This window comes from Triturus cristatus, chromosome 3_2 (genome assembly GCF_964204655.1).
Source record: "Triturus cristatus chromosome 3_2, aTriCri1.1, whole genome shotgun sequence".
Lineage (NCBI taxonomy): Eukaryota > Metazoa > Chordata > Amphibia > Caudata > Salamandridae > Triturus > Triturus cristatus.
Genome location: NC_140584.1, coordinates 352,225,558 through 352,297,646, shown reverse-complemented (window position 1 = coordinate 352,297,646; position 72,089 = coordinate 352,225,558). Strand labels below are relative to the sequence as shown.

Below are 72,089 nucleotides of genomic sequence, written 5' to 3'. Positions count from 1 at the left end.
GGAATACACTTCCATAAATACATCTAGTCATATAATTCAATTGAGTTTGTGACCACACCACACACAGAACTGAGACAGTGGCATACAACACTCCACATCCGTCCGATACCATACTCACTCCAAGGCTCGCAGGGTCTGAAAATGAAATCTCTAACACTACAATAGATGTTAAATTAATTTGTCTCAATGCTAGAGGCTTACATCACCTGACCAAGAGGGTCGCAGTCTTGTCCCTCCTGGAGTGCAGTGGGGGTTATATATACTTTCTCCAGGAGACACACTTCATAACAAAAGATGAGCAGTGGATGAAATCCCTTTGGTACCCCCAGCAACTCGGGTCCTCTGGGACAGTGAAGAAAGAAGTGGCTGTACTGTTTTCTCTGAACTTCTGAAGGGAGGTGATTAGCAAGATAGCTGAAATAAGAGGGCATTTGTTGGAGTATCACATAAAGATAGAGTCTGTCTATGCCCCCAATGAGAATCAGGAACGCTTTGCCCCTGGAGCTCTAACAGAGGCCCTTCAGAACCCGTATGTGACCATTCTCGTGGAGAGCATCCTGAACCTGGTTATGAACAATGACCTTGAGTGATCGGTCCATGCTTGGCCAGATGGAGGCTTTCTGAAATAAGGACCAGACTTGGCTTCAGGAGTGTGACTTAGATGAACTCTGGAGACACACACACCCTGCCAGTAGGGACCTCACTTTCTACTCTGCAGCACATAAACCATATGCACACATAGATGACTTCCTAGGCACACCTGCACTCCAGACGCCCCCATGATCTGGTATGAACTAGACAAAGTGCGCACGAAGCTTAAGTATTTGGGTCTGCATACGACAGAATATACTCTACTGCATATCAAACATAAATTCTACATTGGAAGCAATATATGTAGTAAAATGCTAGCCAAGGATTGTGCTCCAAGATTGATAATGACAGAGTGCGCATCATATTGGATGCAAAGGGGAGCGAGGTCACAAGGGATACGCGGATTGTGTCTGTCTCCTGGGACATCTATCACACTCTTTACTCCTCACATGTCCTGAATGACGGCAACATCCCCGCTTACCTGGAAACTTCACAGGTGACCAAACTCACTTTGTCACAAACAGAATCTCTAGAAAAGCCAATAGGAGCAAAGGAAGTGATCTTGACAATAACAATGTTCAAACGCCTTAAATCCCCGGCCCCAAAGACTTCATGCCATTATTATACAAGATTTGTTGTCACGTCATGGCCCCAGTTCTCACCAGATTATTCAACACCTTTGCAAACAGTGAGACACTCACCTAGCCCATGCTCCATAGGCTTCTATCACTGTCCTCCCCTAAGCCTGGGAAACACAGTTATGCAGCTCATATAGACCTATCTTGTTGCTTAACATAGACGCTAAACTTTTCACAAGCATCCTAGCAGCTAGACCGAACCCCAATATGCCTAGCCTGGTGGACCTGGACCAGGCAGGCTTTATTCTGAATAAGAATTGCAGGGATAATGCTAAGCAAATAATCCATATCATTGATAAACTTCAGAGGTCTCGCAGAGAGGCACTGCTGCTTGTGATCGATGCCGAAAAGGTGTTTGATAGGGTCCATTGGCTATACCTAATTGGTGCCATGAAACATTTCAGCTTTGAGAGCAAGTATATTCTGATGTGTATTTAGCACTTACTGCAAGCCCAGGGCCTTGGTGCAGGTGAATAAGGCCTCTTCAGACTCATTCCCTATACAGAGAGAAATGCGGCAAGGGTGCCCACTATCCCTGCTCCTATTTGCCCTATATATAGAGCCTTTAACCCAAAGGATTCGGACAGACCCGAGCAGGGCCAACGTTAGCGGTGGTGGTGCCCCTGGTGCGACAATCTTTTTTGGCGCCCCTCCTCCACGACCTTTTCCTCACTACCACCTGACAAAATGTCCCCTCATCATGCCATTGCCCCTCTCATACACACATTTCATTTGCTGTAAAGTGCTGGTAAAGGCTGCTTTTACTAATCCACTCAGCTATCCCCATAAAATACAGATCTGTTATTTGCAGCAGGCATATTAACACTTGACAATCCTCCAATTTCTCTCTCTATCAGGAGTATTAATCACAAGAGTGATCTTGACATTTTTATTGCTGGCTGCAAGCTGGATACACAAAGAACTCTGCAGCAGGCACTTTTAAATCTTAAGTTATTGCTAAACACAGCACACCCCTGAGGTCATTGCCCCCCTTTCAAGTCAGCGCCCAGTGCAGTCTTACCGCCCTAAAGCCGGCCTTGGACCCAAGCATCACCTGAGTTCATTTTGGGTAGCGAAACACATACCCTAACAGCCTCCATGCAGATGACATGATAGTAGCTCTGTCGAACCCTGTGGCCTTGCTGTCCACTCTGTTAACTGAGCTACACGTTTTGGTGAAAAATCACATTTTAAAGTTAATCTACAAAATTTACGGATCTTAAACTTTACGGTCCCCCAGGCCCATAAGAATCAGCTATGTGCTCAATGTCCAATCAAGTAGACTGAAACATCCATTCCATACTTAGGTGTGCAACCTGTCCCCACCGCGTCAAAGACAGCTGAAATTGACTACAGCATGCTCCTTATAAAAGAGAGTGTAGACTTAACCACCTGCTGATAGTACTGTCTCTCCTGGCTGGGACGTGTGGCGGAGCTAAAAATGACCATCTCACCCAACGTTTTATTTGTGTTCCAGTCCTTGTCCCGGACCTGTCCTCACAACACGCTGCAGACTCTACAAGCAGAGAGGAATACGTTCTTTTGGGATTGGATGAGGCCCCACGTGCATCAACACCTCATCCATAGCGCAGAGGGGGGACTGGGACTCCCTAAGGTGAGTAGTTAAAAAGACTTTTCTCTTTGAACTAATATAAAGAGTTATACCACATAGAAGTCACTTATTCCATTCATCCAGTTGCACACTTTCAACCTCAGTTATAACCGCTCAGAATCAAATGTTGGAAAATTATCAGTAGAAAAATTCTTTCTTTAGTAAAAAACATCAATTGAAGTTTATTCACATATTAAAAAATCTCATTATCATATTAAAACAACTAGATTAATAACAAATCAATAAGTATAAATCAGACCTAAATCATAAAGACAAATAGAAGAATATTATATAAAAAAAGTTATAAAATATAACTTTTAGTTCATATAGAAATGACAATCAGACATTTAGACGTTTATACAGTAGGAGGAACAATGACAGACACCAAAATTGTGTCTCGGATGTGCAAATTTGTAATTTCGGTAAACAGAAACAATCTGGTGACAATGCACCCTAGTCTCTTAGGGTTCTGTTCCAAAACAAATTCCACCCAACAACCTATGCGTCGACGCGTTTCGGTGATATACAATAATAAAGACCACCTTCCTCAGGACTGGCAATATTTGTCCTCCGTTAGATAGATTTAGTAATCATTCCTAAACACAAAACATAATGTAAACATTAAGAACTAAACAGAGCAAAAATAATGTATATACATACTTTTCAATAAAACAAGAGGAATTTTTTTCCCATTTGATCAAAACATCACTATTAGGACATTATCAACCTAAATTCAACATAATTACTTGTAATATAATCTTAAAGTTTCCAACATCCCATAAGGAACATCACACTCGAAAGAAAGCTCATTCCTCAATCGTAACACTGTCGCAGTTGATAAAATTAATAAAGGAGACAACCTTCCAATGATATATCCCATATACAACATGTTTCTTATTTAGGGACCCACAGAAATATTGTGTGGTTTATCTGTTATAGACCATAACTTAATTATATAGTCAAACGGTGTGGATACCTACATTTATATTGCAGTAATAATCACTGACGGATGGCTTCTGGGATAGAGAACAGCCAACATTATACAGATGATATGTGACTATATTTGAGAAAGATAGAGAGAGAATATATCACAACCTTCTCTTGATGGAAATTAAATCTATCACATTATTACTTCCACAATGTTTTAAAGATATTAGTTTCTCTGTAATCTCTCACCTTCAACCAATCAAATGAAGCCTCACTCCATAGAAGGGATCATATTAATAGCTTGCGCTTCAAGGGCGACACAATCTGTATATATAAACGTTAAATCTCAGATGTGCCCCGTTGCGATTCAAAAATGACACGATCTGTAAAGATAACCAATAAATCCCGAATGTGTCCCGTTAAATATAAGAATATTGATTAGTAAATATATTCATATTTAAACATTGCCAGAGCCACTTACCCTTAGTTTGAAAATACTTTTAATTCATTTATTAGAGTGGCCATACGTCATCTGAGAGAGCCGTCCTAGTGGGGCAAGTGGGTAATTTTCCGTTCTACCCGAAATCCTGGATACGGCTAAAAGCAAGGTAAAGATGAGATTAAGATTAATCCGATCACACGGGACGGATTTGTAACAGGAACACTGTTCCTAATGTTGGAAACGCCTTTGTTATAGCCACCTGCCTATTTTATGGTGATTCTAGTCATACAGCCTGCATACTTAAAAGCGGGAAGCGACTCCTTATTGTCGCAAACACTATACTCGTGATGGCGGAACTGGATATATTATAAAGGTCGAAAACAGTACTAGTCTTAGTTCCCTGTATACAGTGGAGGCGGGGATCCCAACCAAAAGGGTATTCTTATAAACTCATACTCCCCAATGCTACCTCCCAAAGGTCCAAGTTTGTAATTAACAATAACTATTTCTTACCTTAGTGGTTCAGTGTTCGCATTTTAACAAATGTCGTAAGGTCCACGCCTCTCATCGAGAGACTGACGTCTGAATACAACTTTTAGTACTCATGTCTGATCACGTGATCTTGATCATAGAAGGTGAAAGAGGGAAAGGACTAGACCGCAAAGACCAACAGTGGTAAATTGACTAGTATTATGACGGGCTCCATTTTAGTGTGGTGAAAAGATTAAACCCGTCCGCGTCCACACTCACCAATATTAGGACTTAACCAGTACCCTCAATTCAACCTTCAGAATAATCACAGACCAGGGAGTTGCAATCTACAAAACCCGAGGGAGAGACACGTGTCTAAATTTAAATATCACACAGCGTTATTAGTACATCCACTGTTACACAAGTGAATATTAGTCTGATTTATAAGTTATACAGACTAAATGGTGCTGTACACTTTGGATCCAATATCAGAAAGCTCACTAGGGAGACGTTGCCATACATCCACATAAATGATGTAATTGATGTTTGTGCGATCTATATTGGTACAGTTAGTTATAAATGTATTATTCACGATAGAGGGGAGTGGTCAGAAATGCTTACTCTTACACAATTGTAGTGCAGAAATACAAACATCAGCATTGTTGATGTCTATAGATATAGTAAAGCCTAAATCCATTAATGAGTGGATAGGATATCATTAGTACAAAGAGGAAGGGGAAAATGGATGGATTACTTTATCTGGTGTTATAATAATCCAGATCAATGGCGATCACGTAAACAGATTTTCAGAGGAAAAAGTGGGCTATAGTATCACTACTAGGCCAATAATATGTGACACTAGAGTAATAATCTATGTACTTAATGTCATCCAATCCTCTTTGATGTTGAGACCTTTACTAATGGTATTAAGGATGGAAATATACCATTGTTCTCTATTCTTCCTTTCCAAATTACCACCTCTGAGATTCCCCGTGATTTTTTCTATCACAAACCACTTGAACTCTGTATGTTTGTGCTTCACTAAACCATAGTGCTTAACAAGGGGGGCATTTTGTTTGTTGGTTTTAAGTGCTGATCGATGTTCCAGTAGGCGTAATCTAAGTTCTCTTCCGGTTTCACCCACATAAGCTAGTCCGCAAGGACAAAGCAAAAGGTAAACCACATTACAACTTCTGCAGTTACTCATATCTTTGGATAGCATTGTAAATCCATTGTAGGTGACAGATTTTGTAGTCTGACAATGTTCGCAAATACTGCACGTGCCACAAGGAAAGCTACCTATAACTTTCCGCATAGTTAGAGAGGATTGTACTTGAGGCTTATTCGCTCTATATGTGGTGACCAGATTTTTACAAATATTATCATTGCGTTTAAACGCAAAAAGGGGTTTGGGGAGCTCAATCTCCATTCCTTCATTTAAGATATGCCAATTTGAGTTAACAACGTTCTTAAGTTTGTTGCTAATGTTAGAGAACTGTGTTACAAAAACCAAACGTTTATCTGACCCCTCAGTTTCCTTCTTCTGTTTTGAATGGTTCTGTTCCAACATGCTCTCTTGATTAGAAAATCTAGCTCGCTTGAACGATTGTTTGATTAGCTTTTTCAGATATCCACGATTCATTAATTCGCTTTTTGTCCCTAAGGTGACACAGTACTTACAGGCAGCGCAGTGTCGGCTTATGGTAGAGTGAGGTCAAGCGGCATTCCATGCTTCCCAGCATATATATTAGTCGCAATCCGGCCCTTAATCTTTTCAGAAATTACCATACTTAATCACTTAAATCGTCACCCTCAGAATAAAAATATAGAGAGAGCTGAAGGATTCTTTAACCTTACCATGACACTAGACATTGTTTATGCTAATGGAATGGACTTGTGTCTTAACCAATGTAGAGAAGAGATTTATAAATTCCTTTGAGGAGAGAAGGAGAGTGATTGAATCTAAATCAAAGAAAGTTAAAATTGGATATCAGTGGGCTAGACAAAGAAATTGAGCATCAAGTGGCAGGAAATCAAGGTGCATTGAGGTTAGATTGGAAACACAAAGGGACAATATGTAAATGTAGACATTTATTATTCGCAAGCAAAGATCCTCTTATTCCTGAAGTTTATTATGTTTGAGGAGCATATGCATATTTTACGTTGCTCAAAGGATGGTATGGTACATGTTATTTAGGTACAGTTTTCCCAAAAACTTATCATGTGGAACATTTTGATGATCCTGTGTAGAAACAGATGTCTAGACCCAAAAATGGAACTAGTGCTGGAGAAATAGAAGGAGATATTTGTGTTGCAGTGATTCCACCCCTAACAAAGCACCTGGACTAGGCAAGATTTCTGGGAATTTTTTTAAAGCTGAGAAGGATATCTGGAGCCCTTAGTTTACTTTGTTTTTTGATTCTATAATGAGTGGTTCCCCCATGCCTCCATTATGGGCTGGGACCAAGAATATTATGGTCTATAAAAAAGGGTTAGGGGATCTTCCTTCTAATTATAGGCCTATTAGTTTGAGTGATAACTCACAGACATTTTTTTGTAGGATTTTACTTGAAAGATTGCAGGACAGGATGTCAGAAGTGGGACAGCTGACGCCTTTGCTGGCTGGTTCCAGGGATGGTATTAGCACCACTGATCAGGTGTTTTGCCTCCAACGAATTTATTGGAAATATGTTACTTTGGGGGGGTGGTCGCCTATATGCAATATTCGTGGAGCTTCAATCTGCTTTTGACCTTGTACCCTGCGAATTGTCGTGGAAGGTTATGATGGAATTGGGTTTACCGAAATACCTTCTTGTTATTATCTTCAGGCTCCACTCCAACAATTTTGCTCACATCAGATGTAGCCCACAGGTTGAAATGACAACTCCGTTCCCCATCACTTGGGGGGTGAGGCAGGGCTGTGTCCTAGCCCCAACCCTTTTTCTTCTATACATCAATTATTTAGTGTTCCAGCCTGGGTTGTGTGACAACGATGCTCGCAAATAGAAAGATCCTGACCCTCTTGATTGCAGATTACACACTTCTGATCTCGAAATTCCCGATGAGGATTCAGAAGCTTTTGGACCAATTTGGAATGTTCTGCAAACAGAGAGGCCTGGAGATTAATCTCAGTAAGACCAAGTATATTTTGTTCCATCCTTGTTCATCTGGTTGTTCCCTCCCGATCTTCAATGGTGTCCCTCTGGAGAGAGTCGACACATTTGACTACCTGGGGGGACACAATGCAGAACAGTTTGATTGGACCCCACCTATCCAAAAGTGTAGACTTAAGACAAAGCAATATACAGGGGGTATAATACGGTCCTAATGGGGTTCACCTTTTCCCCCAGTGTTCCACCACTCCAAATTTATAATCTTCAAGTCTTAGGGGCAACGTATCATGGTGGGGAACTCTGGGGCCACATGGATGCCAGAAGCTTTGAAAACTTCGAAAATCAGTTTCTGTGACTCCTTATGCATCTGTCTGCTAGCACTCGACTTCCCTTACGGCTTGATGTGGGCCCTAGACCCCTCTCTGACAAAGTGGGCCTCAGACCAATTTTATACTGACACAGGATCTGACCGATTTCAGATGTATTGCCATACTGGAAGATGTCATGAGGCTGCCTTGAGCTTCTAAAATTCCCTGGCTCAGCTTTGTCCAAAGTCAACTGACTGAGATGGGGTGTGGAAACCTCTGGACTACCCCTGCGGAAGCTATTGAGATGTCAAAAAAATCATTTAAGTGCTTGTACCGGCGATACATAGATAAAAACACTTTAGTTCATACCAGGGTGGACACTGTTACTGCTGCATTTCTTGACTATAAGCATGATTATGCTGCAGAAAGTTATTTAGATGAGATTAAGCCTCCTTTAGCCTAAACTTTATATATGAAATTTCGGTATGGGACACTGCCTTTTTGCTCAGTCACGGTTAAGTGGCAGCATGCATCTAATAAGTCAGATGGGAATTGCCTCTTCTGTCCCCAGGTGGCCGAGACAATTGATCGTGTTGTGATTTTCTGTCAGCTTTATGTCGGGCACAGAAGGAAGTGGATCCTACAGCTTTGTCACAATTTGGGGATGAGAGACTTTTGAACCGCAATCAGTATCCTCAGAAGCGAAGTGAACCAAATTATTGCATTTTCTCTTTCAAGTTTTGTATTGAATATGTGGAGGCTCAGGCAAAAAAGGCTAGCGTGCTGATAGTTGTGTCTTGGATCATCTTTGTTTTAAAACTATGAGTCAATTGTGATGGGGTAGCAATCATTTTAAATGGGTCTCATGTTTAACAGTGAACGTGGATGGGCTATGTTCAATGTAGCATTATTCATTGTAGTTTAGCTACAGAAAGTATACTAATTTAACTTATGTAGTAGTTTAGTAAATATCTTTCAATTGAACAAACTTTTAAAAACCACTCACACTCAGTGGATGATGTCATCAGTGATGTCATTTGAGATGTCATCAGTGGTGTCATCAGTGACGTCACTGACCGTGTCATTAGTGATGTAAAATGTGAGGTCATAAGCATTGCATTGCGGGGCGTAAGTTATGATTAGCGCAGGTAACTATCACTGCTGAATTTTAATGGTTTTGTACAAGTGTACTCCAAGCCTAACTATAATGTTCCTTTAACCATTGTTTTGTCAGTGAATTTCTAAGGTCTTTTAATGTTATTTGCAAACTATAACATCCCTGTAACCTTTGTTTTTTAAGTGAATTCCTAAGATTTTTTTATTTTATTTCCTAACTGTAACCTTTGAGAGTCAGTGTGTAAGTGAGTGCATGAGTGTCTCAGTGGGTCTGGGAGTGGCTGCATAAGTGTCTCACTGGGTGTCTCAGTGGGTGTGTGAGTGTCTGTGCGGGTTTGCGAGTGCCTCTGTCAGTCTGTGAGTGAGTGCATAAGTATCTGAGTGGGTCTGTAAGTGGGTGTGTGAGTCTGAGTGAGTCTGTGAGTGGGTGTGTGTCTCTCTGAGTGGGTCTGTGAGTGAGTGCATGAGTCTGAGTGGGTCCATGAGTGGGTACATCAGCCTCTGACTAGTTCTGTGAGTTGGTGCATGTCAATGAGTGGATCTGTGAGTGGTTGCGTGAGTGAGTGTGTCTGTGAGTGGGTGCATGAGTATCTGAGAGGGTCTGTGAGTGAGTGCATGAGTCTCAGTGGGTCTGTGAGTAGATGTATGAGTGGGTCTGTGAGTGGGTGGGTGTGTGAGTCTCTGAGTGGGTTTGTGAGTAGGTTTGTGAGTGTCTGAGTGCCCTCTGTTTTGTCTTCTTCTGCCCTGTTTTGCCTTTTCTGCTAGTTTTACTGCCTTCTGTTTTGGCTTTCCTGCTTGTTTTTTCTGCCCTCTGTTTTGCCGTTTCTGCTTGTTTTTCAGCCCTCTGTTTTGCCACCTCTGCTTGTTTTTCTGCCCTCCGTTTTGCATTTACTGCTCATTTGTCGGTCCTGTTTTTTCTCTTCTGCTCATTTTCTGCCCCCTGTTTTACCTTTTCAGCTAGTTTTTCTGTCCTCAATTTTCCCTTTTCTGCTTGTTTTTCTACCCTATAATTTGCCTTCACTGCTCCCTTTTCTGCCTTCTGTTTTGCCCTCTTCTGCTCTATTTTGCCTCTTCTGCTTGTTTTTCTGCCCTCTGTTTCACCTTTCTGCTTGCTTTTCTTCTCTCTGTTTTGGTATGCCTGCTCATTTTTCTATTTTGTCTTTTCTGCTTGTTTTTCCACCCTCCATTTTGCCCTCTTTTGTAATGGGAAGGGGGCCACAGGGCCCCCTCTCTGGGTCAATTTTGGTGTAAGGAACCCCATCCCCTGGGGCCCCAACCAAAATTCAATGGGGGAGGGGAGCCATGTGGCCCTGGTCTCCGGACCGATTTCGGCCCTGGGGACCCCAGGCTCAGCCAAAATTCAATGGGGAGGGAAGCCGTATGATCTCCCTCCCTGGGCTGATTTTGGACTTGGGGACCCCATCCCCTGGAGCCCAGTGACTTCTTCCTGAGTGCTCTCGGAGCCTACCCAGTGTTCTATGATGGGGACTGCGAGGGGAGCCTCAAGGCCCCCGCCGTCGCAGGTGGCTCCACAACTTCTGTGAGTGGGTGCAGGAGTGTCTGAGTGGGTCTGTGAGTGGATGCATGAGTCTGAGTGGGTCTGCGAGTGGATGTATGAGTGTCTCAGTGGGTCTGTGAGTCTTTGAGTGGATTTGTGAGTAGATGTGTGTGTCTTACTGCCCTTTGTTTTGTCCTCTTCTACCCTGTTTTGCCTTTTCTGCTAGTTTTTCTGCCTTCTGTTTTGTCTTTCCTGATGGTTTTTCTGCCCTCTGTTTTGCCTTCTGCTCATTTTTCTGCCCTCCGTTTTTCATTTACTGCTCGTTTTTTACCCTCTGTTTTGTTCCTTCTGTTCATTTTCTGCCCTCTGTTTTGCCTTTTCTCCTAGTTTTTCTGTCCTCAATTGTGCCTTTTGCCTTTTCTGCTTATTTTTTCTACCCTCCATTTTGCCTTCACTGCTCCTTTTTCTAACCTCTGTTTTGCCCTCTTCTGCTCTGTTTTGCCTCTTCTGCTTGTATTTATGCCCTCTGATTTACCTTTCTGTTCGTTTTTCTGCCCTCTGTTTTGGCATGCCTGCTCGTTTTTCTGCCCTCTGTTTTGCCTTTTCTCCTTGTTTTTCTTCCCTCCATTTTGCCCTCTTTTGTAATGGGGCAGGGGCACAGGGCCCCCTTACCGGGCCAATTTCGGTATCAGGAACCCCATCCTCTGGTGCCCAACCAAAATTCAATGGGGGGAAGGGTGCCGTGAGGCCCTGGTCCCCGGACCAATTTCGGCCCTGGAGACATCATTCCCCGAGGGAAGCCATACGGTCCCCCCTCCCTGGGCTGAATTCGGACCTGGGAACCTCATCCCCTGGAGCCCAGCGACGTCTCCCTCAGTGCTCTGGGAGTCCACCCAGTGCACCCAGTGTTCTATGATGGGGACCGCGGGGGAAGCCTTAAGGCCCCCGCAATCCCAGACGGCTCCCAAACTCCTGATGGAGCCAGCATTGCTTTCACACGCAGGAAGCTGCTAAATATGCAGCTCCCTGCGTGTAGGAGAAAGCATCTGTTTCCTTGCCCATATAATAGCGGGCAGGTAAACAGATGAAAAGTCTGCTTCCAGCAAGCCTGAGTGGTTTGACAGCTCCCACATGCTGGAAGGAGAGTTAGGTTTGCTCTCACTTGGCAGGAGCTGTCACAGCTCCTGCCAAAGAAAAGCAAACTGCTATGTCCCAGGGGCGGGCACCTTAAGACATAGGTAGCTGGGCCTCGGGAGTGGTGGTCCCCAAGACCATTAATGGCTCTAGGAAAAGAGCCATGCAGCCCCCCAACTTTACTTTGCATCGTCAGGCCCAGGGTAGGTAGTGGTTCCCCGGCCATATATCGGCCAGAAGGGTGGGCGTGCGTCCCCCCTCTGAATATTATATACAAGCCCCAGGGAGGTGTGGTCCCCAGGGACCATTCAGGCAAAGGAGGGGGTCTGCGCGCCCCCCCTCCTTTTTATCATAAAAAAACCCAGAGGACCTGGACCACCTGAAGGCAAATCTTCAAAGAAGATCAGGAGCCTTTGCTTCATTTTTTTTTGTTTTTGCTTTTGCTGCAGCTTCACAACTGTGTCATGATTTTGTGTCAAAAACAAAAAAACTAAAAAAGGCAGAGTCCCAAAATGGCTTCCAGCACTTCCTGGATGAAGTGTTGGCAGAAATCAGATATCAGCATGGAGACTGTCGAATCCTCGAACAATCTGCATCCCTAGATTCACAAATTTGGATTTCTTTTAATAATTCGAAAAACTACTGAATGGATTGATACCAAATAACAAGAAACACTCTTTCTGGACCAAGAGCTAGCATTCTGTCAAATTTGATGTAATTCTGTCTAGCAGTTTGGGCTGTAGTCGTGTTAAAAATTCCTATGGGAATTAACATGGGAAACACACTTATTTTGACCACACCTTTTTCTTCGCCCCCGCTTGACGGATCGCCCTGAAACTTTCCATGCACAACTAGAAACACTGGCACACTTTTTTGGAGGATTTTGTGAATATTCGTCAAACAATGCCAAAGATATAGGCAAGTCAAAAAACGCTATGGAAACATGGTCCTAACTATAACTACCTACTAGCAACTTCATATATACACACCTACATAAAAAGGATTTATAATTACCTAAATACGTACATTATCCTAGTTTTTTGTTGTAAAGGCATGTACATGGCATTTATGGTCGCCAGTAGGTAGTTATAGCTGCAACCTAGTTTCCATAGGAAATGCGTTTTCTGTTTTACAAATAACTTTGGTGCAGTTTGACGAATCCTAACAAAATTTTCTAAACTAGTTTGACATTCACTTCAGATTACGGTCTTGAAAGTTTCAGGGTTATCCGTTAAGCGGGCCGAGAAAAAGGTGGGGTCCCAATACGTGTTTTTCCCATGCTAATTCCAATAGGAACTTTAGACACAGCTACAACCCAAATTACTGAACGGAATTACACCAAATTTGGCAGAAAGGTAGCTCTTGGTCCAGAGAAGTGCCTTTTTCTAATTTGGTAAAAAAAGAATTCGGTAGGAGCCACACTGCAGCCACGGCTCCTGCTGAAAAGAAAAAAAAGTACACGAGGCCTCTCGCACTTCTTCTATTATTTAGCCCCCAGGTGGACCAGGTGCTGGGTGTATGCTGGCTTAAATAATTGTGATTCAAATGGGGGACCTCATGGACCCCCTGGCCCCGGGAACCACCACCTCCCGGGCCAAATTGTAATTGGAAAATGAGAGGGAGTCCTCAGCCCCAAGGACTGCCAACTCCCTGGGGCAGGCCCTACAGCGTGAAAGGAGGGGGGCCACACAGCCTCCCCTCTCTGGAGCCAATATTGGCCCCGGGGACCTGCTATGTTCTGGGGTGCCCACCCCCAGGACATAGCTGTTTGCTAGGGTGTGGAGGAAACTTTAACTGCTCCCGCCAAATCACAGCAAACTCTCCACTTTCCGCAAGTGAGAGCAGAGAAATGCTCTTGCTTGCTAGAAGCGGAGCATTCGTCTGTTTCCCTGGCCCCTGTCAAGCTAGCAAGGAAACAGGCAGATTACTTTCACACACAGGGAGCTGCATGTTTAGCAGCTCCCTGTGTGAACATGCAGCTCCCTGTTTGTGAAAGCAATGCTGGCTCCCGCAGGAGGAGGGGTGCCGGCTGGGACTACAGAGCCCCTAAGGCTCCCCCACGCTCCCCGGGAACAGCAGAAAGAGACACAATAAAGGTGAGAAATAAGCAAAAAGAGGCAGAATGGAGGTCAGAAACTAACAGAAAGAAGGATGATGAAGGTGAGAAACGAGCAGAAAGAGGCAAAATAAAGGTCAGCAACGAGAAGAGAGAGACAAAAAAGGTGAGAAACAAGCAGAACGAGGGTGAATAAATCTTTTGTGGCCACAACTAGAGCTCACATAGGGTACACCATGTATATAATTCAACAAATTGAAGATAACCAATTGAATACTGAAAACCAACCCTTGGTAACAATGGATATTTCTTCACTATATATGAGTATTCCTCAACCAGCAGCATTGGAAGTAATCAGGGAAACATTGGACAGCAGACAGACCAACACAGGTACCGCTGCCTCTATCATAGCATTGCTTGACATTGCTATGGCCAAAAATGTCTTCCACTTCCAGGTAGATTTCTATTACCAGACAAAGGGTGGAGCAATGGGAGCCAGATTTGCCCCGGATCTGGCAAACCTTTTCATGAACAACTATGAACGCACTTACATATACCAAAAAAGTAATCCCTTCCACACAAATATAATTTTTTGGAAGAGATATATAGATAATGTATTCACAATTTGCACCAGCAGTGCAGTTGACCTAGAAGACTTTCTATAGTGCGGCTGTTAAGCCTGTTTTCTTATGAAAATTGTTCACCTTGTGATAGAAACTTAAAGTTGATATAGACATTTGTCTTTGTAATAGTAATCATGTAAGAGCAAGACCCCCAAGTGGATCTTGACTATGACATCTAATCAAAATTCAAGATGGCCGACAAATATAATTTATTTTTTTAAAATCTTCCGTTTTGCATCAAGATTAGCACAAAAGTTCATGTGTACACATCAGTGCATGCCCACGTTGGATCTAGACTGTGACGTCATAAATATAAAACCAAAATGGCCACCAAAATTATGTAGAAAATGTTAAAATTCAAATCCGCTACAAATTTGATGTAAATATTCATACTTGTTGACATGTAGCAACATGTATTAATATGTATTATATACTAATATGTACCTTTCTTTTTCTCCAGCTTCAACACCTTCTGTAATGCCTGAACATTAGTAGCATGTCAAAACAATACCTTATTGCAACACACACAAGTGGTCAAGCTTTTCAGCATGATGACATTGCAACAAGTTAGTTCATCTTTGTTCTTTGTCAGGAAAGCACTTCAGAAAGACTTATCAGCCCAACAAATACTACACACACACACACACATTAGGGGGTCTTGATATAGTATTTCAGACCATAACTTGTAGAAATTTAAAGAATTTGAATGTGTACCTATGAATATCGAATTAGAATGGCTAAATGATGGTATTGAGCCGACATTAAGGACTAACAATGCAGTATGGCATAAAGTGTGTTTTAACAAGTGCGACAATCTAAAACTGCAATGGGCACAGAAAAGAAAACAGTGATGCATATCTATATGGTAGCCCAGTTAAAGCACATTTGGCAACTCCAGTTCCTAATGTTTCTATTCCAATGAATCAGATACATCTGTAATGCATAAAGCGAAAACAGATGATGTGGATGCTAATGTTTGTCAGTGTGCCGAGTTTGTTCAAGATGCAGCACTTGCAAAAGTGGCTATGGGTGATATGCACACACAGGATGCTGAATACCATCATGAATTTTAGTTGGACTCTATAACAGAGCATACAGTGTATGAAAGAATACAAACGAATTACCTAGTGAGACCCCCCCCCCAGTAGAAGGAATAGCTCTAGCTGAGCTTGTATCTTATCTGAAAGATTCGCAAGTGGGAGGTGTTTAAACAATTTTCAAACTCTGTGACTTGGTAAACCTTTGCACAAGCAGAGTAAAGCAGCTCGATTCCACTGCAGGTAAGGTTAGTTTTGGCAAGACTAAAAAAGGAAATTCTCAGAAATACAAGAGGTTTGCAGGCATACAAAGGAAGTGATGTTCTGTTCGCTTTCAAAGATGATATAGGATCTGCATTAGTATTTGCCTGTGACAAGTCAGATTCTGACGCTGTAAATATTGCTAATGCAACAAACGCTGTTAGAAGGGACATGATGCAGAAATCTAAAAACTTCAATGGAATGTATGGGGATGATAGTAGAAACTGATCAGTTCCAGAATCGCTTCTTGCCCTTGTTAAATTTATACTTGATGAATCAGACATAAGAGATCAGTATTCCTGTGAAACAGCCAATACCTATATAGAGTTGCCAATTTCCCAATTACTGATGTTTAACAGTGTGAAGAATTCAAGAATAGACTCTCCTTCAGTTCATAGACATAACAGCAACAAAGAAACTCCTCTGTTTGTATATATATTGCTCTTTCTATCCTCAATAAAATTAGAAATTGAGAACTTATAGACATGTTTCGTAAACTAGGTATTTGTATGTCATGTGATAGGGTTTTGCAAATATCTGCTGTCTTAGGAAATAGCATTTGTGCACTGTAAACAATACAGATCACATTCTATGACTATCTATAGTAGTTGTTCGCCAAAGTGATAATTGATGCTGCTAACACCTATGAGTATAAATGGCATGAAAGAGTGATGCACAATGTTGAGAGTGAAAATATTTTTTCTGATAAAAGCATATCTTGGGCAGCATCTCTTGCACCATTGCTACCAACCATCAATAAACTACAATATATATGAATGATGGCAGTGGTTACTAAGAGAACAGTCAGCACCTCTGTTGTAGTTTGCACAGGTGTATACCAATACGTAATCTGGCGTGCTAAATGTCAACACTGTGCCATCCACAGTGTCACTCAGTGCAGAGAGAAAATTTCCTCCATGCACGTCAAATCTAATAATACGAAAACAGAGCACAGCACCACAAAAAGTACCAACTGACCATCACAAGTCAGTAATGTATTTTATTTGCATAAGTACATCGTGAATTAAATAAGTCCATATGGCAAAAACGTTTTTGACGCCTGGCAAATGCGCCCTGCTACTTAGAGGGTGTCTTTTTCAGCGAACGGTTGCACCTATCGTCTACGTCGGGAGCCGGTTGGCACATCTTACGGATGTCGGTTAAAGACCGATAATCTCTCCAGGAGCCCTTGACGTTGGCTTTTAAACCGTCTATCATAACGGGGATTTTGGAGCTCAATTTAACTAATCTATACAGATATTCAAAATACTTCTGGGATACCGTAAATAGGAAAAGGGGCGCTTTTGTGGTATTCCCGGCTTACTGACATTATCGAGAGAATGACATCACTGACTAGGGTCGAGGGGGTCGCAAGTGAGCAGGCAGACCCAATATGTTTTCACTGCATGCTCTGTTAACGTTTTTTCACTTTGAATGCGGCCTGAGGAACAAACGCAGGCAAAATAATGGCTGCTGAGCCTGCTCGTTTTCCACACAGAGGCCGCATGGAAAGGTCTGGCGGGCCATAAGTGACCCGCAGGCCTTTGAGTACCACTGAGATTGTACCCTACAAGTGACCATCCTCTTGTTAAAGAAGGATTACTTAACCATCGAATATTATTAGTACCATTTCAGCAACTGATTCCTTCCTTGATCTAGTCCATTTAGAAGCCAATACCTTAATGACAAAATTTTGGTTTACTACAGAAAAGAAGATCCAAGTAAAACATGGGTTTCTTTGTACCAGAAGGCAGTCTTCCCTACCAAGAGTTAACAGAAAATAGTCCTACAATCTAATCATGAATCTTTGTTAGCTGGGCAGACAGATCAAAAAGTGACCAAAAAGGTTATCCATCGAAGATTTGGTCGCATTTTCATGAAGATGTAATCAAATATATCAAATGTTGTGGTATGAGTGCATAAGCAAGAGAGAACATACAAGCTACATGTGGCCTTTTGCAATCTTTTGAATTACCTCAACAACCTTGGGAATTCATTTGTATGGATTGTATTGTCATGGAGCTGCCAAAATCAGAAAGATATACTGCTATAATGCTGAATGTTAATTCTTTTTCTAAAATGGCTCATTTCTCTCCACTACTCAAAGTCCCTTCAGCTTTCGCATTTGGCAGTACTGTTCTTCTCTGACAACCTGCCTGCATGGACTACCCCAAAAAGTATTTCTGAGGGAAGAGTTACATTTCTTATCAAGTTTCAGACTCAACTGTGTGACATCCTAGAAATCCAAAAAGCTCTTTCATTTGGATTCCACCCTCAAACCCACAGCAAGACTCAAAGGCTATATAAGACCTTAGAATAGTATTTACATTGTGTGGCAAAAGATGTGCAATCAAACTAAAAGTCCTTACTACCCTCAGCCAAATTTGCAGATAACGCGAGACAGTCTACCAAATTTAGCCCATTTCCACAAATTACAGGTACTGTCCTAGAACTATTCAATTAAGTCTCTTGTCTGAAGCAAGTGTGCATGCATTTCAAGATCTTATTTGAAATCTCAAGAATGTTCAAGGAAATGTTTGTTTAAATTTAGAGAAATCAATGGAAAATCTGTCCTGGTAGGTAAATAGGTACAGAAGCCAGGCAGGTAAGAGGAAGGTGGGAGATAATGTTTGTCTTTCTTGTGTTCATTTTCCCACTAGAATTAATATGGGTCAACCTATCTCTTTTGAACTACACTATTTTGGACCTTTTTCTAGCACACAATTTAATAAGTTCAGTTACTGTCCATTTTAAAATTACCCATGTCATTGACGTATTCACCCATTCTTTCACATTTCCTTCCTTAAAGCTACACATTCTAAGTGTTTTTACAGAATTCCCTTGCCCCTCGAAGTCAATTTTAGTTGATGGCTATGATGAGTTTATTGTTTTTTTTTAAACCGTTTATTACAAAATTAAAAAAATATACAGAGATGGGCCTACAACCTTCAGGCCGGCCGCTAGCAAGCAAGAGAAGCATTGGATACAAACAATAGCGCCCATGCTGCGGCGAAGGGAAATGCACAGGAGGTAAAAGCGGTGGTAGCCACACCATCCGAGCACACATAACGGTTTCATTTTAATATAAATAACAACACAAGAACAAATCCACAAGGCAACCCACAATCGGAAACAGCAGCATGTGCTCCCCTAGCGGGGGGGACCCTACCAATCCATAGGAGTAGCAAGGGGGGAAAAAGGGCAAGACTGGGATTAGGTGGACTCAGTGCCCGGGACCGGGGAGATAGACTGGCTAAGGGGATGGGGCCGGTGACGGATCGGGCAATAACGGCGGGGTACAGATTCCCCCGCGGTAGGCGTTCCAGGGGCCCCATACGTTCACCCATGTCCCAGGCTTACCTCTCGACACATACACCACTTTTTCCCGAAACATGCACCAATCCATGTTGTCCTTCCATGCCGAGACAGTCGGGGACCTCTGGGAACCCCACAATTGAGCTATGTCGCGTTTGGCCACCATATATCCCAGAGTCACCCACCGCGTCTGTGGTACCGAATAATCGGTTGGCTCCCACACGTTCAACAGGCATCTCCTCGCTTCGGGCAGCAGCGACACACGCGTAACCACCCGCAGGACCTCATGCACACCACGCCAGAATCGCTCCACCTCCGGGCATTCCCACAAAATATGGAAAAAGGTCCCCAAAGAACCACACCCACGCTTACACAGCCCGTCCACAGCATATCCCATACGCAGTAGCCTTGGCCCCGTGACATAGACCCTATGGAGTACCTTGAGCTGGACGAAGCGAAGGCGGGCCGGTATGGCCACCTCTTTCGGGGAGGCCACCGCCGATACCCAGTCCTCGTCATCCAGCTCCAATCCATCGGCCACCCATGCCTCACGAAGGTTAGTCAGCAGTCCCGAGCGGTCATTGATAAGTTTTTTATAGATCAATGAAATCGTGCTGTCCGGTACATGTCCATCTAGCACTCTATCCTCCAGAGGGGAATACTCCGGGATGGAGGCAACGTCCGGGAATACGGAGAATAGCGCATGATGGATCTGCATATACCAAAAGTACTCCCTGTCCTGCAACTGGAATTCTGTCCGTAGCATCTCGAACGTTTTGAATCCCCCCCTCGTCCAGAGATCACCCACCCTGCTGATGCCTATCATGTCCCACTTTTCAAAGCCCTTCGAGGTCCACAGGGAGCCCAACTGCTCAGATGCGTATAGTGGCGACACCCGGGTCAGACGACCTTTCCACCCCATAGCCACATTAGCCGCGTGCCACACTCGTACCATGACACGAGTGGGGCCCGTCAAACGTGCGTCAAGCGAGCCGGAGTACAGCGCTCGGTTATAATCACCACCCGGCAGTAAAATCTTATCCATTTCAAAAGCCGGGTTTAGAGCGGGCCCGTACAGGCCGTGATTAATCGCAGCCAGCTGGGAGGCCCAATAATACCGTTTGATATCCGGGAGGGCGATCCCCCCGTCATACCACGGGAGCGTCAGCTTCGCCAAGGCGATACGCAGTCTACCCTCCCAGAGCAGTCGGCGCTGCAAACTCTCCACCTCGCGAAAGTAGCGCGCCGGGACGACGTCCATTGTGTTCTGCAGAGCGTACAGGAAACGCGGAAGCGACATCATCTTAAACAATGCCGCCCGGCCGAGCGGCGAGAGCGGCAAGCGCCTCCAACGCGCAACATCCTCCTTCAGGCGCTGGAGGGGGGGAGCAAGTTCTGACTATATCGGGCCTCCGCGTCCAGGGTAATGAAGACACCTAGGTACCGAAATCCCTGCGGGGCGATCTGGATAGGACAGCCCCGCGGAAGGATAGGGTCCTCCCCAGAGAGAACATAGACGCACGATTTAGCCCAGTTGATGATAAGGCCGGAGTTAAGGCCAAATGAATGCAATACATCAACCAGCACTATCAGTGATTTACGTGGGGAAGCCAGGTACAGGAGGATATCGTCAGCATATAGAGATACGCGGTCCTCATACTCGGGGGTCCAGCGGAGACCACGAATAGAAGGTTCCCACCGCAGCCACTCCGCCAGGGGCTCCAAAGCGAGCGCGAAAAGCAGCGGTGATAACGGGCAGCCCTGCCGCGTGCCCCTGCCCAGCTCGAACGAGGCCGACACTCTACCGTTGACCACGACCTGCGCCAGCGGACCCGAGTACAACAATTTTACCCAACTGATGAATCCTGGGCCAAACCCAAACTTCGCGAGCGTCGCCCAAATGTAGGGCCATTCAAGCGTGTCAAACGCCATAGTGGCGTCCAAGGACGCCAAAATGGCCGGCTCTCGTATGAACGGGACACGTGCAAGCACCCCATGCAAACGCCGCAGGTTAAGCGCTGTATTGCGATGAGGGATGAAGCCGGACTGATCCTGGTGAATCAAGTCACACACTACGCCGACCAGCCGATTGGCCAACACCTTGGCGAGGATTTTGGGCTCTGCATTCAATAACGAAATAGGCCGATAGGATGTGACCCGGTCCCGTGGCCTCCCCTCCTTATGGATAACCACGATAGTAGCTAGACGCTGGTCTAGCGGGAGGGAGCCCGCCGAGTGGGCCGCGAGGAACATAGCGCGGAGATGTGGCGCCAGCGTATCCGGTCGCAACTTATACAACTCGATGGGAAGACCATTAGGGCCCATGGCCTTGCCGGAAGCGACCGATCGTATGGCGAGGGCAATTTCTTCGGAAGTTGGAGCAGTGTCCAACGACACTCTGTCCTCCTCCGAAAGGGAAGGCAGCGCGATATCCCTGAGCAGGGCGTGGGAATCCTCTTCAGAGCGGGAGGACACCGGGGAATACACCCCACGGAAATAGTCTGCAAAGCAGGCGACAATTTCTTCTGGTTCAGTGACACACACACCATTCTGTTTCTCAATCAACGGGACAACTCGACTCGCTCTCTCCTTTTTGTCCAACCATGCAATCAATTTACCAGCCTTCTCACCCACATCATACAATCTCCCCTGTTGCTCTCTACTGAGGCCCCTGGCCGCCTCCGTGACGAGGGCCTTATAAGCCGATTGCTTGAGTCGAAGAACATGTAATTTGTCATCCGTCACCCCATATTCTAGATCACCCTCCAATTCGGTTATCTCCGCTTCAATACGAGTCACCTCCTCCCGCTCGCGCCTCCGGGAATGGGAAATAAGGGACAAGGCCTCTCCCCTGAGTACCGTCTTGAACGCCTCCCACAATGAGATCGCTGATGACACAGACCCCACATTCTCGTCAAAGTAACGCTTAAGGGATTTAACCAGCTCTGCGCGAGTGGTGGGGTCACGCAGGTACCAGGGATTAATCGGGACCACCCTACCCTCTCCCCTCGAAAGAATATCAAAGTGCAACAAGAGTGGAGAGTGGTCCGAAATACCCCGTGCCAAATGGCGCACCTCCCCTATCCTCCCAACATGTGCCGCCGGAACCAGGACGTAATCTAGCCGTGAGAGACTACCATGAGCCCCTGAATGGAAGGTGTACTGCAGCTGCGTGGGATGTTTCAAACGCCAACAATCCACCAGCCCCAAGGTATCCAAGAGGCCAGACAACCAGGCCTGGGCACGGCGGAGATCCCCAGGAGGGTGACGATCCACAGTTCCGGAAACCACAGCATTAAAGTCCCCCCCCCACCACTAGAATCCCCTCCGGAAGGCCAAGGAGAAGGCGCCCCAGATCTGCAAAGGTGGTCGTCTGCAGCCCCGGCGGGACATAGACAGACACAAAAACGACCACTCTGCCCTCCATTCTACCCACCAAAACCGTGTAACGTCCCCTGTCGTCATGGTGCACCTCATCAATCTCCAACGGGAGCGAGTTCTTAACCATAATGCCCATACCCCTTGAACCAGACGTGAAGCCCGAATGGGCCACAAGGCAGTAGCCCCGTCTATTCATGGCACAAAAGGAGTTGCCAATGAGGTGTGTCTCCTGCAGAAAAACTATATCGGGCGAGATTCGCTTCAAGAACTGCAGGACCACACCTCGTTTTATCCTGTCCCCCAATCCATTAACATTCCAGGACAACAAGCTCAGTCCCCTACCCCCCATCATAAACAGAAGCCATCACTCGTCCCCCAGAGAGCACTTTAGAAATAATACAACGATGTTTTTGCCTTGTGGTAGAAACGAACAACACCCCACCCCAACCCACCCACCCCAACAAAACTCCCCCCTCCCTGCACCCCTGCATGAGGCCAGACAGCCCCCCCAACTTGCAGTGTGCCTGTCGCCCCTATATAGTGAAACTAACTAGACCCCCTAGAGGAGGAAAGAGCACCCCTTCTAGACCCCACACAACCTCCAAAAGAGGGGAAAGAACAAAGACAGAAGCTTTGGTCGAAAGTGGCATCATATTCGTCCAGAGTGAGGGCCAATATCCACCCCTCAGTCCCGATCCAGTGGGCCGTCTCCTCCCGCCGCCCCCCCCACCGTCCCGAGCACTACCCCCAGACAGAGTGTCCAGCCAGTCCCCGGCCGCCTCGGGACGATCAAAAAAGTGCGTGCGACCATCCACCTCCACCTCTACCCGCAGCTTGGCCGGGAAGAGCATGGCGTATTTTAAGTTCATGTCCCGGAGCCGGCGCTTAACACCCAGGAAACTCAGTCTCTGTTTCTGGACCGCTTGAGTGAAATCGGGATAAAAGTTCACCTCCATATTTTCCAGCTTCATCGGCCCTTGCAGTCTGGAGGCTTGCAAGATCGCGTCCCTGTCCCGAAAGTTAAAAATCCGGGCAATGAGAGGCCGCGGAGGGGCTCCGACCTTCGGCCTTCCCCCGGGAACTCTGTGGGCCCTCTCCACTGCAAAGAATTTACTCAGTCCCCTAGGCTGGAGATGGGTAACGATCAGGTCCTCCACAAAAAGATCCGCCGCCGCTTCCTCCCGTCCCTCGGGTACTCCGATGATGCGGATGTTATTCCTCCGGGCCCGACTCTCGGAATCTTCCAGGCGCCGATCCATAAGCACACTCGCCTGACGAAGTCGGCGCACCTCCGTTTGGAGGGCCGCCACCTCAGTCGTGAGGCCCGACGCGGTGTGGGCCAAAGAATCGACCCGGTCGTTGGTTTTGGAGAGATCAGCCCTCACCAGGTTGACATCCACTAGGATCGCGTCGATTTTGTGGGCTAAGGTGTCAAACTGCTGGCCCACCGAGGCCTTCATCTCAGCAATGGCGCCCATGACGTCTTGCAGAGTCAACTCTGTGGGCAAATCCGGGGCATCCGGAGGGCACTCAGAGGACTTGTGCGGTCCACCGGGAGATCCCTTCGGGAGGGTGTAGCGGTCCATGATGTTGGCCTGATGTGCGGTGCCACGCCGGGTCGACTTGGCCTTCGACCGATCGCCATCTTGTTTCGTGGCCATCGTCGCGGGTCTCACCCCCTCACCAGCCACGCAGTAAAGGGCAAGCAATCAAGGCCACGGGGTCCGGGGGGGTCACCCCAGGACGGCAGAGCGGGCCACAGCAGGCAGGCAGGCTGGGTCACCCAGCGAGGCCACCCCAACACCAAGAGCGCCGCGATCCCACTTGCAAATACGGCAAGGGGGCGCGAAAGTGAAAGTGAAAGTGCGGGGTACGCGACTCGCCAGGCCCAGCCCGCCGTTGTTGTTCACTTTGCCACCGGGTCGCCCCCAAACGCGAGTCCGGGGTCAGGAGCGAAGGAGGCCGCAAACTTCAATCGGTGCTCACTCCGGCACCCGAGGTCCGATTCGAGAACGGGAAACGGGTACCACCTCGGCTCAGGCTCACCGACACAGTCCCCTCAACCGATGCAGGATGAAGACAGGATAAACGTAGGAGGTCGCGGAGGTCCTCGGGAGCCTCGCACCTACGCGGCCATCTTGGTTGCGCGCTAGGCTCCTCCCCAGATGAGTTTATTGTTAAAGAGATTTGTGACTCCAGAATAATTCATGGCAAACTCCAGTATCTGATTGACTGGGAGGGATATCAGGTTTGGAATTAGATATAGGTGACGTACCTTCTCTATGCATGCTTCTCTTTTGATAAATAAAGTGTCATCATGTTTACCTGAATTAATCAGTTCTTTCTGAGTTAAGGAAGAGTGCTAGGTTCTGCCGATTGTTTGACCTGTGTTTTGGACCTCCTGAGTCTGGGCGAGCTGGCCAACATCTGTGCCGAGCCAGCAGGTTATGGGCCTCCTGGTTCGGGCTCTGAGTCAGTGGTCTCTGAGTGTTTGAGCTCAGGCAGAGTGGAAGCGATTTCTGTGGTACAGCTACAGACAGTGCAGAGAGTGGTTCATCTTGAGTGCATTCTTGATGCTGGCTGAGAAGACAGAGATCTTGCCCTGCTGAGTCTGAAAGAGCGGGGCAGGCATAATTCTACTCATACACCTGCATTTCCATATTACTCTCTACTCTGATCACATTCAACAAGGTTTCTCATATGTAAAAGAATTTTAGTCCAAGTTGTATTTTTTTATTAGGAAAAAAAAGTAATTTGAATTACTTTGGTCAGGATTCTCCCAATTTAAGATAGTGTAAAAACACTTCTAAGGAATTATCATATTACCAGTTAGATCTACTCTACAGCTTGTTCTGACTGGAGTGCTTTTCCTTAGTTTGGAGCCTCAACATGCAGATCTGAGCAAGCCACAGGTCATGTCATGGAGCTAAGCAAAGACACAACCTTACACCTGCCAAAAGATCTACTTGAGAAAGACATATTGATGTGAATATGATGCATGCCACTTTGCCTCAGATTTTTACTTCTTGTGAAAGCCAGTGGAGTTCTCTGAAGACAAGGGTGATATAATACAATTTTCAAGTTCCTTATGTTAGCCTCACTTAAACATGTTGGACTGCAGATGTCCATGTGGAATTTGACATGCCCATGACAGTGGCCTCGTTTGTTGCAAATCAAACCTGACTTCTGATAATTATCACAGGCCCTGTTATAAGAGCTGAAGTAGAAGTATTCATTTATTTTTTTAAATCTTTTTTAAATATACGACTGGTGATATCTTTTCAAAAACAGTGAGTTACATATATACAAAAGGTTCCAGTTTTATACCCTGACTGAGTTCTATCGCATGGAAGTCTTCATTTTAGAAGGATGAAAGAACAATACTAAGACTCCAACAATATAAAATACACTCAAAAATATTAATATGTACTGCCAAGACAAAACCATTTCAAAATAAGAATTTATTTTAAATCTACTATTTAGGTGAAAGGAAGGGTATCTGACTTGATGAGCTCAGTAGTAGAGACAGAAAACAATGGATATAGTGGTTTACATTTGGAGTGGGGCAAGAAATAAGCATATACATTTTGCATCATTTTGTTTACATCTGTAATAAGAAATTAACTAAACAGGTTGGACTGTAGTCCATATTACATAATGATTTCTGCAACAGTGCAAACATTAAAAAAGCATGTGAAAGTGAGCAAACTGGTATTGCCATTGCCTTGAGCATGGTCCAGTCGGTCACATTTAGAAAGATCAGCAACAGCTATTTGCTCCATTTCTTATAATATAAACAGCCTCAAATGTGTTAAGTCAATTTGCTCTAATTGTTGGCATAGGGCAACATTTTAAGACATATAGTTCAGGTTGGTTATTGAGGTAAAACTGGGCGGAACAGAAAGAAAATTACCACAAAAAGAAGGGGGGGGAAGAGGATAAATCCCTACTCCAACCTCCCCGTTCAGTCACTGATTAACACACAGAGGAGTAGAGGAGAAGTATATAAATTGTGTATACATAAGGAACAAAGGCACGTGTTCAGTGTGACAAAAACTGCCCTCACTCAGAATTGTGACATGCTTCTTCATAGGGAGTGCTACAGACACCCCCGTGCAGACCAACGCCTGGGGTGGAGCAAATGGTAGGGGAAGACAATACAAACAAATACACAGTCTTGGGATCACCAAAGAAAAGGTGCAGCCAGTGAGGATTAAAACTAGCTCAGATGTGTACCCACTGCCAAATTTATTGCAGGACCATCTGGCTAGATATGAAGGATGAAGGTGAGAGGAGAAAATTAAGATTCCTTCACCCCTCCTTTACTGCCAAAGTGTAGAAATGTTTCTACCGTTGGAAGTATGCCCACAAGAAAGGGTCACACGGCATTCATCAAGACCCTTCGGGACCCAAAACAGGAGGACCCCTCCGATCCTACCTCTGGTATCTGTGGAGAATGCTCCCAATCAAGCAGAGATACCTTGAACAATACACTAATCGTGTTCGAGTTTCATAGAATATTTCTCTAGAACTGGCGAGGTGTGGGGGTGACCACTTGTAGTCACACTTAGAATAAGGTTGGTGTACTGCTTTGGGGCATATCATCAAGAGGGGGCGATAATTATCGCTAGGCGCACTTAGCGCTAGGATAATTATCGCCTGCTATCGCTGTATTTTATCGCTGAGATAGCGCAATATCAGCGACGCTTATCTCAAAAGGGATAAAAATACAAGCGATGGCTACAAAATGTGCGATCATCGCTGGAAAACCAAGAGATAATCGCACAAAAAACAGGTGATACCTTGCTGATAGGGCAGGGTGGTCTTGGCCATTATATCCACCTTCCATTGGATATAATGGCTAAGTCAACTTGAAAGCAGGCGTAAGGAAAGTAGCGATAACCAAGGTTAGCGCTACTTTTATCGCTATGATCTTTAGCGTGCAGCTTGTAAATAGGAGAAATGTCGGTTAGCGACATTTCTCCCGTTATTTTGGGGAGGAACGCCCACTTTGCATCTCATTAGAGATGCAAAGCTGGGCTTTAAGGGAAAGGGCGCTGAGGCAAGGATTCACGCGATAGCGTGACCTTGCTAATAGTGGGATACAATTATCGCCGCTTTCCGGCCAAAAACGGCCGATAAAGCGGCGATAATTGTCTTGATGATATGCCCCTTGGAGAGTTTCCAGGTCCTTACCACATAGGTAATAATGTATACACAATTTATATACTTCTCCTCTTTCCTACTCCTCTGTGTGTTGAGCAGAAAGAAAACCTATGGGCTGTGTTTTGATAGTATATGAACTTTGAGAATCTATCAATCTGCTGTAGAGTAAAATCCTGTTGAAACTGGTTATTGACGTCCATAGGTTTCAATTAGTTTTCTTTTTTTACTTCAATTTTGTTGAGCTCCATATGGATTATAAGCAGTAGAACATCCTCCATTTATTCTGCTGGACCTTTTGTTGACCACGGTCTTAAAACCAATATTCTGTAAAAGCATCTAACACATGCCATTGGCAACTGCTCAACTGGAAATGGCACGTACAAATGAGAAATACATGCGGATATTGTCATTCATATTGGCTTAGAAAATTACAATCTATACTTTAGGATTTAATCCCACAAGAAATGAGATTCAATCATTATAAGGGAAGACAATGTTGTGTACCTGTTGGGATGAAAGCAGTACATACATTCTATAAAAGTAATATGTTGGCTATGTTTATCAGAATGCGAAGAAAACACCCTGGGAAAGATTATCAAAGAAGTATATTTCCATCTTAACCAGGTCCAAATTGTGCACAGCACAAAATTAGCATTGTGAATCACAGAATTTGACATTTTACTCACAACTGTTCTTGTACCACAGGCTGGTGAGTACCCAAAATGTAAAATATTTTTAAGAAGTTATTTGACAATTTATTGACATATTTTTATGCTGCAAATGGAGGAGGGGAGTCTATTTTTGTAAGGTTCACTCGTTTTTTGTTGACTGAATAGCTGGTATTTTTTGTACAAATGGAGAATGCTTTCTGGAATGCCTAAGCATAAAGTGAGGGAAGTGCTGAAAATTAAGTGAAGTGACAGATGGTGAACTTAATAGTAATATGGGCTAATGTAGACACCAAATACTACTGAATCACTTTATGAAGTAGTCTGACCACCACTTGGAAAACGGAATGCTTCTTCAATTTGAAGAAAACCATAGGAAACTGTAGAAGGGTGCAGAAACAGAATATCGAATAAAAAATATCGAGTTGTAAATATCGTGGGTCAGAAATATCGACAGCAAGAATATCGTGGTCAAGAATATCAACAGAAGGCAAGTAATATACATTTTTAAAATATCGAAGTGATCAATATCACTAGCAAAAATATAGTTGTTAAAATTATCGTTTGTTTATTAATGTTATGTATTTTAGTGTATATTTTATATGTATGTTTTGTTTTTTTGTATAAGAATAGATTGTATTTTTAAGATATGGGTTACATTTTTAGTAGTTTTTTTTATTTGAATTTTGCGTTTTTAGTTCTGTAGCGGGTTATGGGTTTATAGGGTGGGAATTTAATTATATTAAATGTATTGATTATTTTGTACTTAATATTTGTTTAATTGTGATGTTATAGTGTTAAATGTGTAAACAAAATTATTAATTAATAATTGGTTAATTTAAATTAATAGTAAATTAATTATGGTAATTGTGTAATTAATTTCAGGTGTGTCTCGTGGTGTTTATAGGTGATAAGGGTGGGAAGTAATTTATTTTTAATTGATGACTTAATTGGATGTTAATTAATTTTTAATTAATTGGTAATTAATTATGGCGTTTGTGTAATTAACTTTAAGTGTGTGTTGTGGTGTTTATAGGTTAAGTCCGCCCGCCATCCTAGCGGTAACGTGACTGCCCACCTGCCATACGTCGGTCTCGCACCCCTGATAATGATGCAACCGCCACCGCGGGTGCTGCTCGACGCAATGTCAAATGGCCATGTTGTGCATTTCAATGCACAACATGGGAGGCTCGGCGCGGTGCCTGCCACCTTGTGCATGGAAATGGAGGGGGCTCCATGGGTACCCCCGCACCCCCCAACCCCCACAGAGGGGACCCACAACGGACCCCCAAAGCAAAACACCGCCAGCCTTTTCATGGCGGCATCGACACCATGGAAAGGTACCTGCAACACCCACATCCTAATATGGCAGACGGTGCCTGCTATGCACCGCCACCATATTAGTGGCCCAGCTCCACCCGGCAGGCAATCGGGACGATTGCCACCGGCAGAAAAGCAGCAGATGGACTTTCCTTCTGCCGCAATACCCACCGCCATCATAATGTGGCGGGGGGAAATCTCATGACGATGGCGGAACGATCGCCACCGCCGTCCCAACGATAATGCCACCATCGTAATGAGCCCCAAAGGGTGGGAAGTAATTTATTTTTAATTGATGAATTAATACTTGGATGATAATTTTAATTAATTAATTGGTAATTAACTAATGTAATTGTGTTTTGGTGTCTACAGGAGTAAAGGGTGGGAAGTAATTTATATTTAATTAATATGTAGTTTTTATTTACTGTTAATTATTTGATATTTATTGTGGGTAATTGTTTATTTTTTGTCCGTTTTTAATTTTAAAGTGGTAAAGGGTGGGTATTAAATACATTTTAATTACTTTATTATTAGTGGTTAATAGTAAGTTTTTAATTTATAAATATGTTTTAATTGTGTTTTATTAATTTAGTGTTTAATTTATGTGTGTTGTGGATATCATAGGGTTAAGGTGTGTGTAGTCAATTAATGTTTACTAGTTTTTTTTATTAATATGTTTTAAATTGATTATGTTAATTTTGGGGGGACATTAATTAAAAATGTTGAAGTATTTTGTTATCAGTGTGGTGTTATAGGGTAGGAAATACATTAAATACATTTATGTATTAATTTGTTTGTAAATATTTTCTAGTTTAAATTTTTTTTTATAAATGTAATTATTATATTATTTGCAGGTGTTTTATACATTTTATAGATTTGATTTTTTATTTCTAAATATGGTTTATTTTTATGATGTTTAATGTTTTTTATTTTAACTGAGTGTGAATAGTAATTTTTGTCTCTTCGCTATCCAACACTTTCTCCACTGTTGCACTCACTCGAGTAGGAATAGTAATTTTTACCCCTTTGCTATCCAACACTTTCCTTACTGTTGCACTCTTTGGAGTGGCAATAGTAATTGTTACCCCTCCGCTATCCAACATTTTCCCTACTGTTGCTCTTACTGGAATGGGAATAGTAATTTTTACTCCTTTCCTATCCAACACTTTCCCTCCTGTTGCACTGATTGTATTGGGAAATTTAAGTTTAAATATTTTGTAATAGTTTAATGTTTTATTATAGAAGTCTTTTATCATATAAATTATTGATATATACATATTTTATTTTGATATAATTTTAAACTTTTAAAATTAAGTTGCTTATATTTTGTTAAAATGTATATCAAATGTAATTTTTTTAATATATATTAAACATATATTTAAATCAATATTTTTTACATCTATATTTCGTACATCGTTATTTTTGCTTCAATATTTTTGTACTTACCTGTTTAGATATGGGAGTCGATATTTTTGTAGACTATTTATTTTTTTTGGTTGATATTTTGAACATCAATATTTATGTCATCGATATTCTATCAGTGAGCCTGTAGAAGGCATTCTCCTATTACTTTAAGAAGGAGCTAGGGGAAGCCTGCCATTTCAACTCTAGAGCTGAGAGACTCAATGGTCAGGACAATTGCCTTCAAGAAGGATATATGGGTACCTTTGAAGATGAACCACAGGTCCACTGGGACTTGATTTGGATTGGTGCTCTAGCTGAAGTTTTTGTGGTCTCATTTTTTTAGGGAGTGATCCTGAAAGTGCCAAGACTATCCAACCAAGGTGTACTCCCGATGGGCAAGATTTCCTGGTTTGTCCCGCTCTGTGTTTTTTTGCAGCAAACTCGGATGACCTTAGAGGCGTTGAAGAGTCCTGCCTGGTGAGAGCGTATGTACTGGCTCGGTCAAAGAATGTCGAGCCTTAAAATGTGACTAATTTCCAACATACATCAAAAGAAGGGGAACAGACTGCAAAGTAATCATAATGTCAAAGTAACCTTAGCACCTACAATTCTCCAGTTCCTCCCACTTCAAACATTTGGTTTCAGTTGTTCAAGATCTCGCGGAGTGGACATGTCAGCCTTCTGGAATGCATTTTAGCCACAGTGTCCTGCAGGAGGTTTTTATCTTTTAAAGAAGACAGTAAGGGAGTTGTGTAGAATGCTGGGGGGGGGGGGGGGAGATCTCCCTCCTCACCAAGGGGGTCATTATGATTGTGGACGGACTTCTGCTTGTCCGCCATCGTGCCTGTTCTTGTGACCGCCCTGGCGGTCATATCGTGCCTCTCGGACATTGCAGTGGGTGCTGCTGGCTGTAGCACCCGCCCCAATGGCAGAAATACTGTGTGCGCATTTCCCTGCACTACGTGGCAGGCACCATGCGCTGCCTGCCACCTGGTGCATGGAAATGTAGGGGGGTACCTTAGGTAGCCCCCTGTGCATACCCACCTCCCCCAACACAACGGGGGGTGCACTACGGGCCCCCAAATGCAATCCCCGCCAGCCTGTGAATGGAGGTTTCACCGCCATACACAGGCTGGTGGGAGGCAGCATCGTAATATGGCGGACGATGCCTGCTAGGCACCGCAACCATATTGTTGATGCAGGGTGGGTCTGCAAGGCAATTGTAATGATTGCCTGTGGCGGACCTGTAGCGGACGAACTTTGCGTCCGCCAGCACACCGCCTGCCATTTTAATTTGGCGTGTGGAGAAGTGCTCAGTAATGACCCTTCCCTTCCCCCCCCCCCCCCCCCCCTCCCCCAAGTTCGTGGTTCCCTCAATCTATGTTGAAGGAGGCATTCAGAGACCTGGTAGTCAGTCTGTCAAAGTATTGCTGGGTCACCATAGTGTAATCCCTGCTCTATTTGGGCATAGAGACACGGCAGTCATCATCATCACATCTTTATTTTGGCAAAATGCCATAAAAAGCATATGACACAAAACAAATAAAAATTCAGTACAAGATCAGTAATCAACAATGAACATATTTAAAATTACATTGAATAAATATTACTAAAATTCAGGCAAAGGGAAACCTCGTTTAAAACAGGCCTCAATTAAAGTTTACAAGCTCACAACAATTTCTGATCCAAAGCGCACTCTTAATAAAATGACATCACAGTCCTTAAATGGAAGATGCCTCTAACACGCAGGGAGAAAATGACCTGCTCATTAGGGACACTTTCTTATGCTGGAAAAAGATACAACACTTTCTGTATTTCAGTCTGCTGGATGCTCCATTGGCATATGCACATTCAACAGAGAGAGTTCCCCCAACCCCAGGCAGGTGGGGATTCTCGATTGGACAGAAGGTCCCTCCCAAGGGCAGGCCACCCACTAAGCTCCAAATGATCTGTCTGAAGAAACATCATTTCAAGGAGGAGGATTTGCCGCATACAATCCATTACAGTTGGCTTTAAAAGATGCCTAAGACATGGTCACGTGCACCCCATAATCTAACAAAGGCTTTTCACTTACACATTTCTTTCTATGGATGATTTTTGATTGTGCTTGAAATATTTATCACTCTTGTTCAGCCAAAACTTCCCCACAGAAACCTGGTTTTAGGAGCTGCATTGTTTAACTTTGAGAGCTCAGCGAGGTGGCCAACTGTTTACATTCAGAATGTATACTACCTGTAAATGCTATGGGTCATATTTGGGAACTTTGGGTATATTTTGACCAATTCGTGAATAGTTCAATTGGGCAGCGTGAGTACTGGAAACTAAACCAAATCATTCATTTCACGGATTATGAATTAAAATCATTTTTAGGAGTTTGTTCCTTTTTGGGAGTAACCCATGTTCAAATTGCCTCTCCTTTGCCACTACTTCAACATTCCCATTTCGCATATGCAGGAGCAGCTCATTTCACAGTTCCATCCACATTCCCACCTAGGCATTCACAGAGTCAGTTTATGCAAGCGTTTTAGGGGTGCACATCCATTTGCATGTCTAGGAACACTTCACTGAATTGGATCGGTCCCCGGGTTTCACCAGTTTTAACACAATTCTGTAAGAGAATTTACAGGTGCAGACATTTGTAAAAATTCAATATTACTAAAGCTGTGCTCTTAAGATTTAAGGAACCTTAGCAAATAACACTTTGCAATTTAGCAACATGACAATTAAGATTGTACGGTAGAAAGCTTAAGTGCTTATAGTTTCAAAAATATGTAATCTGCAGTTCTGAATACCACAAAATGGCTAATTAAAATACAACGCAATTGTTGGTTCGGATCCATACCTATAAGCTCACGTTCCATACATGTTCATATATTTTTTTTATTATGTTGACACCGGGGATGTTGCTTTTAACGTATGGCTGCAGGCAGCTTTAACTATCTGCTGCCCTGTGCTAATGTCATCCATCAACCAAACGAGGAACAGCATGTTGGGGATGGTTACACACAGTGCTACTAGCTTTACATCGTGACCTAAAATAGCTTCTACAATTTAAGATGCCTGGAGTAATCCTGCCATCTCTTGCCTCACTTTGTGTATTGCAGTCAAACATTCAGTATGCAAATCTGGTGCAATGGTATTTGTCAATACTTGTTTGCTTTTAACCAAACTACGGGGATCTGTTGTGTTTGTAGACGTGTGTAGAGGAATTTTCAAATCACATAACCGATTTCTGTAATCTAGACATTACCATACTGAATGGAAAATTGTCAAATATAAATCATGTTCACCAAAATATATGCAACTGAAGAATAATAATAAGAAGAAGAATCTAGATTAAAAAAATACCCTAACTGGAATTTAAAATAATGAACTAAAATATCTGTGAAACCGTTTGTGATTTTTTTTTTTTTATTCTTATTGAAACTGTTTGTGATTTTTTTTTTTATTCTTATTACTTGTGAAGATGTAATTGACAAAGATAATAGAGTAAGCCCAGCCTAAACTGCGATTTGTCCCTAGTTTGTATTGTATGCAAACTCTTTCCAACTTCCTCACTATCTCCATCTCTTTCACCACTGGAAAATGCAATTCACAGTGAGTAGTTCACTGGGTAAACTCCATCCAGAATCTATGATTCTTTGCTTTTAGAAATTTATGATCTCATTCACATTTCGTTACTTTTGTATGCCGTTTACACATGTTCACAATTATGCTGCCAACATCCTTTACAATGTGGTGTAATGTCCCCTCAAGCTTATGATCAGGAGTTGTTGCGTTTAACTCGGATGTTCGGTGACTCACTGATGAAGCAACTAAACCTTGCTTTGAATTGATGCCTTCTCTTTAATTTCAAAGTAAGCCCCCTTCCAGAAATGTGAGTGTTTTATGTTCCTGCATATTCTCGCTAGAAACAAAGACAGGATTTTGATAAGGCTTAATATCTAGAGGGCATAATATCTAGAGGGCATACAAACATATGTTGCAGAATCCTTCGAAACGCAGGTGCGAAGTACTCTGGACCACTAAATCCAACTCAAGGTATACAAAAATGGGTGTGAACATCCACAACCATATGTTTGTAGGTATTCCCAAACTCCTCTCCATCATAGAAAGGGTCAGATTTTTACACCGAACAAGGTCTGGTATAAATCCCTTTCCGTTGTGGGTAGCGGATTCTCCATGAGAAAGACATTTCTATGTACAGACATTTTTTTGCATTTGCACAAGAGCTCTTCATTCTCTGTGTGATAAGGTAATCAAAAGTGAATGTATAATAAAACCAAGTGCACATTCTCTACATATTGTTCTCTTCCTGCAAATACGATAATCAAGCTTCTGTGAATATATTTGTGGTATTTAATAACAAAAGTTGGTCATTTCATGTTTAATCATAGTTATAAAACCAAAGAGTTTAGAAGATTGAAAATTGTGAGTTTCATTTTCTTGCCTTTTCAAAAGGACACCGTCTAATGCAATGAAAATAGCTGGAAATAGCATTTTTGAATATTTATTCGGAAAATCTTCAACAAGCTTCCAAATAATCTTATAAAAACTGTATACAGAGCGCTTAGAGTGAGTGACTATCTTCATGTTGAGGGCTGCTGGAAGGCTATCAGCCTTCACTGGGTGTCTGGCTGGTTGCTTTGGTGATTGGCTAGCTATCTGACTTGGGTTGGCACACTGACAAAGTCATTAAAGCCAGGGGGTCTAGAAAACCAAACTCTGCGACTACAGAACATCTACAAAATGGAACAATGGTATGATACCTATGACTCTAGTCCAGCTAGAACGGCATAAACCTGCAAACATGCAACCATGCAACCATGGCGGTATGGCCCCAGTGGCGTTCTTCTGATCCTCTGCCATCTGTTTGGGATACAGGGGAACTTTAGGAGGGTTAGCAGAGGGTAAACAAGTTGGGACATCAGAAATGGAGAACAGAGCTGGCAATGACCAAATGTGGGATAAATGCAGCCAGGAAGATAAAATGGCAAGGGGGAGGAGCAAAGAGAAAAGTCTAGCCTGAAAGAATAGGGCGGAGTAAAGTGACATGGGTGGAGGGCGAGGAATCGCCTGAGAAGGTGAAGAGAGAAGCATCCATTGTGGAGGTAGAATGTGTAGAGATATTAGAATGGGGTAACTACAATTTGAGTGCCAACAATAAAAAGGGACGAGTACATGAAAGGAGTGCAGTCGAACAATACCAAAAGCAACTATGGCACAATAGTCAATGCCAGTCCTGTCAGAGTGTCAGTGACTAGCCTCCAAATGGAGACAATTTTCGCAGGCAGTTCATTGACATGAAATGAATAAAGCGGGAGGCACCTCACTTGCTCCAGTTGAGGGGAGCAGATCTAGCAGAATCACTTATCTAGATGTCAAGAGTAATCTTAGAGTCCACCAAAAAGTCAATATTGACAAAAGGGGCTGACCTAAGGTGAAGATCAGTGGGTGCTTTTCAGAGGAGGGTTTCCCACATAAGCAAGCTGGCGTTTGTAAGTCAATTATTTGATTTGGTCATTTGAGCTTCAAAAAATGCAAAACCTACTGTGTTTATAAATTTAAGTATGTATACAGCTACGCAGTTGGAGCCACAAATACAATAAGGAAGTCACCAGCAGCATACTGTTAGGCTCTCTGCTGTTGTCAATCACACATGTGCCCATTTTCTTTTGAGACGGGCTACATTGTTGAGATCTTGTGCATCGGAACAAAGTTCTGAGAGGAACAAACCATCATTGTACTTCCAGGTCACAAGGGGTCGAACCAGAAACTAGACCAGCAGCAGAGTTAATCTGAGCCTTGGCCCCTCCCAGGTTACAGCCTGGAATCCAAAGGCGGCTACGGAGGCAGGATAGGCCCTTCTTCAACCTATCCCACATGTCACTGCGCCTCATAGAGTAGATAATGGGATTGACCAGGCAGTTCAAGAGACAAAGGTTGCTACAGAACGCAAAAGCCCTCTTGAGGCCTTCAGTAAGGTTACCAAACAAACTGTATATCATAAGAAGCAACATCGGTGCCCAGCATAGCATGATTACTGCAAGAACCAGGACTAAGGTTTTTGCAAACATGACATCGATTTGCATTTTGGCCTGCTCAGGCGTCTGTCCGGCTTGCTGCCTGTGGTATTTCATGACCTGAACATGCTTGTGGGCTTTCAACAAGATGTGACTGTAGCTATAGACAATAAAAGCAAGCAGTAACAAGACCACAGAGATCCAAAATGTCAAGTACTTGTGATCAATCAGGGGAAACAATTCTGAACAACGAGAATTCAATTTACAGCAATTCCACCCCATCAAAGGCAAGTAAGCCAAAAGGACAGCGAGGCACCACGTCACAGCGAGAGCCACCAATGCTCGTTTCTTCGTGACCACGGACTTGTATGCACAAGGCTTGTGTATGCAGATGTAGCGATCGAAGGCGGTGAGCAGCAGGCTGCCAAGCGACACTGTGAAAGAAGCAATGACACCCCCAAGTTTCAGCAGGAAGATGTTCGGCGAGCCCGTTCTTCCAAATACATGAAAATCCACAAAGCTGGAGGTGAAGCAGATGCTGGCCAGGAGGTCTGCCAGGGCCACGCTGGCAAGGAACAGGTAGGAAGGCTTTCTCCTGAGGTAGGAAGATGAGAGTATGATGTACAGCACCACAGAGTTTTCTATAATACACAATATTCCAAAAGTGCAGCTTAGCAGAGCAAGAACTGTTTTCTGCGAGGTGGTGTTCAACACCAAGTAGAGTTCCAGGTCCTTGATCCTTGAGAAGCAGTCTGTGGCATTTTCCACCCTCCATTCATCCATCCTCTTTTGTGGGGTAGGGGGTTCCCTTACACAGTCGCTTCACTTCAGAGTTTACATTCAGAGCTGCAAAAAAATACAAACATATTAGTAATATCTGCTAATTCATAGCTAAATCATCTTGAATGAACACACCAAATCCCTGAAAAATGAATGGAAAAGAATATAAAACATCAACATCTTGTTGCTTACATATACGTTTCTCCATTGAAAAATTACTGTGTTACTTCTGTGGATTGGTAGTGTGCAATATTTGGTGCATAATCAGGCGCACTGGGGTTATGAGATTCTGCAACTGTGTTGTGTTCTTCAAAGGTATGGGTTCGCTGTCTTTGCCACTAAATCCATCTTCTGCTGCATAACTAGCAAATTAAAACCAAAAAAATGTTTCCAACTGAATGGAACAAATGTTACTAAAAAAGGCCCACAGGTGGTTCTGCACAGTGACACTCCCTTTGCAAATGTTTACTGGTTACCCTTCAGTTGCTGACTGCTCTATTCAGATGTTAAAATCAGTACTAATGGGGCGAGACGTTTGCTCAGACAGCATTAAAGTGTTGTAAATTGTCAAAACTGTTAGCTAATAGGGCCACAAAATATACGGTAATATGTTGAATAATTTGACTTTACTTGGTGCATAATGTAGTCACCATTGCAACATAATTTGGTCCTCCATTGCTGCATAATTCTAGTGGCCCGCTGCATAAATCAAGAGGTTGGTGTCAAATCGTGGACCCTAGGACCACATGCTATAGAAATGATGACGCAGACACTGTGGTGATGCTTAGTGAACTGGCCACAAGCACGTGCACTCGGGCACTTTTATTAGCAGGCCCACGCCACTCTGCCCACTCACTGCCTGTGGTGGATGGGTGTGGGATGTGCGTCTCCAGCAAACTTGTGCCTGCTGGGACACTAGAACATTTCCAGCAGGACACTACAGTGCCCATCACTGGCTCATGAAAGCCAGATTTATGCAATCTTTTAAACATAACTATTTAATGGTTTGCATTTCGAGGTAATGAACACAAATTTAGCCCATGGTAATAGCATGCATTTTTGCACAGATCTGGCCCACTTGAACGAACGTTGGAAAGACTAAAGCCAAGTGTTGTAAACCACCAAAGGACCTGTATTTTTGTTTTTTTTAATCAAATTGCTCCATCAGTTTATTACATATTTGTACACCATTTTTGTTATTCATCTCCATATACAGAAATACAAGAATTCAAAGGTCTCCAGCCTATAGTTTAATCAAATGTGGCCAAAGAGTAATTTTATGATGACCTCATCAGTAAGCTCCGACGGAGCAAAGGGCGCCCTATAGGCGGACTGGTTGCAAGTAGGCTCACTGGAATTAACATTTAACTATATCTTTAATGTTCTCCAGAATAAGGCTCGTGATCTTGGAGCAGACTAAAATCCTTTTGCTCCTAAGGCCTCCTTACAAAATTGTGCTCTTGTTTGTGTGATGTGGATGTATGTGTTAAGGGTCTTAAAATTACGTTTGGAGCTGTGATATTTAGCTTTAAGGGTGTATGGTTGACAGTGGGTCGTTTCATTTTTTGTGACAGGTTCCAATCTTTTTTCATATTTCCTATCTGATTATCTTTTGAAGCAGAATTTTAATGTAGGACCCTCCATATGTGACTGAAAAGGTTTCTTTGTTTAAACTATATGCCTTTAGGTTTCTTTACACACAAGGCTACCTGATGAAGGCGCAACGCCGAAACGCGCGTAGGACATGAAAAACTTCAGCCATGTGCTGAATGTGCCAAACATTGCAAAACTACATTGCACGTAACTAAGCAACTGTGTTTTTAATAACTATTGTCATTCTTTTTCTTTGTTCTATTACAGAATATAATCTTTGAATAAACAATATATTTGATATTGTATCACACTTATCTGTTCACATATTTTATTTTGTACATTTATAGGTCCACGCTGTCATTGTATTTCCTAAATGTTTTCTCACATGAGTGGTTCTTGAACATTTTTCCCAATTGTGCCACTATATATCAGATGCTAGTTGTCTTTTATGTTAACAAAGACTATGGACTGCAGTTTGTCTAGGTCATAGCAAAAATACTACTTTCTGCTATATCTACTATGTTCATTACGAACAGTGTAGCAAGTTGCAAGCAATGGTTGTAAAATACGAAAATCCCTGGACTGCCCAGCGGGTGCCTACACTCTGATAAGGACTTGAATTCTCCCATCACATATTTTCAGTATTTGAGTACCCAAAAAGGTTCGCAAATCTCTGCAAATCATAATGCCAAAGCTCCCAACACTACTGCCCGTGCCCAATTCCTCTACTAGCAACACCCACAGACCAAGCCTTCTCTTCTAAATTCACCTATTAAGCAAAACATGAAATTAAGTGATGGAGCAGGCCCAAAGTTTGTCCATAGGAACCAGGCAAGGAGTCACTTCTGATTCATTTCATGGACGCTACTCATTTATACCACACAACGGCAATCTGTACTAAAACATTTTATATCACGTTAATTGGTGACAAGAGATTAGTATGGATGATGCAGAGGTGGACCTATGTTCAGGACCCCATTCACAAAGGTACTTCGGTATAGTAAAGTTACGAGTACGGAGTCTCTGTACTACAGTCCTCAGCAGGAGCATAGCTTGGGGGGGGTTGTTTGGGGTCTTACACCCTCCCAATAAATGTATTTCCTTATAAATATTTGGGTAGAGGTACTTTTAGTCAGGTATTGTGAGAAGTCAGCTGGATTTTCTACATGCAAACAAACTACCTCGGTTTTGAAAGTCCTCAAAAATATTGGTTATGTTGCAAAATATTGTGTTTTCTTTTAGTATTCCTATCAATCCACATTCCTCTCCCTTTCCACTGTCCCAAAGGCCCCTATCATGCACCTCGCTGGTGGTATAATATATTTAAACATGATATGCCAGACTTATTATCGGAAAATCTGAAGCACACCCCCCCAAACCTTACTGATCAAGCTACGCCTCTGGTTTTCAGTGCAGAGGTTCCACCACAAGTAAGGAGATTTGCCAGGAGTATGGATTCTCTGCACTCATAACTTTACTACAGGTAAGTACCTTCATGAATCGGGCCCCAAGCGCTTAATTTGAGCGAGTACTACCAGCACTTTTTTTGGGGACTGAAACTTATTTTTTATTATCAGACCTTGTCTGAGAACAAAAGAGAATGTCAGCAAAGATGGAAAAGGAGAAAAAGAAAAAGAAGAATGGAAAAACAGTGACTAAGAGAGAATGTAGGGATGTAAAACGGTATACTGGTAGAAGAAATGAGGCAAAATACAGTTGGGGGTGTAGTTTGGTCATTAAGATTGGGGGTTGTGAGCTTCAGATTTTCCGACAATCGGGTGACATATAATGTTAAAATACATTATACAACAAGCAGAGTACATGAGAGGGCTAAAGAGGCAGTGGATAGGGCGATGAATGAGTACTGGTAGAGGAAAGGAGTGAGAGAAAGAACAATATTTTGTAAAATAACAATTTTTTAAGACTTTGAAAGCAAAGAGGAGGAGTGTGTGTGCGCTTTTGTTTGTTTTGTCTTGGTATTCTGCAATACTGTCGCTCGGCAGCTGCGCCTGCGGGCTTTTGATAAAAGTTACGGCCTGCTATGGCTTTAAGAGGGCCGGGTCCTGCCGGTGCCGACCACGAGCAGTTTTTAAAAGGGGACCTTAAAACGGGTGCCTATAGGGCTCTGTTTTATGGCCTAGAACAGGCGGTCCGTTTTTTTGCAGACTGCAGTGAGAGTATGCCCGATGTGCACATACTCATTTTGCTCACTTCTCACTAGTGGAAAAGTCACAGCATGACCATGCCAGGTGAGCGCTGTAGCAGGAAGGGAAATCCTTTACAGAGGAGCATTTTCTCTATGGATTTCCCTTCTCTTTTTGCAACACTTGAGCAACAACATTGTCGTGGTGCCAGCCATTGGAGTGGGGACATCGTAAGAAGAACCACCAATGACCGAACCAGCACTTGTTTTAAAACTGAAGCCAGACAACCAGTGGCAACCAGCCACCAGCCGGACCCTACTCTGACCTTTTACAGAGAGCGACGAGCATGGAGCCTGCAGTGTAGTCCAGCCACAAGTGAAGCGTTTCTCCCTTACCTTCCAAAGGGGTTTGCAGAGGAACTAGTCTGCGTGATCATGCCCCAGCCCTAACACCAGCAAGTGTAAAGCCTTCTGAAATTGAAATAATGACTTGGATGTCTTGTTTTCTGAAGGTAGGATCATGGTAGGGGGAGATGATTGTTTTCGTTTTACTCGCTTGCCAACTCCAGGGCAACAGACCAGGCTCCATGGCTGGTTTCATAGCAAAGCACCAACCCAGCAGTAGCTTTTTTACCAAAACCCCTAATTGCATAGATGGGTGGGGTTGGGGGTTCTGTGGGTGAGAGGGACTGGTCCTCATATGCCCTCTATGCTTTACAGGGTTGGTGCAGACCGGAAATGTGAAATGTTGCAGGTAAGCGACCTTGAGTGATTAAACTTGTATTTGCAAATGAGTTTGTTCAAAGTCCATCCCAGAGAAATAAATTATCTGAAGCAAGGGCCTTCTACTCTTGAACAAAAGTGGGCATTAAGTGATTGAATCAGGTGTGAATTATCAATCGATTGTGGCAGATTCGCTGTGGTCAGAAGTGAATGGAGTTTGCCGTTTTTAATTGTTTGTCATTCCCAGAGCTACTGTATATCCGACATCAATCAGGCCGGGACAAGGGAGTCATTGTTGGGCCTGTGATTGTCCACTACCCCTGACTGCATGAATGGGGAGCTGCTGTTCGTGAGCAGTGGGGTCTGTGTACTGCGATTAAACTTAAGGTAACTTTTAACACATATAGGGCACCCAAGTCAAAATTGGAAAATAATGAGGTGAACACATGTCAAGTGATCAGATTAGACTCAGTGCAAGAAAGAGAGAAAGGTGGAAAAGAGTAAGAAAGAGGAAGAGAAAGTTAGGAAAATAGTGAGAAAGCAGGTGGAAAAAAGAAGCCAAAAGAGTCATTTAAATAAATAGGAAGTGTAGAGTGGTGGGAAAAGTGTCATGCAGTGAAATCAGGGCAATCACTGCCACGCATCTTTGGCATTTGGCAACCTTAGTCATGCAGCACGGGCTCCTAAGAATAAAATTGAGCCTCGGCGCTCATTTTAAGTAATACAAATTAAGCGCCGTTTTAAACTGCCCTGACTGAAAGTGTGGTGTGTGTGTCATATTGCTGTGCAATGTTGTGCTATTTAGGATTGTCAAATTACATTATCCTCATGCAGAATTCAATTTTGCTCAGCTACATGATGGGACAATTGTGCAGTGTTGAGAGTTTACCATCCAGATTGTGCAAAAACATGCAGTAAATCGAGTGCAAGCACGCATGTTGCATATCCTCTTGTGAAAACCCTTTTTGCATAAACTCAGCTTGGCATTGCATGCCAAATGCCTCACAACTACACACTTTTGCTGACCCACATACCCAAATCGAAGCTAAAAGGCAACTACTCAATGCGGGAATAATGAAATGCCAATTGCAGGGTTCCCTATTGCACTTCAGTGTGTCCCAGAAATGCACTGGAAAGTAAGGAATGATGCCCCTACATTACAAAGTTACATAACATGATCACAAACCTAACTGCAGCCCCTCTTAAGGAATATTTGAGACTCAAGAAAAACATTCTGCAGCCCAGTTTAGAACAACTTTGAGTTTATTATCCATTATAAGCCAATTCAAGCCCACGTGATGCTAAACATTACATTATACCAACACCTTTGCTAAACTTAAAATGGTAACAGGCACAAACAGCTAAAGGCTGTGTGGTCTATACCAACCAAATAGTACCAAAAAATAGCTCAGTAAAATCATGGATAAAGCTGTTTCTTTTGTGCTGGGTTCTAGATTTTTAGGTTGAGCCTAGAGCAGCGCATGCGCTGCTTGCTTGACTTTTACTAAGGGGGTTTCCAAAGTGCTACCAGAGGCTTTTGCTGGCCTCAAGCTTGCGTGCATGTGCGCGTGAACGTGCACAGGCCATCTGGCTTTTTGTAATGGCTCATTAAGCCTTACGGGGTGACAAATGCAAAAACAACAATTGATGGACAGAATGCAGAACAATGTCATACATTCACCCCAGTACAGAGATCTCGGCCTAAATCCATCGTTTTTGACTGGGGGTGAATGTTTTGATTTGTTCTGCATTCCGTCCATCAATTGTGTGTCTTTTGCTTTCTGGCCCTAAGTGCGCCAGATATGCTCAGACGTGAGTCCTGGGCTCACTGCGCCACTGGAAACAAGCTATCCTGGCTGAAGAGGGGTGAAACCCCGAAACCGGTCCTAGGATGCTGGTATCCGGTCCAGGGAGGACCTGGCTTGGCAGTTCGGGCTGGACTGTTCCCATGAGGCACAGGGTCAAGACTGATTTGCATATAGCCAGGTCTAAACTGGGGTGGCATGGTGAGCAAAAGAATGATGGATTTAACCCAGATCTCTTGACTGGAGGTGAATGTTTTGATTTGTTCTGCATTCCGTCCATCAATTGTGTGTCTTTTACTTTCTCATTAAGCCTTACAGCGCGTGAATCCCCTCCCTTCCCCTATCCCCTACCCCCTCCCTCCTCGTCAGCTTTATTTTCACTCCTCTCGCGCATCTGTCTTTCTTCTGCCTGTTACCCTCTCGTTTCTTATCTTTTTCTCTTTCCTTTCAGTTTCTCTTTGCGCTTGTTAGCTTCTGTAGTAAGGACTTCCGATTGCGAATTTGGTAACAATATTGTTTTGATGTGCTTTAAACATGTTATTTTTGCGTATACTGTCAAATTGATAGACAAAGAATATGATATGCATCTTCTTCCAATAAATGCAAGGCTTCAAAATAAATTGAATTGGAGGACAGATGAGCGAGAAGTTCTGAAAAAACGAGAAACTATTCCCAGGCAGTTTTGCTACAAAAAGGTGCAGGAGTTAAACCCAAGCACTGTCATTACGGCAACAAAGTCCTCTTATCAGCCTAACTCTGCTATGTGATTTGGAGCCTTCCCGGCTCTCTCGGCTGGCTTATTTGCTTTCCCAGCAGGACGTGACTTTCATACAGCAGCCTTTCCCAGCAGGATGGGCTCATTCCACAGAACACGTCCCCGCCCTTGAACTCATCTCCCACCCAGCCGCATTTTTCCCATGGGACAGCAAGCAGCTGAAACTGTCCCCATTAACAAGTTTAACTTTCCGAGTCAAGTCTAATGAATATTAGGCAATTTACTTGTTGAAGCAGGGAGGGCGGGGGTTACTTTGTGCAGGCCCTGCTGTTCTCTACTGTGGCGTTACAACAAACAAATGATGGACGGAATGCTGACAATGCATACATTCTCCCCCAGTCAAGAGATCTGGGTTAAATCCATCGTTCTTTTGCCCACTACACCACCCCAGTTAGACATGGCCATATGCAAATCAGTCTTGACCCTGTGCCTCATGGGAACAGTCCAGCCCGAACTGCCAAGCCATGTCTTCCCTGGACCGGAATCAAGCATCCTAGGACCGGTTTCTGGCTATCAGCCGTCATCAGCCAGGATAGCTTGACTCCAGTGGCGTAGTGAGCACGGGTCCCACGTCTGGGAATACCCATCCCACTTAGGGCGAAAAGCGTTACAACAAACAAATGATGGACGGAATGCTGACAATGCATACATTCTCCCCCAGTCAAGAGATCTGGGTTAAATCCATCGTTCTTTTGCCCACTACACCACCCCAGTTTAGACATGGCCATATGCAAATAAGTCTTGACCCTGTGCCTCATGGGAACAGTCCAGCCCGAACTGCCAAGCCATGTCTTCCCTGGACCGGAATCAAGCATCCTAGGACCGGTTTCTGGCTATCAGCCGTCATCAGCCAGGATAGCTTGACTCCAGTGGCGTAGTGAGCACGGGTCCCACGTCTGGGAATACCCATCCCACTTAGGGCGAAAAGCGTTACAACAAACAAATGATGGACGGAATGCTGACAATGCATACATTCTCCCCCAGTCAAGAGATATGGGTTAAATCCATCGTTCTTTTGCCCACTACACCACCCCAGTTTAGACATGGCCATATGCAAATCAGTCTTGACCCTGTGCCTCATGGGAACAGTCCAGCCCGAACTGCCAAGCCATGTCTTCCCTGGACTGGAATCAAGCATCCTAGGACCGGTTTCTGGCTATCAGCCGTCATCAGCCAGGATAGCTTGACTCCAGTGGCGTAGTGAGCACGGGTCCCACGTCTGGGAATACCCATCCCACTTAGGGCGAAAAGCGTTACAACAAACAAATGATGGACGGAATGCTGACAATGCATACATTCTCCCCCAGTCAAGAGATCTGGGTTAAATCCATCGTTCTTTTGCCCACTACACCACCCCAGTTTAGACATGGCCATATGCAAATCAGTCTTGACCCTGTGCCTCATGGGAACAGTCCAGCCCGAACTGCCAAGCCATGTCTTCCCTGGACCGGAATCAAGCATCCTAGGACCGGTTTCTGGCTATCAGCCGTCATCAGCCAGGATAGCTTGACTCCAGTGGCGTAGTGAGCACGGGTCCCACGTCTGGGAATACCCATCCCACTTAGGGCGAAAAGCGTTACAACAAACAAATGATGGACGGAATGCTGACAATGCATACATTCTCCCCCAGTCAAGAGATCTGGGTTAAATCCATCGTTCTTTTGCCCACTACACCACCCCAGTTTAGACATGGCCATATGCAAATCAGTCTTGACCCTGTGCCTCATGGGAACAGTCCAGCCCGAACTGCCAACCCATGTCTTCCCTGGACCGGAATCACGGGTCCCACGCACTGGGGTGGCGTAGTGGGCAAAAGAACGATGGATTTAACCCAGATCTCTTGACTGGGGGAGAATGTCTGCATTGTCAGCATTCCATCCATCATTTGTTTGTTGTAACGCTTTTCGCCCTAAGTGGGATGGGTATTCCCAGACGTGGGACCCGTGCTCACTACGCCACTGGAGTCAAGCTATCCTGGCTGATGACGGCTGATAGCCAGAAACCGGTCCTAGGATGCTTGATTCCGGTCCAGGGAAGACATGGCTTGGCAGTTCGGGCTGGACTGTTCCCATGAGGCACAGGGTCAAGACTGATTTGCATATGGCCATGTCTGAACTGGGGTGGCGTAGTGGGCAAAAGAACGATGGATTTAACCCAGATCTCTTGACTGGGGGAGAATGTCTGCATTGTCAGCATTCCATCCATCATTTGTTTGTTGTAACGCTTTTCGCCCTAAGTGGGATGGGTATTCCCAGACGTGGGACCCGTGCTCACTACGCCACTGGAGTCAAGCTATCCTGGCTGATGACGGCTGATAGCCAGAAACCGGTCCTAGGATGCTTGATTCCGGTCCAGGGAAGACATGGCTTGGCAGTTCGGGCTGGACTGTTCCCATGAGGCACAGGGTCAAGACTGATTTGCATATGGCCATGTCTGAACTGGGGTGGCGTAGTGGGCAAAAGAACGATGGATTTAACCCAGATCTCTTGACTGGGGGAGAATGTCTGCATTGTCAGCATTCCATCCATCATTTGTTTGTTGTAACGGTTCTCTACTGTGGCAGCATTCCCAACAGAAGGATTTGGGGCTGGTAATTGGAGCCCCAGATAACAAGCATGTTTGTTCTCGTTTCTTTCTTGTAATAGAGTCTGTCTGGTGTGTAATGATCCTTGTGGGCAGATCGAATGAAGCATGTGTACGAAAACATTTGGCAAAGAAAGCATTACCATGGTTATCTACTGTCTCGAGAGCATTTTGCTGAGGGCACCGCTCATATCAAAAGGGGAAACAAGCATTGGCATAGCCAATAGCTCTCGCCTTTGGGACCTTATAAGTATTTAGTTATGCAGCACAATATCCTTACTGCAACAACATTAACTTTTGCATGGCTAAACACTTATAAGGCCCCAAAGGTGAGACCTAATGCTTGTTTGTCATGCTATATTTTAATTAAAAGTTCAGAATCTAACCAGCCTGTTCCTCCTACTGTAGCACAGACATGGTAAGGGTGACTTGAGGTATGCTTAGTGGTCTAGTGTATAATATTAAAATAAAACATGTTTAAAATTACAGCTTTATTTGCAGGGTATTTGTAAACACAGATATACAGTGTGCAACTGGCATTCTCATTTCCACAGCGAATGTCAAAGCACTGCCGTGAGAATTTTCCCCATTCCATCAGGTGAGATCTGATCATGGTCCACTTATTTACTCCCTCTGACTGGTCCCTCTTCTCCCCTTTTTATGTATACACTTCTCTGGTTAGATGGCAACCACTGGCTCTGCTGAGCAAGAGAAATGGGACAGAGTGGGACCAGGAGAAGAACAGAGAGATGACGGGAATGCACCTAGAGAAGTGAGGGAGAAGGGAACAGATCGAGGTGAGAGGGAGAGGTGTGAGGTAAAGGGAGAATGATAAAGTAGGTAGAAAGATACAAAGAGACAAAAAGAGAAAATATTAGGCAGATAAAGGTGCATAGTGAGTGGCGAGTTAGAAATGTGATGTGGAGAGATAGGACAGAGAAGTAGAGATACATGTGTGAGCACCGAGAGGTGTAGGTTAGGTAATCAGGTTAGCTACTGTGAGGCGATATAGCGAGGGGGTGTAAGAACAGAGGTGTAGCAGTAGGGAGAGAGGGAGGGAAAGAGGCATATGAGGAAGAAGACGTGAGGAGAGATACATGAGAAGCAGAGAAAGAGGGGGGGGGAGTGGTGATAGATAAATGGAGAAGTGACGTGGGATTTTATGGTTTGTGAGGTAAAGATAGAGGAGTTACAACTAGATTGAGGTAGAGAAAGATGTGAGGTATAGAAAGGCGAGTAAGAGAGAGAGGAGAGAGATAGACAGAGGGGTGTGAGATGAAGTGTAAATTAGAGGGAGTTACACAAGGAAGATGAAAGCGAAATAGAGGAAGATAATCAATTAGGGAGAAAGAGAGATGATAGAGCAAGGGAAAGCAATTTCTTTAAGCAATTTGTGAATTCCTTAATTCATGTTTAAGGTGCATGCCTGGTGTGTATTTTTGTACTGCAAATACCCAAACGGGTGTCCCAGTAAAGACTGACACGTTAAACTATAAAAGGAGAATCAGATTGTAAATAACTAGGCTTTCAATTTCCAAAAGACATACTGGCACATGCATCAACAAAGACTATTGCGATTCCTTAATAGCGATTTTTAAGGAATCGCAATTAAGGAATTGCAAAAGCCTATGCATGTAGGAATCGCTATAAAAATAGCGATTCCTACACATTCCTTATTTGCGACTCGCACATTGCGAGTCGCAATTAAGGAATGCCGTCTCATTCATTCCTATGGGCCTCCAGGCCCAAAGGAATGAATTGGAGATTGCATGAGCAATTTGCGAGTACCAGTAGGTACTCGCAAATTGCTCATGCAATTTCAAGGGTGTCAACATGACACCCTATTGCACCCCTGAAATTGATCTGTGCACATATGTTGCACACACATGCTCTAAGGGCATGTGTGTGCACAACATGAAACTTTGAAAAATGCACAAAAGTGCATTTTTCAAAGTTTTTGCAAATCACCATGAAGTTCATCTTCATGGTAAATTGCTCTCCCTATTAGCGAAATCGCTAATTTTTTTACTTTAATGCATTGCATTTAAGGAATCTCAATTTGGGATTCCTTAAATGCAATCGCAATTTAAGGAATCGCAGTTTAGAGATTCTTTAAATTGCGATTTTTGCATTTGGGATGATGCATCCCAAATGCAAAAATACCTGTCGCACAGGGGCAGATTCTGAGAATCTTCCCCTTTGCGTGTGGGCCTATGGACCTTATTTTAAGATTCTCAGACAGGGATGTCTGTCCCAAATGTGGTGGTGCACCCCGTTGGCGTAACTTGTGGTTCCTCTACTCTATTCGGGTCATGGTAACCACCATGTCTCTGCCAGCTAAGCCTCTGCTGCCACCCGTGTTCGGGACGAGGTGGGGTGAGGAGGAGGCATAGTTGTCGCAAAAGAAGGGGGTGGCAAAATAATAATTACCTTCAGCCGGCTGCGGCCCACTCCGCTGCGTCAGATAGGCATAGGCTCCCAGAATGCCCTGTGGCCAATCCTGAAGCTGCTCTCACGTGACAGCAGCTTCAGGATTGGCCTGAGCACCCTTGATTGAGGCTCCAGGACAGGCAGAGTGTGCCTGCTCTCTTCAACCCCAGCGAAGCAGCTCTGGTTGGAGAGAGGTTCACTGCGCATGATGGCTTTGCTGGACGGAGACGGCTGGCCAAACCATCATGCGCATTGAAGGGAGTGCACTACCCCTCCCCTCAGTGCCATCACCCCCCAGTCCCCACCCCCCAAGACTCAGCAGGAAAGGAGAAATAAAAAAACCTTTAATCCTATCATTTCTCCACCTCAGGATTTACTGAGACTACCGAGGATTAATGATTGGAAAGTCCTAGATTAGGCATATTGGGAAAACCCTTATACAGAAAAATGTATCTTTTTCCATTAATGCTTTGCAGCCTATGCAGGAACAGTGAGGGTTTCACAATATGCAACCAGTGCAATTTCGCTATGTGCCTAGAAACGGGTGCACACCACAGAAAATCAGGCACTAAGCGAGCTGCAGCATTTTGGTTTATTTGAAGCAGTGTTCATTATTACATGATATGCGAATAAATACATGTTTATAAAAGCATGCATTATTATTTAAATTTAGGTGGCCCTATAGCTAAAAATGTTCACTGCCTGGAATTCACAGTAGATGTATGTGTGGTTTAGAAATAAATGCATGTAGTATATCAATATATTTACATTCAAATACCATACATAGCAAACGTATCTCAGCTTTGACTATAAACTAGGTCCATTTCCATTAAAGCGAGGGATATGATGGACAATATATTACTTTCTTGCGACATCACTTCCTCTGATGTCACTCAATGCGACATTGTGTATGGATTATGCTAATTAGCCCCACCTGCACTACTTTTTCTATGGCTTGGGCCCTGGGAGCAGGGTGATATTTGCTTTAAGTATTTTTGAGCGTTTTTAGTGCATGTCAGTATTGTGAAGTTTGCTGAATAGTCGGCATGCACATTTACTACATGCAGTTTTATACCACGTTACATTATCGCATTTTCATTGTGGCCATTTCCGCAAATCTGGTGGTGCAAATTTTACCTGTGGAAATCACGTTACAATAGGATTTTATAATTATTTCCACTGCCTGAATGAGATTTTCAAGGCATTTATAACAAAGTGCTGTAAGTCAAAAACGGCCTAATATTGTGACGGTCAAAGGTTCGACGGGGATATGTAATTGCAAATTCATTATAAAACTGTGTACTGCTCCTGGAGTTAAAGACTATTTCAATTAGCCTAATTATCCATTGATTATATCTCGACCATATTAGGATGTAACAGATTGCTGGTATTCTTGGCATGCTATGCCCTGCTATAAAGGAGGAAATTACACAACACCACTCCACACCATAAACTTCCAATACATAGAATCAATAATAAAAACGTTGGTATCCCTCTGTGGGGCCTATTCACACGCTGCATTTACTTGTACATAGAGTAGTACTAGGTTAGTACTACCCTCGTATTACAAAATGCTACTCACAAACCTATACGTGGAGAGTCTGCCTTCACCATCATTTTTTTTGTGGGTATCTGTCAAAGCATAAACCACGGTGATGGCCCGATACATATGGGAAATAATTTCTTTCTTGCCATCCTGCAGGATAACCTTCTAGCCTACAAGTCTGCAAGGTTCAAATGCAGAAACATGGGGCCACTGGAACCATTCGCTGCCAAGTCACCCTTCCAAGCTGCAGGTTCTGTCATTCATTACGGGTGAGTGGGGTTGGGTAAGTGCACTTTACATCCCCTCTCTAGTTGTGATACGTTTTTCCATGTCCTCCAAGTCTCTCTCTATTGTAGATGCCTCAGATCTGTTCAACTAGCGGTGCCCTGCAGGCGCTTCAACATGACTAAGTATGGATTCATCCTGTGTTCGGGTGCAGTGCTTTAAGTGGGCCGGTGCTCACTGGTACCAATGACCTTTGTTTTGAACTATCTCCTTTTGAGCACTGGAACTTCTCCTTGGTCAAGGAGAGTACAGGCACTCTTGGGGCAGCCAGGCAGCGCAGGCTCGGTGGCACCGCTGACTGCGCAGCAAGCGCTCTGCTCAACTGTTGCAAAAGAAAGAAGGCCGTCAGGGTGGATGAGTGAGTGAGTGAGCAGAGCCATGAAAGGAGCCGATGGTGAATAATTCACAAGCGGCTCATTGCATTACTTTAGGGCCGTTTGGGAATTTCGTTGCCCTGCGATAGTCCGTGATTGAAAGTGCAGGGTCCAATCTGACCCTCTGCAGTCAATCACACTGTAGGTATGTGGCACAGGGCCTGCCCCCCGCTATGTCTGAGGAAAAGCGGGAAAAAGAAATCTGGTTTCGTGGATTGGTGGCACCCGAGCCCAGAGTGCATCTTCCAGAATGAGCCTGCAGGCAGCGGAGGAGGTGATCACCCACTGCTGCGCCCTGGCTGATCACCATTCAGCTGGGCACTTCAATGAGGGACAGGACGGGAGTCCATGATCATGCACACTATTGTCTCTGACTACCTGTCTCCCACCTTTGTCTACCTGGCAAGCTTGTCGTAATCATCCAAATTGCAGTATTTAATCTGGTTAAGGGACATATGCGCGCCACTTATTCCGTTGGCTTTTCAAGGACCAGAGCGCACTAAGGCAACCCGGGCATCCACTAAATATTTCCTTAACAGAACTTTGAGCTGGGGTAATCCGGATGGCCTTGAGTTTCGAAGGATAAACTGAGTCTTACCGTTATGACGCTAATTATTTTAATTAACAAGATATCTGAAAATAGCACCAGGAGGCCTCTTTTGGGCAGTGAGTACTCTGCAGCCAAGTATTTTATGTTCTGATGCCCACCTACTGACAAGGCTGGGCAATTAAGTTCCCCTGCCCATAAGATCAGTGCTTGAATGTCTTCGGTTTAGTTGTCCATTGAAAAAGGAACTCCGTCCTGAAATGTGTTATCTGCAACCTTGTGAGTCTTCATTGTGTGCATGAAGCTTACATTACTTTCCAGAGTTTACTGTGCACAAGGGGTGTCCAACATAGGACTAAAAGGGCCATTACCAGTCCAGGTTTTCACTTTTCAGGCTATCCACATGAGGTAAATGTGCAACCTAACTATCGGAATTAAACTGTGTGCCAGTGGTTGTGAATGTGTGTGAGTTTTTTTTTATGTGGTGGGCGAGTATATGTGCATAAATCATCAAAATAACTTTAGTTTGATCTACAAAATCATAACTTTTGAGCAAACATAAGTTCATCTTTGCAAGATACATAAAAATATTATAAACCATTAACAACGTTGTACAGATTTAACAATAGATGTTCTCACACACGCTCTTTTATTAAATTGAGGCTATTCCATGGCCATACTTCAAAACATGCACTATTACCCTTCCCAGACAGGGAGAGAGTCTTGCAACAATATTCATAACCTAGGCACTGGTATTTCTTTACAGGCATCCACTTTAAGTCAACACAGAAAGTGCGCAACAGTAAACAACAAGCAGCATTGGAAATGCAATCGGCCTCGCATTTGTTGGAGTTGGTGCTATTGGCATGGTTAACGGCACTGTTTTTTACTTATGTGTTATGGGGTGTATGTATGTGGGGTGTTGTGGCATTATGTTAGTTGAATTGGATTAGTTCGCTGTGTTATTGTGCGGTGTGGATTTGAATATGTGGCATATCTACGAGACAACAAATCATAGGTCACTCCCTGTTTAGGTTCGGTATAAATTAAACTACAGGCGGAAGTTTTGGATCAACCTAAGAACGAAGGGGCATTTTATCAAGCATGGCGTGAATATTATCGTCGCTTTAGCGGCAGAAAACTGCAGCCAGAGCGGCGATAATGGGCTTGATAATATGCCGCAGAGAATTCCCATAGAAGCCCATGCTGACACCAGAACATGGACTTCCATTGGAATTCTCAAGGGCGTATTATCAAGCCCATTATCGCCGCTTCAGCGATAATATTAACGCCTGTCTTGAAAATATGGCCCTAAAACTCTCCACATGAGGACAGTAATTAGTCAAAATCTTTTGAACGAAAGGCCAAGTAAACACGCAGGGAAAGAATCCTCCGACTACTACATGGAATGTTAAAAACAAAGTATGTGTGAATTCAGCCGTCTAATAATTTACAGAAAAGAGGCTAAATCTGGAAAACGGGTAGCTTGCTACAACTTAACCAAAAGTGTTTAGTTTCAGAGTCGACCGTGGCTATAAATAGACAGGAAAACTGTAAAAGAAAAGGATGAAAAATATATATATTTGGAGACCTACTGCCATCAAGTTGCCTCCTGAGCTCTGACAAACACGTCTAGCTGCTGTAATGCGTGGCCCGTGTCTGCGTACGGCACGCGCTCTAAGCAGGCATTGCACGTGCCTCTCCAATTACTGTTAATTTGAAAAAGCTGTGTGGAGTTAAAAAACTACATTGGAAAAGGGCACCCAGGTGCTTGATTTCATCTGTAGGCAAAAGGAAGCCGAACTACAATAAACAGTGAAGAGAGCTTCACGGATCATGTTTCACAGGGTAAACATTTTGTCGTTTACATTTTTTGTGTGATAAAAATATTAACTACATAAGAAAAGGGCATTTCTCCAAACGGGAGATTTAGACCCGTATTTGCATATATCTCTAATCAGCTAACCGTGGGTCGCACGAGTGGAAAAGAAGGGAGAATAAATCTTATAATGCTGTGACAGTCAAATTGTTTGCAAATCTCAGCTATAAACACATGGCTCCCTGGGTGGCGCGCAGAAGGTTTGGAAAGGGAGACTCCCTACAGATGAAGCCATCACTTGGAATGTTTTTTGATTTTTATGTTTTTTGCAACTTCAGTGGCAAAATGCAGTTTGAAAACTTTTTAACTTGAACCTTCCTCCACGCCAGAAAACATTGAACATATGCATGTGGACACCTCTGGACTACCCCTGCGGAAGCTATTGGGATGTCAAAAAAATCAGTTAAGTGCTTGTACCGGCGATACATAGATAATAACACTTTAGGTCATACCAGGGTGGACACTGTTACTGCTGCCTTTCTTGACTATAAGCATGGTTATGCTACAGAAAGTTATTTAGATGAGATTAAGCCTCCTTTAGCCTAAACTTTATATATGAAATTTCGGTATGGGACACTGCCTTTTTGCTCAGTCACGGTTAAATGGCAGCATGCATCTAATAAGTCAGATGGGAATTGCCTCTTCTGTCCCCAGGTGGCCGAGGCAATTGATCGTGTTGTGATATTCTGTCAGCTTTATGTCGGGCACAGAAGGAAGTGGATCCTACAGCTTCGTCACAATTTGGGGATGAGAGACTTTTGAACCGCAATCAGTATCCTCAGAAGCGAAGTGAACCAAATTATTGCATTTTCTCTTTCAAGTTTTGTATTGAATATGTGGAGGCTCAGGCAAAAAAGGCTAGCGTGCTGATAGTTGTGTCTTGGATCATCTTTGTTTTAAAGCTATGAGTCAATTGTGATGGGGTAGCAATCATTTTAAATGGGTCTCATGTTTAACAGTGAACGTGGATGGGCTATGTTCAATGTAGCATTATTCATTGTAGTTTAGCTACAGAAAGTATACTAATTTAACTTATTTAGTAGTTTAGTAAATATCTTTAAATTGAACACTCTTTTAAAAAACACTCACACTCAGTGGATGATGTCATCAGTGATGTCATTTGAGATGTCATCAGTGGTGTCATCAGTGACGTCACTGACCGTGTCATTAGTGATTTAAAATGTGAGGTCATAAGCAGTGCATTGCGGGGCGTAAGTTATGATTAGCGCAGGTAACTATCACTGCTGAATTTCAATGGTTTTGTACGAGTGAACTCCAAGCCTAACTATAATGTTCCTTTAACCATTGTTTTTGTCAGTGAATTTCTAAGGTCTTTTAATGTTATTTGCAAATTATAACATCCCTGTAACCTTTGGTTTTTAAGTGAATTCCTAAGATTTTTTAATTTTATTTCCTACCTGTAAACTTTGAAAGTCAGTGTGTAAGTGAGTGCATGAGTGTCTCAGTGGGTCTGGGAGTGGCTGCATAAGTGTCTCACTGGGTGTCTCAGTGGGTGTGTGAGTGCCTGAGTGGGTTTGCGAGTGCCTCCGTCAGTCTGTGAGTGAGTCCATCTGGATTTGAGTGGGTCTGTCAGTGGGTGTGTGTCTCTGAGTGGGTCTGTGAGTGAGTACATTAGTCTGAGTAGGTCTGTGAGTGAGTGCATGAGTCTGAGTGGGTCCATGAGTGGGTACATCAGCCTCTGACTAGTTCTGTGAGTTGGTGCATGTCAATGAGTGGGTCTGTGAGTGGTTGCGTGAGTGAGTGTGTCTGTGAGTGGGTGCATGAGTATCTGAGTGGGTCTGTGAGTGAGTGCATGAGTCTCAGTGGGTCTGTGAGTGGATGTGTGAGTGGATGTATGAGTGGGTCTGTGAGTGGGTGTGTGAGTAGGTTTGTGAGTGTCTGAGTGCCCTCTGTTTTGTCCTCTTCTGCCCTGTTTTGCCTTTTCTGCTAGTTTTTCAGCCCTCTGTTTTGCCACTTCTGCTTGTTTTTCTGCCCTCCTTTTTGCATTTTCTGCTCGTTTGTCGGTCCTGTTTTTTCTCTTCTGCTCATTTTCTGCCCCCTGTTTTACCTTTTCTGCTAGTTTTTCTGTCCTCAATTTTCCCTTTTCTGCTTGTTTTTCTACCCTATATTTTGCCTTCACTGCTCCCTTTTCTGCCTTCTGTTTTGCCCTCTACTGCTCCATTTTGCCTCTTCTGCTTGTTTTTCTGCCCTCTGTTTGACCTTTTCTGCTTTTTTTTCTTCCCTCTATTTTGGTATGCCTGCTCATTTTTCTGCCCTGTATTTTGCCTTTTCTGCTTCTTTTTCCGCCCTCCATTTTGCCCTCTTTTGTAATGGGGAGGGGGCCACAGGGCACCCTCCCCAGGACAATTTTGGTGTGAGGAACCCCATACCCTGGGGCCCAACCAAAATTCAATGGGGGGAGGGGACTCATGTGGTCCTGGTCTCCGGACCGAATTCTGCCCTGGGGACCCCAGGCCTAGCCAAAATTCAATGGGGGAGGGAAGCCATATGATCCCCCTCCCTGGGCTGATTTTGGATCTGGGGACCCCATCCTCTGGAGCCCTGTGACGTCTTCCTGAGTGCTCTGGGAGCCCACCCAGTGATCTATGATGGGGACTGCGAGGGGAGCCTCAAGGCTCCTGCCATCGCAGGTGGCTCCCCAACTTCTGTGAGTGGGTGCAGGAGTGTCTGAGTGGGTCTGTGAGTGGATGTATGAGTGTATCAGTGGGTCTGTGAGTCTTTGAGTGGATTTGTGAGTAGATGTGTGTGTCTGAGGGACCTCTGTTTCATCCTCTTCTGTCCTGTTTTGCCTTTTCTGCTAGTTTTTCTGCCTTGTTTTGTCTTTCCTGCTTATTTTTCTGCCCTCCGTTTTGCATTTCCTGCTTGTTTTTCTACCCTCTGTTTTGTTCCTTCTGTTCATTTTCTGCCCTCTGTTTTGCCTTTTCTCCTGTTTTTTCTCTCCTCTATTTTGCCTTTTCTGCTTGTTTTTTCTACCCTCCATTTTGCCCTCTTTTGTAATGGGGCGGGGGCACAGGGCAAATTTCGGTATCAGGAACCCCATCCCCTGGCGCCCAACCAAAATTCAATGGGGGGAAGGGAGCCGTGAGGCCCTGGTCCCCGGACTGATTTCGGCCCTGGGGACATCATTCTCCGGCCCGGCCAAAATTCAATGGGGGAGGGAAGCCGTACGGTCCCCCTCCCTGGGCTGATTTCGGACCTGGGAACCCCATGCCCTGGAGCCCAGCGACGTCTCCCTGAGTGCTCTGGGAGTCCACCCAATGCACCCAGTGTTCCATGATGGGGACCGCGGGGGAAGCCTTAAGGCCCCCGCAATCCCAGACGGCTCCCAAACTCCTGCTGGAGCCAGCATTGCTTTCACACGCAGGAAGCTGCTAAATATGCAGCTCCCTGCATGTAGGAGAAAGCATCCGTTTCCTTGCCCGTATAATAGCGGGCAGGTAAACAGATGAAAACTCTGCTTCCAGCAAGCCTGAGTGGTTTTACAGCTCCCACATGCTGGAAGCAGAGTTAGGTTTGCTCTCACTTTGAAGGAGCTGTCAGAGCTCCTGCCAAAGAAAAGCAAACTGCTATGTCCCGGGGCGGGCACCCTAAGACATAGGTAGCTGGCCCTCGGGAGTGGTGGTCCCCAAGGCCATTAATGGCTCTAGGAAAAGAGCCATGCAGCCCCCCAACTTTACTTTGCATTGTCAGGCCCAGGGTAGGTAGTGGTTCCCCCGGCCAAATATCGCCCAGAAGGGTGGACGTGCGTCCCCCCTCTGAATATTATATACAAGCCCCAGGGAGGTGTGGTCCCCGAGGACCATTCGGGCAAAGGAGGGGCTCTGCGTGCCCCCCCCCTCCTTTTTATAAAAAAAAACCCCAGAGGACCTGGACCACCTGAAGGCAAATCTTCAAAGAAGATCAGGAGCCTTTGCTTCTTTTTTTTTTGCTGCAGCTTAACGACTGTGTCACGATTTTGTGTCAAAAACAAAAAAAACATGAAGAGGCAGAGTCCCAAGATGGCTGCCAGCACTTCCTGGATGAAGTGTTGGCAGAAATCAGATATCAGCATGGGGACTGTCGAATCCTTGAACAATCTGCATCCCTAGATATACAAATTTGGATTTCTTTTAATAACTCGAAAAACGACTGAATGGATTGATACCAAATAACAAGAAGCATTCTTTCTGGACCAAGAGCTAGCATTCTGTCAAATTTGATGTAATTCTGTCTAGCAGTTCGGGCTGTAGTCGTGTTAAAAATTCCTATGGGAATTAACATGGGAAACACACTTGTTTTGACCACACCTTTTTCTTGGCCCCCGCTTGACGGATCGCCCTGAAACTTTCCATGCACAACTAGAAACACTGGCACACATTTTTGGAGAATTTTGTGAAGATTCGTCAAACAATGCCAAAGATATAGGCAAGTCAAAAAACGCTTTTCATATGGAAACATGGTCCTAACTATAACTACCTACTAGGAACTTCATATATACACGCCTACATAAAAAGGATTTATAATTACCTCTAAAATACTTACATTATCCTAGTTTTTTGTTGTAAAGGCATGTTCATGGCATTTATGGTCGCCAGTAGGTAGTTATAGCTGCAACCTAGTTTCCATAGGAAATGCGTTTTCTGTTTTAAAAATACCTTTGGTACAGTTTGATGAATCCTAACAAAATTTTCTAAACTAGTTTGACATTCACTTCAGATTGCTGTCTTGATAGTTTGCAGGGTGATCCGCTAAGCGGGGCCAAGAAAAAGGAGGGGTCCCAAAACGTGTTTTTCCCATGCTAATTCCAATAGGAATTTTAGACACAGCTACAACCCAAATTGCTGAATGGAATTACACCAAATTTGGCAGAAAGGTAGCTCTTGGTCCAGAGAAGTGCCTTTTTCTAATTTGGTCAAAAAAGAATTCGGTAGGAGCCACACTGCAGCCACGGCTCCTGCTGAAAAGAAAAAAAATACACGTGGCCTCTCGCACTTCTTCTAATATTTAGCCCCCAGGTGGACCAGGTCCTGGGGGTATGCTGGCTTAAATAATTGGGATTCAAGTGGGGGGCCTCATGGACCCCCTGGTCCCGGGAACCACCACCTCCCCGTCCCAAATTGTAATTGGAAAATGGGAGGGAGTCCTCAGCCCCAGGGACTGCCAACTCCCTGGGGCAGGCCCTACTGCGTGAAAGGAGGGGGGCCACACAGCCTCCCCTCTCTGGAGCCAATATTGGCCCTGGGGACCAGCTATGTTCTGTGGTGCCCACCCCCAGGACATAGCTGTTTGCTAGGGTTTGGAGGGAACTTTAACTGCTCCCGCCAAATCACAGCAAACTCTCTTCTTTAAGCAAGTGAGAGCAGAGAAATCCTTTTGCTTGCTAGAAGCATTTGTCTGTTTCCCTGTCCCCTGTCAAGCTAGCAAGGAAACAGACAGATTACTTTCACACACAGGGAGCTGCATATTTAGCAGCTCCCTGTGTGAACATGCAGCTCCCTGTTTGTAAAAGCAATGCTGGCTCCCGCAGGAGGAGGGGTGCCGGCTGGGACTACAGAGCCCCTAAGGCTCCCCCACGCTCCCCGGGAACAGCAGAAAGAGACACAATAAAGGTGAGAAATAAGCAAAAAGAGGCAGAATGGAGGTCAGAAACTAACAGAAAGAAGGATGATGAAGGTGAGAAACGAGCAGAAAGAGGCAAAATAAAGGTCAGCAACGAGAAGAAAGAGGCAAACAAAGGTGAGAAACAACCAGAACGAGGGTGAATAAATCTTTTGTGTCCACAACTAGAGCTTACATAGGGTACACCATGTATATAATTCAACAAATTGAAGATAACCAATTGAATACTGAAAACCAACTCTTGGTAACAATGGATATTTCTTCACTATTTATGAGTATTCCTCAACCAGCAGCATTAGAAGTAATCAGGGAAACATTGGACAGCAGACAGACCAACACAGGTACCCACTGCCTCTATCATAGCATTGCTTGACATTGCTATGGCCAAACACGTCTTCTACTTCCAGGTAGATTTCTATTACCAGACAAAGGGTGGAGCAATGGGAGCCAGATTTTCCCCAGATCTGGCAAACCTTTTCATGAACAACTATGAACGCACTTACATGTACCAAAAAAGTAATCCCTTCCACACAAATATAATTTTTGGGAAGAGATATATAGAGAATGTATTTACAATTTGCACCAGCAGTGCAGTTGACCTAGAAGACTTTCTATTGTGCGGCTGTTAAGCCTGTTTTCTTATGAAAATTGTTACCCTTGTGATAGAAGTTTAAAGTTGGTATAGACATTCGTCTTTGTAATAGTAATCATGTAAGAGCAAGACCCCCAAGTGGATCTTGCCTATGACATCTAATCAAAATTCAAGATGGCCGACAAATATAATACAATAATTTTAAATCTTCCGTTTTGCGTCAAGACTGGCACAAAAGGTCATGTGTACACATTAGTGCATGCCCACGTTGGATCTAGACTGTGACGTCATAAATATAAAACCAAAATGGCCAACAAAATTATGTAGAAAATTTTAAAATTCAAATCAGCTACAAATTTGATGTAAATATTCATACTTGTTGACATGTATCAACATTTATTAATATGTATTATATATTAATATGTACCTTTCTTTTTCTCCAGCTTCAACACCTTCTGTAATGCCTGAACATTAGTAGCATGTCGAAACAATACCTTATTGCAACACCTACAACAAATGGTTAAGCTTTCCAGCATGATGACATCGCAACAAGTTAGTTCATCTTTGTTCTTTGTCAGGAAAGTACTTCAGAAAGACTTACCAGCCCAACAAATACTACACACACACATTAGGGGGTCTTGATTAGTATTTCAGACCATAACTTGTAGAAATTTAAAGAATTTGAATGTGTACCTATGAATATCGAATTAGAATGGCTAAATGATGGCATTGAGCTGACATTAAGAACTAGCAATACAGTATGGCATAAAGTGTGTTTTAACAAGTGCGACAATCTAAAACTTTAATGGTCTCAGAAAAGAAAACAGTGATGCAGATCTATATGGTAGCCCAGTTAAAACACATTTGGCAACTCGAGGTCCTAATAAATTTCCTGGAAGAATAGCATGTTTCTATTGCAATAAATCAGATACATCTGTAATGCATAAAGCGAAAACAGATGATGTGGATGCTAATGTTTGTCAGTGTGCCGAGTTTGTTCAAGATGCAGCACTTGCAAAAGTGGCTGTGGGTGATATGCACACACAGGATGCTGAATACCATCATACATTTTAGTTGGACTCTATAACAGAGCATACAGTGTATGAAAGAATACAAACAAATTACCTAGTGAGACCCCCCCCCCAGTAGAAGGAATAGCTCTAGCTGAGCTTGTATCTTATCTGAAAGATTCGCAAGTGGGAGGTGTTTAAACAATTTTCAAACTCTGTGACTTGGTAAACCTTTGCACAAGCAGAGTAAAGCAGCTCGATTCCACTGCAGGTAAGGTTAGCTTTGGCAAGACTAAAAGAGAGAATTCTCAGAAATACAAGAGGTTTGCAGGCATACAAAGGAAGTGATGTCCTGTTCGCTTTCAAAGATGATATAGGATCTGCATTAGTATTTGCCTGTGACAAGTCAGATTCTGACGCTGTAAATATTGCTACTGTAACAAACGCTGTTAGAAGGGACATGATGCCGAAATCTGAAAACTTCAATGGAATGTATGGGGATGATAGTAGAAACTGATCAGTTCCAGAATCGCTTCTTGCCCTTGTTAAATTTATACTTGATGAATCAGACATAAGAGATCAGTATTCCTGTGAAACAGCCAATACCTATATAGAGTTGCCAATTTCCCAATTACTGATGTTTAACAGTGTGAAGAATTCAAGAATAGACTCTCCTTCAGTTCATAGACATAACAGCAACAAAGAAACTCCTCTGTTTGTATATATATTGCTCTTTCTATCCTCAATAAAATTAGAAATTGAGAACTTATAGACATGTTTCGTAAACTAGGTATTTGTATGTCATGTGATAGGGTTTTGCAAATATCTGCTGTCTTAGGAAATAGCATTTGTGCACTGTAAACAATACAGATCACATTCTATGACTATCTATAGTAGTTGTTCGCCAAAGTGATAATTGATGCTGCTAACACCTATGAGTATAAATGGCATGAAAGAGTGATGCACAATGTTGAGAGTGAAAATATTTTTTCTGATAAAAGCATATCTTGGGCAGCATCTCTTGCACCATTGCTACCAACCATCAATAAACTACAATATATATGAATGATGGCAGTGGTTACTAAGAGAACAGTCAGCACCTCTGTTGTAGTTTGCACAGGTGTATACCAATACGTAATCTGGCGTGCTAAATGTCAACACTGTGCCATCCACAGTGTCACTCAGTGCAGAGAGAAAATTTCCTCCATGCACGTCAAATCTAATAATATGAAAATAGAGCACAGCACCACAAAAAGTACCGACTGACCATCAGAAGTCAGTAATGTATTTTAATTGCATAAGTACATCGTGAATAAAATAAGTCCATCTGGCAAAAACGTTTTTGACGCCTGGCAAATGCATCCTGCTACTTAGAGGGCATCTTTTTCAGCGAACGGTTGGACCTATCATCTACGTCGGGAGCCGGTTGGCACATCTTACGGATGTCGGTTAAAGACCGATAATCTCTCCAGGAGCCCTTGACGTTGGTTTTTAAACCGTCTATCATAACGGGGATTTTGGAGCTCAATTTAACTTATCTATACAGATATTCAAAATACTTCTGGGATACCGTAAATAGGAAAAGGGGCGCTTTTGTGGTATTCCCGGCTTACTGACATTATCGAGAGAATGACATCACTGACTAGGGTCGAGGGGGTCGCAAGTGAGCAGGCAGACCCAATATGTTTTCACTGCATGCTCTGTTAACTTTTTTTCACTTTGAATGCGGCCTGAGGAACAAACGCAGGCAAAATTATGGCTGCTGAGCCTGCTTGTTTTCCACACAGGGGCCACATGGAAAGGTCTGGCAGGCCATAAGTGACCCGCGGGCCGTACTTTGAGTACCACTGAGATTGTACCCTAAAAGTGACCATCCTCTTGTTAAAGAAGGAATACTTAACCATCTAATATTATTAGTACCATTTCAGCAACTGATTCCTTCCTTGATCTAGTCCATTTAGAAGCCAATAACTTAATGACATAATGTTGGTTTACTACAGAAAAGAAGATCCAAGTAAAACATGGGTTTCTTTGTTAACCAGAAGGCAGTCTTCCCTACCAAGAGTTAACAGAAAATAATCCTACAATCTAATCATGAATCTTTGTTAGCAGGGCAGACAGATCAAAAAGTGACCAAAAAGGTTATCCATCGAAGAATTGGTGGCATTCTTATGAAGATGAGTGCATAAGCAAGAGAGAACATACAAGCTACATGTGGCCTTTTGCAATCTTTCGAATTACCTCAACAACCTTGGGAATTCATTTGTATGGATTGTATTGTAATGGAGCTGCCAAAATCAGAAAGATGTACTGCTATAATGCTGAATATTGATTCTTTTTCTAAAATGGCTCATTTCTCTTCACTACTCAAAGTCCCTTCAGCTTTCGCATTTGGCAGTACTGTTCTTCTCTGACATAATCTGCCTGCATGGACTTCCCCAAAAAGTATTTCTGAGGGAAGAGTTACATTTCTTATCAAGTTTCAGACTCAACTTTGTGACATCCTAGAAATCCAAAAAGCTCTTTCATTTGGATTCCACCCTCAAACCCACAGCAAGACTGAAAGGCTATATAAGACCTTAGAATAATATTTACATTGTATGGCAAAAGATGTGCAATCAAACTAAAAGTCCTTACTATGAAAAAGGGGGTGGGAGCACACTGACTTCATGTCTCAGCGTCATTATCTCTAGGCATCTTGGTCGATGTAGTTCGTTGTTTTTGGCACAGGACAAAGTTCGAAATATTACTTGGCTCAATTCCATAATTTTCAAAGCGTATCCCTAGACACGTGTTTCTGGATTTCTCCGTCATCAGTAGGGAAGAAATCGTAGGTTGCTGGACATGCTGCCGCTTAATTTACTCAGGCACAATTCCACTCAGGGCATGCAGGCGCTCCCAAGCTCGTCAGCTCAGGCGGCTCGAGGGAGCCTTTTAAGTTATGAAAAAGGGGGTGGAAGCACACTGACTTCATGTCTCAGCGTCATTACCTCTAGGCATCTTGGTCGATGTAGTTCGTTGTTTTTGGCACAGGACAAAGTTCGAAATATTACTTGGCTCAATTCCATAATTTTCAAAGCGCATCCCTAGACACGTGTTTCTGGACTTCTCCGTCATCAGTAGGGAAAAAATCGTAGTTTGCTGGAAATGCTGCCGCTTAATTTACTCAGGCACAATTCCACTCAGGGCATGCAGGCGCTCCCAAGCTCGTCAGCTCAGGCGGCTCAAGGGAGCCTTTTAAGTTATGAAAAAGGGGGTGGGAGCACACTGACTTCATGTCTCAGCGTCATTACCTCTAGGCATCTTGGTCGATGTAGTTCGTTGTTTTTGGCACAGGACAAAGTTCGAAATATTACTTGGCTCAATTCCATAATTTTCAAAGCGTATCCCTAGACACGTGTTTCTGGTTTTCTCCGTCATCAGTAGGGAAAAAATCGTAGGTTGCTGGACATGCTGCCGCTTAATTTACTCAAGCACAATTCCACTCAGGACATGCAGGCGCTCCCAAGCTCGTCAGCTTAGGCGGCTCGAGGGAGCCTTTTCAGTTATGAAAAAGGGGGTAAGAGCACACTGACTTCATGTCTCAGCGTCATTACCTCTAGGCATCTTGGTCGATGTAGTTCGTTGTTTTTGGCACAGGACAAAGTTCGAAATATTACTTGGCTCAATTCCATAATTTTCAAAGGGCATCCCTAGACACGTGTTTCTGGATTTCTCCGTCATCAGTAGGGAAAAAATCGTAGGTTGCTGGACATGCTGCCGCTTAATTTACTCAGGCACAATTCCACTCATGGCATGCAGGCGCTCCCAAGCTCATCAGCTCAGGCGGCTCGAGGGAGCTTTTTAAGTTATGAAAAAGGGGGTGGGAGCACACTGACTTCATGTCTCAGCGTCATTACGTCTAGGCATCTTGGTCGATGTAGTTTGTTGTTTTTGGCACAGGACAAAGTTCGAAATATTACTTTGCTCAATTCCATAATTTTCAAAGCGTCTCCCTAGACACGTGTTTCTGGATTTCTCCGTCATCAGTAGGGAAAAAATCGTAGGTTGCTGGACATGCTGCCGCTTAATTTACTCAGGCACAATTCCACTCAGGGCATGCAGACGCTCCCAAGCTCGTCAGCTCAGGCGGCTCGAGGGAGCCTTTTAAGTTATGAAAAAGGGGGTGGGAGCACACTGACTTCATGTCTCAGCGTCATTACCTCTAGGCATCTTGATCGATGTAGTTCGTTGTTTTTGGCACAGGACAACGTTCAAAATATTACTTGGCTCAATTCCATAATTTTCAAAGCGTATCCCTAGACACGTGTTTCTGGATTTCTCCGTCATCAGTAGGGAAAAAATCGTAGGTTGTTGGACATGCTGCCGCTTAATTTACTCAGCGGTACAAAAGGGGGTGGTGATGGACGGAGCATCAGAACCAATCAAACACTCACACCCAGTCAACAGATCTGGGTTTGATCCATCACCGTTCTTTAGCCCACTCTGCCACCCCAGTTCAGACATGGCCATATGCAAATCAGTCTGACCCTGTGCCTCATGGGAACAGTCCAGCCCGAACTGCCAAGCCATGTCTTCCCTGGACCGGAAACAAGCTTCCTAGGACCGGTTTCTGGCATTTCAGCCGTCTTCAGCCAGGCTTGCTTGAATCCAGTGGCAAAGTGAGCAAGGGACTCAACGTCTGAGCATACCCTGCCAACTTATGGCAAACAAAGCGGTACAAAAGGGGGTGGTGATGGACGGAGCATCAGAACCAATCAAACACTCACACCCAGTCAACAGATCTGGGTTTGATCCATCACCGTTCTTTAGCCCTCTCTGCCACCCCAGTTCAGACATGGCCATATGCAAATCAGTCTGACCCTGTGCCTCATGGGAACAGTCCAGCCCGAACTGCCAAGCTATGTCTTCCCTGGACCGGAAACAAGCTTCCTAGGACCGGTTTCTGGCATTTCAGCCATCTTCAGCCAGGCTTGCTTGAATCCAGTGGCAAAGTGAGCAAGGGACTCAACGTCTGAGCATACCCTGCCAACTTATGGCAAACAAAGCGGTACAAAAGGGGGTGGTGATGGACGGAGCATCAGAACCAATCAAACACTCACACCCAGTCAACAGATCTGGGTTTGATCCATCACCGTTCTTTAGCCCACTCTGCCACCCCAGTTCAGACATGGCCATATGCAAATCAGTCTGACCCTGTGCCTCATGGGAACAGTCCAGCCCGAACTGCCAAGCCATGTCTTCCCTGGACCGGAAACAAGCTTCCTAGTACCGGTTTCTGGCATTTCAGCCGTCTTCAGCCAGGCTTGCTTGAATCCAGTGGCAAAATGAGCAAGGGACTCAACGTCTGAGCATACCCTGCCAACTTATGTCAAACAAAGCGGTACAAAAGGGGGTGGTGATGGACGGAGCATCAGAACCAATCAAACACTCACACCCAGTCAACAGATCTCGGTTTGATCCATCACCGTTCTTTTGCCCACTCTGCCACCCCAGTTCAGACATGGCCATATGCAAATCAGTCTGACCCTGTGCCTCATGGGAACAGTCCAGCCCGAACTGCCAAGCCATGTCTTCCCTTGACCGGAAACAAGCTTCCTAGGACCGGTTCCTGGCATTTCAGCAGTCTTCAGCCAGGCTTGCTTGAATCCAGTGGCAAAGTGAGCAAGGGACTCAACGTCTGAGCATACCCTGCCAACTTATGGCAAACAAAGCGGTACAAAAGGGGGTGGTGATGGACGGAGCATCAGAACCAATCAAACACTCACACCCAGTCAACAGATCTGGGTTTGATCCATCACCGTTCTTTAGCCCACTCTGCCACCCCAGTTCAGACATGGCCATATGCAAATCAGTCTGACCCTGTGCCTCATGGGAACAGTCCAGCCCGAACTGCCAGGCCATGTCTTCCCTGGACCGGAAACAAGCTTCCTAGGACCGGTTACTGGCATTTCAGCCGTCTTCAGCCAGGCTTGCTTGAATCCAGTGGCAAAGTGAGCAAGGGACTCAACGTCTGAGCATACCCTGCCAACTTATGGCAAACAAAGCGGTACAAAAGGGGGTGGTGATGGACGGAGCATCAGAACCAATCAAACACTCACACCCAGTCAACAGATCTGGGTTTGATCCATCACCGTTCTTTAGCCCACTCTGCCACCCCAGTTCAGACATGGCCATATGCAAATCAGTCTGACCCTGTGCCTCATGGGAACAGTCCAGCCCAAACTGCCAAGCCATGTCTTCCCTGGACCGGAAACAAGCTTCCTAGGACCGGTTTCTGGCATTTCAGCCGTCTTCAGCCAGGCTTGCTTGAATCCAGTGGCAAAGTGAGCAAGGGACTCAACGTCTGAGCATACCCTGCCAACTTATGGCAAACAAAGCGGTACAAAAGGGGGTGGTGATGGACGGAGCATCAGAACCAATAAAACACTCACACCCAGTCAACAGATCTGGGTTTGATCCATCACCGTTCTTTAGCCCACTCTGCCACCCCAGTTCAGACATGGCCATATGCAAATCAGTCTGACCCTGTGCCTCATGGGAACAGTCCAGCCCGAACTGCCAAGCCATGTCTTCCCTGGACCGGAAACAAGCTTTCTAGGACCGGTTTCTGGCATTTCAGCCGTCTTCAGCCAGGCTTGCTTGAATCCAGTGGCAAAGTGAGCAAGAGACTCAACGTCTGAGCATACCCTGCCAACTTAAGGCAAACAAAGCGGTACAAAAGGGGGTGGTGATGGACGGAGCATCAGAACCAATCAAACACTCACACCCAGTCAACAGATCTGGGTTTGATCCATCACAGTTCTTTAGCCCACTCTGCCACCCCAGTTCAGACATGGCCATTTGCAAATCAGTCTGACCCTGTGCATCATGGGAACAGTCCAGCCCGAACTGCCAAGCCATGTCTTCCCTGGACCGGAAACAAGCTTCCTAGGACCGGTTTCTGGCATTTCAGCCGTCTTCAGCCAGGCTTGCTTGAATCCAGTGGCAAAGTGAGCAAGGGACTCAACGTCTGAGCATACCCTGCCAACTTATGGCAAACAAAGTAGTACAAAAGGGGGTGGTGATGGACGGAGCATCAGAACCAATCAAACACTCACACCCAGTCAACAGATCTGGGTTTGATCCATCACCGTTCTTTAGCCCACTCTGCCACCCCAGTTCAGACATGGCCATATGCAAATCAGTCTGACCCTGTGCCTCATGGGAACAGTCCAGCCCGAACTGCCAAGCCATGTCTTCCCTGGACCGGTAACAAGCTTCCTAGAACCGGTTCCTGGCATTTCAGCCGTCTTCAGCCAGGCTTGCTTGAATCCAGTGGCAAAGTGAGCAAGGGACTCAACGTCTGAGCATACCCTGCCAACTTATGGCAAACAAAGCGGTACAAAAGGGGGTGGTGATGGACGGAGCATCAGAACCAATCAAACACTCACACCCAGTCAACAGATCTGGGTTTGATCCATCACCGTTCTTTAGCCCACTCTGCCACCCCAGTTCAGATATGGCCATATGCAAATCAGTCTGACCCTGTGCCTCATGGGAACAGTCCAGCCCTAACTGCCAAGCCATGTCTTCCCTGGACCAGAAACAAGCTTCCTAGGACCGGTTTCTGGCATTTCAGCCGTCTTCAGCCAGGCTTGCTTGAATCCAGTGGCAAAGTGAGCAAGGGACTCAACGTCTGAGCATACCCTGCCAACTTATGGCAAACAAAGCGGTACAAAAGGGGGTGGTGATGGACGGAGCATCAGAACCAATAAAACACTCACACCCAGTCAACAGATCTGGGTTTCATCCATCACCGTTCTTTAGCCCACTCTGCCACCCCAGTTCAGACATGGCCATATGCAAATCAGTCTGACCCTGTGCCTCATGGGAACAGTCCAGCCCGAACTGCCAAGCCATGTCTTCCCTGGACCGGAAACAAGCTTCCTAGGACCGGTTTCTGGCATTTCAGCCGTCTTCAGCCAGGTTGAACTGGGGTGGCAGAGTGGGCTAAAGAACGGTGATGGATAAAACCCAGATCTGTTGACTGGGTGTGAGTGTTTGATTGGTTCTGATGGTCCGTCCATCACCACCCCCTTTTGTACCGCTTTGTTCGCCATAAGTTGGCAGGGTATGCTCAGACGTGAGTCCCTTGCTCACTTTGCCACTGGATTCAAGCAAGCCTGGCTGAAGACGGCTGAAATGCCAGAAATCGGTCCTAGGAAGCTTGTTTCCGGTCCAGGGACGGCATGGCTTGGCAGTTCGGGCTAGACTGTTCCCATGAGGCACAGGGTCAGACTGATTTGCATTGGCCATGTCTGAACTGGGGTGGAAGAGTGGGCTAAAGAACGGTGATGGATAAAACCCAGATCTGTTGACTGGGTGTGAGTGTTTGATTGGTTCTGATGCTCCGGCCATCACCACCCCCTTTTGTACCGCTTAATTTACTCTTGCACAATTCCACGCAGGGCATGCAGGCGCTCCCAAGCTCGTCAGCTCAGGCGGCTCGAGGGAGAATTCAAGTTATGAAAAAGGGGGTGGGAGCACACTGACTTCATGTCTCAGCGTCATTACCTCTAGGCATCTTGGTCGATGTAGTTCGTTGTTTTTGGCACAGGACAAAGTTCAAAATATTACTTGGCTCAATTCCATAATTTTCAAAGCGTATCCCTAGACACGTGTTTCTGGATTTCTCCGTCATCAGTAGGGAAAAAATCGTAGGTTGCTGGACATGCTGCCGCTTAATTTACTCAGGCACAATTCCACTCAGGGCATGCAGGCGCTCCCAAGCTCGTCAGCTCAGGCGGCTTGAGGGAGCCTTTTAAGTTATGAAAAAGGGGGTGGGAGCACACTGACTTCATGTCTCAGCGTCATTACCTCTAGGCATCTTGGTCGATGTAGTTCGTTGTTTTTGGCACAGGACAAAGTTCGAAATATTACTTGGCTCAATTCCATAATTTTCAAAGCGCATCCCTAGACACGTGTTTCTGGATTTCTCCGTCATCAGTAGGGAAAAAATCGTAGGTTGCTGGACATGCTGCCGCTTAATTTATTCAGGCACAATTCCACTTAGGGCATGCAGGCGCTCCCAAGCTCGTCAGCTCAGGCGGCTCGAGGGAGCCTTTTAAGTTATGAAAAAGGGGGTGGAAGCACACTGACTTCATGTCTCAGCGTCATTACCTCTAGGCATCTTGGTCGATGTAGTTTGTTGTTTTTGGCACAGGACAAAGTTCGAAATATCACTTGGCTCAATTCCATAATTTTCAAAGCGCATCCCTAGACACGTGTTTCTGGATTTCTCCGTCATCAGTAGGGAAAAAATCGTAGGTTGCTGGACATGCTTCCGCTTAATTTACTCAGGCACAATTCCACTCAGGGCATGCAGGCGCTCCCAAGCTCGTCAGCTCAGGCGGCTCGAGGGAGCCTTTTAAGTTAGGAAAAAGGGGGTGGGAGCACACTGACTTCATGTCTCAGCGTCATTACCTCTAGGCATCTTGGTCGATGTAGTTCGTTGTTTTTGGCACAGGACAAAGTTCGAAATATTACTTGGCTCAATTCCATAATTTTCAAAGCGTATCCCTAGACACGTGTTTCTGGATATCTCCGTCATCAGTAGGGAAAAAATCGTATGTTGCTGGACATGCTGCCGCTTAATTTACTCAGGCACAATTCCACTCAGGGCATGCAGGCGCTCCCAAGCTCGTCAGCTCAGGTGGCTCGAGGGAGCCTTTTAAGTTATGAAAAAGGGGGTGGGAGCACACTGACTTCATGTCTCAGCGTCATTACCTCTAGGCATCTTGGTCGATGTAGTTCGTTGTTTTTGGCACAGGACAAAGTTCGAAATATTACTTGGCTCAATTCCATAATTTTCAAAGCGCATCCCTAGACACGTGTTTCTGGATTTCTCCGTCATCAGTAGGGAAAAAATCGTAGGTTGCTGGACATGCTGCCGCTTAATTTATTCAGGCACAATTCCACTTAGGGCATGCAGGCGCTCCCAAGCTCGTCAGCTCAGGCGGCTCGAGGGAGCCTTTTAAGTTATGAAAAAGGGGGTGGAAGCACACTGACTTCATGTCTCAGCGTCATTACCTCTAGGCATCTTGGTCGATGTAGTTTGTTGTTTTTGGCACAGGACAAAGTTCGAAATATCACTTGGCTCAATTCCATAATTTTCAAAGCGCATCCCTAGACACGTGTTTCTGGATTTCTCCGTCATCAGTAGGGAAAAAATCGTAGGTTGCTGGACATGCTTCCGCTTAATTTACTCAGGCACAATTCCACTCAGGGCATGCAGGCGCTCCCAAGCTCGTCAGCTCAGG

General features: G+C 44.3%; 1 protein-coding gene across 1 annotated transcript; it reads right to left on the bottom strand.

Annotated features, from left to right (window-relative positions):
* Nucleotides 1-34,537: 34,537 nt before the first annotated feature.
* LOC146857363 (cannabinoid receptor 1-like) lies at nt 34,538-54,393 on the bottom strand. Its single transcript, XM_085647864.1, has 2 exons — nt 54,284-54,393; nt 34,538-37,950 (listed from the first exon to the last, which is right to left on the bottom strand). The coding sequence occupies exon 2, from the start codon at nt 37,885-37,887 to the stop codon at nt 36,820-36,822; it is 1,068 nt and encodes a 355-aa protein (XP_085503990.1). The 5' UTR covers nt 37,888-37,950; nt 54,284-54,393; the 3' UTR covers nt 34,538-36,819.
* Nucleotides 54,394-72,089: the final 17,696 nt, after the last annotated feature.

Bases quoted from the DNA above. Each gene is read 5' to 3' on its own strand.
- LOC146857363 (XM_085647864.1), bottom strand. From the start codon at position 37,887: ATGGATGAATGGAGGGTGGAAAATGCCACAGACTGCTTCTCAAGGATC.